This window comes from Diadema antillarum, unplaced genomic scaffold, assembly GCF_040938485.1.
Source record: "Diadema antillarum isolate AM-2024a unplaced genomic scaffold, OU_Dant_1.0 seq00000105_RagTag, whole genome shotgun sequence".
NCBI lineage: Eukaryota > Metazoa > Echinodermata > Echinoidea > Diadematoida > Diadematidae > Diadema > Diadema antillarum.
In genome coordinates this window covers 149,974-201,084 of record NW_027271191.1, presented here as the reverse complement: position 1 = coordinate 201,084, position 51,111 = coordinate 149,974, and the positions used below count along the sequence as shown (strand labels likewise).

Below are 51,111 nucleotides of genomic sequence, written 5' to 3'. Positions count from 1 at the left end.
CACATACATCTCCAATTCTTGTATTCTGTTCTGTGTTGACTTACTCTAAAGTATACAGAGGAATCCTGTTATATAGAGGTCGGATCAAGACCACTTATAACAAGGTGATTTTCAGGTCCCAACTCTTCGTATATTTCTTTGATTTTGTACCCTATTATCCAACTGGACCCCACGGAAGACCAGCTAGTGCAGCTGAATATGGGCTATCCAGCCATCTTCTCAGAGAGAAAATAAACAAACAAACCAACCCTGATAAAGGGAAAAACCTGACATAACAAAGTAATTGCCATGTTTTTTAGGACCTTTTAACTCTGTAAAACAACAAATGTTCGCATGCATTTTGATTTTGCGAATTTCGCGAGGCAGGATTCAAGAATAAAATGCACGCTAAAGTTCTTGTCTACACCACACATTGGAATGGTAATACAATTTACAAAAATGTCATGCTGCAAAAAGGTCGTCCGCTCCAGTTCGATGAATTTGATGCCACAAAAAATATCTTGCGTAACAGTAACAAAGCTCCCCTGTATATTAAACAAGGCAAGTGCCATAATGTGTCTCGCCTATTCGCGTACAAGAAATTGTACGCAAATGGGATATAACAGATTTTAAAACTAGAAATGTCGCTAAGGCAACTGCTATGCCTCCGCCATAATGCATGATTCTCCTAATAGGTCTATAGTACATGTGGACAATGCATAATTACATTTTCACAATATTGGCAAATATTGAAATTACATGTGCCACAAATGTGTTGAATGTTCACCTTCCTTTACCTAGGTTTAATTAGATGAATAGGAGAGCATGTATTTAGGGATTCCAGGACTTTAACTTGACTTTGACCCATTCATAAGTGTATGAATACTGTAATTTTCAAGGCATGGAGAAAAAGTGTAATTTCTGTATTGAAAAGTACACTGTTACCATTTTCTTTTGGCCTTTGACCCTAAATTCATAGGATAATCACTGTCAGGCAGAACATGCATAAATATGTAGTAATCTTCAAGATAACTTGAGCCACTTCTGAGATATGGAGGAAAAAGTTAGTTCAGCACTTTCCCTTGATCTTTGACCTTTTGACCTTTGAGGCAAACCCCCACCCCCCCCCCCCCCAAAAAAAAAAAGAGAAAAAGAAACTTTCCAGATAATCTAGGTTATACATGCATTCACCAAGTGTTAAAAAAAAAAAAAAAAAAAAAAATTGCTGGCATTACATAAATATGAGGGAAATAGTAACAATTTGAAGTGTTGCACTTGACCTTTGACCCCTGACCTTTGACCCTATGAACCCTAGATTCTCTAAATAATAACTGCCAGTCAGTACATGTTTATATACTATGTTCCATGAAGATACCTTGAACAATTTCCAAGGTACGGAGAATAAAAGCGAAGTTTTAATATTTTAACTTGACCTTTTGACCTTTGACCTTTGACCTCATGACCCAAAACTTTCACCAGAGAATCTTAATTGGGTAATACATGTATACACTAAGTTTCAAGAAAATATCTTCAGGCATTGCATAGATATGGAGGAAATAGTGAAATTTTACATATTTGACCTTGACCTTTTGACCTTTGACCTTGACCATGTGCACCCAAAAAATGATAGGCACAACTTCACCCCCTAATACACATACATGCCAAGTTTCATTAGGATATCTTAAAAGGTTTTGATAGTTACCCTGTCCACAAAATTTATTACGGACGGACGGAAGGACGGACGGAAGGACGGACGGACGGAAGGACGGACGGACGGACGGAAGGACGGACGGACGGACGGACGGACAACCCGAAAACATAATGCCTCCGGCACCACTTCGTGGCGGAGGCATAAAAAGAGATATAACAGATAAAAAAAGATATAAAAGGGTACAAATTTATGGCAAAAAAGAAACGTGCCATAAAAACTTAACATTGGGCCCTTAAAGTTTGTTGACCCCTGTCTGTGACCTTTAAATTGACCCTGTGGTGACCATCCACTCCCCAAGGGACATCTACCATCCAAGTTTGATCACAAACGGACCTATGGATCAAAAGTTTTGACCCATACTGTATACGCTATAATTTTCGCGTACATAAATTTTCGCGAATTGCCGCTGTCACACATTTTCGCGAGTGGTTAAATTCGCGATTGGGGGACCAGAGAAAATATGAAGTGGCAAAGAAAGTGTGAATTTTCAACTTACTAGCAAATAAGAATGATACTAGTTATACACTGCATGAAAAAAACTTACCAAACTCTGCGAACTAGTAAGTTAGAATTCAACATTTTTGAAGTGGTTAAGTCCATCGCGCTAGATTTCTGACGAGTGGTCCCCTTGCGATAATGGATTGGCTCTCTACAGTATTCGTAAGTAGACGTGGACGTGCGTAAACAAGCTTAGCCAGTATGGTCTGTTCGGTAAGCCGTGAACATTTGTATACTAGTACTGAAATGTTCGTATCATCAAGGCAAGGGATTCATTTTGGAAGGTAATATTTTCGCGTGTTGTTAATTTCGCGAATAGCTCCCGACTCGCGAAATTCGCGAAAATAAAACCCCCGCGAAATATATAGCGTATACAGTAATAGAAACGCGCCAAAAGTTTGTTGACCCATGCTTGTGACCATTGATCTTGTGATGACCATCCACTCCCCAAGCGACATCTACCATCCAAGTTTAGTCGCAAATGGAGTTTTGGATCAAAAGTTATGACCCATAATAAAAATGTGCCATAATATACAAATGATGCACAGGATAGAGTGCGTTAGTAAAATACCCGAGAGTGAGCTACGCCTACACTAACGCCACGAAATAATCCTGTGCATCATTTGTTTTATAAAATGGGTCGAAAATTCGAAAACTAACATCATTTTTCAGCGTTTTTCACGTACCTTTGTGGGTCAAGACGTCCGAAGATGTTCGTCCCAAACTTTTATGCACGTCGCACTCGCGGAAGTCCCGCAAATACAGTATAAGTATAATGGGGGGTTGGGTTTCCGGACACCCGCATGAAAACTTACTTATTTTACATAGAATATGCACCCTTTACCTTAAAGACTTGATATAGACTCCTCATATAGGCCTGCTAGACAACATACTCTGAAAACGGCGTGAGAATTAACCTGCTAAATCGTTGGATTTGCTCTTCAAAGTGACTCCATGTACGCGTCCGGTCCCATAACGCTTGGTCTACTGTACTGTACAAAGTGTACGTATAGTACAGTATACGTACGTACGCCACATATGTTATGCACAAGGGAAGACAGGCCGGCCGGCCGGCAGCCCGAACTAGAAGTTGTTTACAGGATTGACAGCGCGTACGCGTATGCATGCAATTCATCAAAGGAGCCGCCGCGCGCACAGACGATCGGCAATCTACCATAGGATTACAGGCAGTGCAGTTGTACTGAAGTAAAGGAAGGACTTGTGTCTCATTTCAGCACTTCCTATTGGCTACATTCTTGAACCCATTTTATAAAAACTTAACATTGGGCCCTAAAGTTCATTGACCCCTGCCTGTGAGCTATGACCTTAAGGTGACCTTCACATATTGTAAAATGTGAAACTTTGTATGACCCCTCTTCCCTTGAAGTTTGATTGCAATTGAAGCCTAGAGTAATGAGTTATTGAAGTTTTTGTAGCGTTACGGACAGACGACGGACGGACGACGGACGGACGACGGATGGACAGACGCCGCAGGTGATCCCTTAGTCTTCCCTCACCTCTGGTGGGCTCAACAAAAAAAACAAAATGAAACACTACAGTTTGGTAATCAATCCAGCTTTCAGAGTGCTCCTGACAATCATAAAGTCATTATTCCTGCATAACAAAAGAATATAGACCCATCTTTCTTTCTTCTTTTTTTTTGCAGCAACGCTAGCACTCAACTTTTTTTTTTTTTAGATACGACGATTATGAGTAACATTTAGAATAACATGAATTCGGGTTGTTGTTTCAAAGAATAAAAATCAAATCTTGGAGCTGAAGCCCCCACCCCTTTTTTTTTTCCTTTACAGAATTGCAATGTAATGCTTCAGGTTTTATGTTACCTTCTGACTCTCCCCCATCTAGACCACTGATCCATATTCAAAATGTTTTCAGCCGTTTTGTATGGTATATCATGTACACATCTGTCGCATTTCAACATAACTTCCAGCTAATTTCAGGACAGCTTATCTTCAGTTCTCTTTGTAATAATTACAGGCAAACCCTGTTATAACAAGGTCACCAGGATTGCTGACCTTAACCATGTCATAACCAGTACCCCGTTGAATTATACACACTAAAGAGACCAGATAAATGCAGTAATGTAATCTTGGGACCACCAAGTTCACCTTGTTAGAAATGGTACATCCTCGTTCATGAGGTTGTTAGAATGCGGCTTCCCTGTATGTGACAGAGACCACTCGAAACATATGAACACCTCCAACACAAACTCATGCTGAAGGCTTTAGACAGAAAGACAAACAAACAAGCACACAAATAAACAGAAAATGGATATAAAATACAGAGACAAAGACTGAAAAAAAAGATCTGCTGATAAAGCTACATGAAATAAAAGCTTCCTTGCCCATACAACAACCATTTGAACGCTCACAAATCATGACACCAAAACTGATCAGTGCTTTGTCAATTATTTATTACACAGCTTTCTCTTTCAAGTATCCACTTTTGGTACTTTGTTTTCCTCATCTTAAAACGAACTTCATTACATAAACAACAATCTGTCCCACTGAAAATGCAGGATATGCATCACAAATTTGATATAAACTATGGTCTTTACCATCAACCTGGCTCAAAGTCATCTCCCAGTTTGCCACTTTGAGACTAATCTGAGAAGAAGTAGCTGGCATCTAGCTCTTGTTCAAGTAGGAAAACAAATATCTGAGCAGAAAAGTTAAGCAATTAGTTTTAGATATTTCTGAAAGAATCACTATCTGTGTCAAGAGAGAAAGAGGTTGTGTTATCATTGACAAGGTTCATAAAGTCTGAATTTTCATGCAGTATGTTCTTTACTTCTACATTGCGACTTGAAGAATAACCGAAAGGGACGCTGTGAAATTTTCAAATATTTCCCTGAACTCCAAGTCTGTAAGGGCAGAAAGATGTCCACAGTGCTGATCCGACACCAGTGGCAAAATAGATCCCTCAAGCAGTCCAGCACCATGCATTCTGTAAGGGTGATAGGTCTTCCCTGGTCTCACTCCAGTCTCCTTGATCTGAGTCCAGCTTGATGGCAGAGATGTCAACTAATCTTTGAGGGCGAATCATCACGCTTTAGTTTCCTCTGCACACAAGAAGGACAAAAAGGTGGGAAAAAGATAACAATGAGTGAGTACCGTTTCATCCACTTCATGAATTCATTTTGTACAGACATTTCATGTTAAGCATTCCTTATTTTCTCTGTGTTGGCAAGAATTGATAATACTCTCGAGGGACACATTACTTTGTAAGTGTGTTACAGATGCAATAGTGTGGGGATTTAAGGGTGACCCGATTTGACTTGCTGCCCACCAGGGTACATTAAAAAACCACAAGTAGCACCAGTCAACGAATATGTACATTGAAGTGTACACTCGTCAGTAACAGTCAACTTAAGTTGACTGTGTGTGTGTGTGAGTGTGTGTGGCTGTGTGTGTACTTTACACAGAGAGATCAATAATAGAGCTGTACAAAATTCGTTACAGGAATTGATTCTTGAATATTATATACCTCATTTCGAGAATCCTCTCATCTGATTGGTTAAAAGGGGAGTCATGAAAATAGCTGTGCCCTATTTTTTGAGTTACTGTGACCGGGGCCCGGGCACAGTTAGTAAATAGGTTTGGAGACAGTCGCGACCCCGTACACATAGATCGCTCATTATGTACGCACCAATGATACGACCGCCGCGCATTCGATCAGCATGCTGTAAAAGAGACTAGCTGTAAAAGAGACTGGTTTGGAGGCAGTCTAGTCGCAACCCCGTACACTGTACACATAGAATGATCACTCATGTACGTACGCACCAATGATACGACCGCCGCGCTGTCGATCAGCATTGATTACGAGTGCTGTAAAAGAGACTAGAATCTATATTTTCGGTATCTTTATTTCGGAATCTATATTTTCGGTACATAAAACAAATAATGACTGCTTGATATTCGGGGCACACTTAAAATTATGTAGGCCCTCGGTGATGTGAAAACCATAACCATGCCCTCAGCTTTGCTCCGGGCATGGTTACGGTTTTCACATCACCGAGGGCCCACAATTTTAACTGTGCCCCTCATAGCAGTCATTATTTGTATACTAGTATATCCCAGCTGGGCCAGCCTTCCCACTCCATGGTCTTCCATTACTACCAGATCTTTAATCTCTTTTCAAGAGTTCTGACCACCTCATCTGTATCATTAAAAGGATGTCAGTCAATCTAACAGCATTACCTTAGTCTGTGACATAACATAAGTGGATAAGTACCTTTGCTATTACTACCCCTGCAGCAAACAACAGTGTCATTATTGTGCATCATCCTCAAAAACATAACAACACAAATGAAGGGCTAAAAGCAGCCATGTGGATAATGTCAATGTTTACTGCTGTGGCTGTGTGTTGATGAGCAGTGGCTTCCATATTAGAGTAGAATCCTTTGTTTACTTTCATTAGAGGGTAACATAATGTTTCGACACAGCCAAGACTTACCCAAAGACTCAGTCATATTTTGAAAAGTTTCACAAGACAGTAAAAAAGAATGAAACATGTTTACAACACACAAATAACATCAGGATTTTCTGGAGTACCTTGACAGAACAAAATTTTTAGAGGAAAAAGAGCTACATTGTTACAGTCCTTACAACTGTGTGACTACCAATATTACATAAAGTACAATTCCATCAAGTGGAGGAGCTGACTATCATCATCCCAACCACAACCGAACATGCCAGAAATAGGTATCCAATACTAATCAATATTGCTAGCTTTCTTTTCTCATGCTATAAAGTCAACAGTAACTCTGACAGTTTGTGATATCACTACAGGTAAGTGCTAAGCCTAAGACAGTTTATCCAATATAATGTACATGAAAGAACACTAGGCTATTGCAAGTACACGCCACACTGTACACAACAATATTTTCGCATGTTGTTAAAGGACAAGTTCACCTTCATAAACATAAGGATTGAGAGAATGCAGCAATATTAGTAGAACACTTCAGTGAAAGTTTGAGGAAAATTGGACAATCGATGCAAAAGTTATGAATTTTTAAAATTTTTGTGTTGGAACCGCTGGATGAGGAGACTACTACAGCTTGTGAGTCATATGCGTACAACAGTGTAAAGAAAATGTAAAGAAAATTCAACATATTTGCACTTTTTTCGCATAATAAAAGAGCACTTGACTTGCCTCTTTCTAAAGGCAGGGGGAATAATATTACCCCTAACATATGTCGGTAACGAGTCAAGGGAATATGTACTTTTTTCAAAAGATGGAATTTTGTGAAATTCTCTTTATATTTTCCTTATATTGTTGTACGCATGTGACATCTAAGTTATTCATACACTGCAGTAGTCTTCCTCATCCAGCGGTTACTGCACAAAAACTTCAAAAATTCATAACTTTTGAACGGATTGTCCGATTTTCCTCAAACTTTCAATGACGTGTTCTACTAATATTGCTACATTCTCTCAATCCTTATGTTTATGAGGGTGAACTTGTCCTTTAAATTTGTGGTCTGATAGTGATTCACAAAATTTGCAAAAAATTAGACCCTCACGAAAGTAACAACGTTTATAAATTCCAGTTATGTGTATTAATTGTTTTCAAAAACTTTTCATTCCATTTCAACGTGGGCAATGGTACAAGGGCCACCTTAGTAAGGTCAACTCGATCATGCAGGAGAAAAAAGCTCTTACTGCTGAAGTCAAAGAAATGGAACTTACTGGCTGATACTGGTTTGCCACCCTCCCATTTTGTGAAGCGTGCCCCTGTGTCTTCCACTTTGAGCGCTTCTGTTCTCAGCTCTGGCTTCAGTGCTCTCCTCACCAGTCGAGCACATATTGATGAGTACTGGATGTACCTGTATGTCAGAAAGATAGGAGAGAGAGGGTTCACATCCAGTGAGTGATGTTTGCCTCACATGAAAATGTGTATCACATGACAACTCATGACTGTGAATTTTTGTCTTTCAGATACTTTCCTGGTCACAACTGAGCAAAGAAATCATTCGGCAGAGTAAAAAAAAAAAATAAATGAATAAAAACAAAATATTTAGCATTACATCCACTTCATTTTTGAGGCTGCCTGCTTTTCTTTTCTTTTTATTGGACAAAACTTTAAAAAAAAAAACGCAGAGAAAAGCATGATATTCATCTAAACGCTGTGACTTTTGATTAAGAGGAAAGGTTCACATTTTATATCTAGACATACATGTAGTAACAAGTTCAGATTTATCAAGAAGCTACTTTGGCTACTACCAATCTGAGAGGTTTGCAGAACCACTGAAACCAATCAAGCCTCATTACAACATTGTAACAAAATGTTGTAAGAAATGTACCAGTCCAGTAATGCAACAGAGAACTCTTCCGTCTGCTCAAAGGAGGTCAAAGCCAGGGCCTGTCAGTGTACTGCCTTAGCTCCCAACCAGCTAGAGTACTCTTCAGGAGTATGGAATCATCACAGCACAACAGTGGTCAGAGAGAAAGACCAGGGGTGGTATTCTGAGACTGTTTTATCTCTGTTGTAAGTCTGTTGTAACAAATCGGTATTCTGAACACCGTTTTATCTCTGTTGTAACTTCTGTTGTAACTAGTGTTGTAACTTGTGTTTTATCTTGCACACTCTTTGCCTGCGCATACCATTGTCTTGTGGTATGCGCAAGCGCGTAACAGTGGGCGCAAACCTGAACACCCATTATATTACACGGTATTCTGAAAACTGTTTTATCTTCAGTTGTAAGTCATGCCCCCTGCAAATTACGCTTCTGAGATAAAACAGGGTGGAAGGTGTTTTAACTCCGTTGTAACTTTCGTTTTAACTTATGGGTCAATCCATGTCAAATCATCCAGTGCTTGTCACCCGACCCCCTCCGATTTTCTTGAAAATCGCACCAAATGTTCCCCTAAGTGTCTGACGGAAAATCCCAAAATATTTTGCCCCAAGGTCAATTGGTTGCTAAGATACAGCCTCACATAGCAACCGGTGCGCATTCAAAAAAATTAGTTAAAAGAAAATTAGGCATTTTTGATTGATTGTGGTGGCATGGATATTTATGCAAAAGTGTTCATTTTCAGGAAATTGAGAGAACTTTATAGTCTTTGCAAGAAAAACTGACTGTGACGCGAAATTGACTTTTCGTTAACGTGCACGAGGTCACCGAAAATGGTCATTAAATGTTAATTTCCAAAATTTTGATGCATATTTAGAGGCTAATATCTTCCACATTTCATCACCTTAGGTTCTAATATATTATGCTGTTGAAGGCTTTGACTTGCTCAGTAATTTTGAAAAAAATCGGCGCATTCATGCCCACCGTTTTTACGGAGAGCGCCCTCAAAGTTGACAAAAATGAAAAATGTGCCAAATTCAAGGTCACGGATCATCCTTCGTCCCACCAAGGAATGGCACCAATTTTTGTGTATTGATAGACATTTACCTATATTATCTTGGGTTACCAAAGAAATTTTGCTCCCGAAATGTTCAGTGGCAAATTTACCCTACCGAAAATGGTCGTAAATGACCAAATTCCCATGTAATATCACATATTGGGTTTAGAGGACATTTCAGATGTCCAGGCTTTCAAGATAAAAAGGCCTAGCCCTGTGTTATTTGCAGTAGGGATAGTCTGTTATACATATTTTAGTAATATACACCACAAAACACTTTCATTACATAATAATGACCTTGAAATTTAATCCAAATTTTGATAAAAACAATAAATTGCTCCATTTTCCTCATTGCTCTGCATACAATATTATGTAATACGTGTTTTGTAACACTTTTCACAGAGCAATATTTCAAGAATTATGAAAGCTGACAGCCTACCACATTAAGGTTCTAAAGTATTTGTGCTCTTCTTTCAGATTTTGTGTCATGACTTACAACACCATTAACACAGTTTTCAGAATACCGATTTACAACTGTTTTAGCGGTGTTGTAACTCACAGACTTACAACACAAGTTACAACAGAGATAAAACGGTGTTCAGAATACCACCCCTGGTACACAATGCAGCAGCTCGTTTTGTGTCTAGTGACTGAACGAACACAGCATCTTCTTTGGGTTCTGTTTTGTTTCGAACTTGAAGACTGCTTGCCCGGAGTATGTGTGTACCCTCTTCCATGTTAAAGGGAACGCAAACCCTAAGAGCAATGTGGATTGAGTGAAAGCAGCAATATTAGTAGAACACATCAGTGAAAGTTTGAAGAAAATTGGGCCATTGATGCAAAAGTTATGAATTTTTGAAGTTTTGGTATTGGAACCGCTGGATTAGGAGACGACTAGAGGTTATGACATATGAGTGGACAATAAACCAGAAAATATAAAGAAAATTCCACAAAAATTCATTTTTCATATAAAATTACAAATTCCATCAACTTGATACTGACATATGTTAAGGGTAGCAATTATTCCCCCTGCTCTCTGAAAGCCGTTAGTTAAGTGCTCTTTAATAATGCTCAGAAAAGTTATGAAGAGACAAACAGCAGAGTACTGTGCAATGACACACAACGGAATGCAACCAGTGGTAAACTTTCCTCCTTCATTCATAATTTTAAATGAATGGATGCTGCGTTCTTTATATCTCAAGCAGGGGATCAGTAATTAACCTATCACAGAGGACATTATGTCTACTGTCTTGGCGGAATCATTCTGCGAAATAATGAACAAAAAAATCCAAAATCTTATCCTGATTCGTCAGTTTGTTGTGTTTATACTGTATCGTCTACACAGTTTCCGATTTACTTGCACGATCGGCCCCGACCAGACATCATGTGAAGCACCCACTTGTATACAGCGACAGGGCTGTGTATCATCCACACACAAGCCTCATCCGCGTGGTTAAATTGGTTTGCACGATTTGTGATGAGGTCGGGATGGATGACAGAGACATAAAAATAATCATGTAACTGTATGTTGTGGCTAGCCAGGATGTTCAGAAATGGAAGCTACTGTAGCACAGACTTACTGCCAACTTTCTCACATTTTGCGTCATGATCACGGTAATCTTCTGCGATGTAACATTACAAAATTCGTCTGTTGAGAATGAGAAGGGCATCAAGTTGTCTTGAAACACTATGGGTTTTGTGGCAACTTAACACCCTTATCATTCTCAACCGACGAAATGTAAAGCTGGATAATCCTACAGCAGAGAGCAAAGGCACGCAGTATCGCAATCGCAGTGTTTGATAGGTCAGCTACGCAGCTAGCTACAAAGTGTGTACATAGCACTCTTAGTAGCAGTTCAGTGGCCGTGAGTGAGGCGTGCAGGCTTCTACTGACGCGCGACGCTAGTGACTTTATATTATCACTTGTCAAATGGCGTCCCTTATAGCAAGTGTGGTGGTTCATGGGATAGACCCTGATCACCATGGCATAATGACGTACCAATATTGTAAAAGTGGATATTTTCGCGTTTGGCCGAGTGAGAAGAGTCATTTCCTGTGTTTTTAATTCAGCGGAATCAAGATACCAAGGACAGGAACATACACTTCAGCTAGCAAAAATATTTGTATGCTTTTATTTTTGCGCTAGTTTCTGGTTGCGCAAAATGTGCGAAAATGTCAACACCGCAAAAATTTCTACTTTTACAGTAGATACCGTAGTTATGGGTAAACTCGGCCTAGCGGGTAAACTTGGCTCCCAGCGCGCGCATTATAACGTTAGATAATTGTGACGTGCGCGCTGGGGGCCAGAGTTTACCCATAACTACGGTATAGGGCCGTAACTTAATTAGGCGGAAGGCGTAAAGTGCACCACAAGTGGTGTGCAGCGCTCGCGAACGGACGTGTCTGCTCGGAGCTCCGTCTTTTAATTTCTGAATGATTATTTTTTGTTAACTTATTCGTCACCTTTTGGTGTTTTTAAACCTGCATATATTAAAATCCGCGTATTTTAATTCATCTGTGAGTCTTGCGGTGTTATTTTCAAATTTTATCTGTGGATGGAGCACCCAAAAGTTTGAGGAAACTGAGGAACACGGTCAATGTGCATTTGAACACACTTCTCCACGCTACTCAACATACGACCCACGCCACGCTGCGGCGGTGAAACGCACGTGTTCCTACGACACGTCCTACTGCATCAACCCTTGCCTCGGAGTTTTGACCAGCGTGTACAACTTGTGTTTTAAGACTGAAATCATTTTTAACGAATTGCAATCCATTATCATCATTCTTCATCACATCGTGAAGGATTGTTTTTCATCGGTTTTGTCATCATATTTGTGTATATTTTATGAGAAATCACTCCTGATTCATTTGGCGGGATATCAGCAGCCATTTTGTTTTCTACGCCTACTACAAGTTACAACGTGTACCTAATTTCAGTGGCGGGAACCTCGGCAGTCATTTTGTCTCATGTCGGCTACAGTGGGAATTTGGAAGGATTAGAAGCCTATTGAAGTATTCGGCAAACCAAAAGGAGAAGGAGTATATCCAGAGCAATTTTGAGCACCGAGAAGTTTCACAGCAAGAAGGGAAGTACACTCATTCATTCCTCCCTTATTGAAATTAGAATTATTCGAACAATTGATATTGTTATCGATATCAGATTTAAAGTCTCTGACTGATTGTCGACATTTATCTGCTTTACTTAGATGTTAAAGCGAGCATCAACAGTTAGACTCAGAATTCGCAGACTTATTATATCGGCTCAGATTATCTGACGTTTCTACCAGGAGATATTCAGCAGTTCACTGAACTTTGTCTGCCTATTAAAGAACTTCAGACGTTTTTTCTCGACAATGACAATGTATGACATCAATACCTGCAGCAAATCCAAGAACCTATGGGTTCTTGTAGCAGTTATTTTTCTCCTCTTTACAACAAACTTAGGACTACAAAATTTTGCTGGCCATAGTCCAGCTCTGAACCTCAGTACTGACATCAGTCATAACCAGAAGAGTCACTCCTCATACTTGTTGCTGGTTTTTGTCAGTTTTTTACCCTTTGATTACCTTGCTGACTCGGTACCCAACCCCTACACATCTCATGATTTCAGCAATAACATGTCCACACACACTCGTGAATGTGGCTTTACTGTCGTCCTTTACATAGACGAGAGATTCTGTCAGTCTTTACAGGCACATGATTTGTCCAAGATAGTATGTTTTGATCACAACCCAGTGAAGAACAGGTTTAAGATAAAAGGTCTTCACATCACTACTCCCTCTTTTGCAATTGTGAGCACTCACATTTTCCACCTTCAAAAGTCCAACTCTCTTTTCATTCTATGCAAGATGTCATTGATGTCTCAGATGCTAGTCATTTTGTCCTCCTCAGGGGACATACATCCCAATCCAGGCCCGAAGTGTAAATGGCCATGTGGTATTTGTGGCAAAGCAGTCAGGTGGAATCAAGAAGGCATTCAGTGTGACCATTGTGAGCAGTGGCTCCATAGAGACTGCATACCTATGTCCCCTGGCATGTACCAAATTCTTTCAGAACACTCCCAGCTTTCATGGTGCTGTTGTACATGTGGCATGCCCTCTTTTAGCTCTAGTCTGTTTTGGACCTCTGGAACTAATAGTTTTATTCATGATAATAGTTTTGCAATATTGTCCAGCCCAGAGCTATCAAACAACAACTCTGATTCTGATTATAGCCATTTATCAGATTCACCATCTTCCAGAAAGAATAGCTCTGTAGGAGAACCTGTATCTTCATCCACACCTAGTAAACCCAGTAAGAAACAAAAAAGGTCCTTCTCAGGGCCAAGCCACCATTCTAGGCAAACAGCTGATCAGAATAAATTGCGATTATTAATACTCAATTGTCAAAGTATTTTTGGTAAAAGAGCCGCCTTTGCTGAACTTGTTCACTCTTCAGACCCCCATATCATTGTTGGCACTGAGTCTTGGTTAAACCCAAGCATAAAGAATAGTGAGTGTTTTCCGGAGAATTATACAGTGTATAGGAAAGACAGAGAGAGGGGAAAAGCAGGAGGAGTATTTATAGCAGTAAGGAATGATCTCATCTCCACTCATTTAATCTCTTTGGATGTAGATTGTGAACTGATATGGATTTCACTGCAGATGGTGAACTCCAAACAAATCCACATTGGGTGTTTTTATTGCCCACCGAGTAAGGGTTCAGACCCTATCAAGAAACTCAGGGAATCCTTGTCTAGGATAGATTTCAGTAAAAACCCTATAGTATGGGTAGGAGGTGACTTTAATGTCCCAGACATTGATTGGTCCAATCTGTGTAGAAAGCCTGAACACCACTGCGTGTACCCCCAGGAACTGACCACAGAGCTTCTCGATTTAATCCACGATTTCTCACTAACTCAATTGGCTTACGAACCCAATCACAACCAGAAGACGAGATCAGGCAATGTTAGAAATATCCTGGACCTACTTCTCGTAACAAACCCTGGCTGTTTTGCACCAATCGTAACAAAAGCAGGAATATCTGATCATTTCAATATGATAGCAGAAATTTCTTTACGCCCAGTTCTCCATAAAGCAAAACGTAGAAAGATTTATTTATGGGATAAAATAATACATTTAATCTCAGAAAGGATATGGAAAATTTCTTTCAAGTTTTCCAGGCCAACTATGCACATAAGACAGTGGAGGAGAACTGGAACGCATTTAAGGAAGCTATTTATAGCAGTGTTGATTCAAATGTTCCTTCAAGGTATAAGAGTACTCGATTTAATCTTCCTTGGATAAACAGAACCCTCAAGCGATTGATTAGAAAGAAAAATAGGGCGTTTTATGGTGCCAAAACAGATGGATCCCATCGGAACTGGTGCCTTATAGGCAGCTTCGTAAGCAAGTCCAAAAAGAACTTCGAAAAGCTGAACAACATTTTTTAGGAACAACAGTTTTTGACTCACTCACTTCTAACCCCAAGAAATTTTGGTCTTTTATTAAGCAAAAGAGGCGTGACACAAATGGTATATCGGCTTTATACTCCAAGGGAAAACTAGCCGATACAGCTCGTGAAAAAGCTGAAGTCTTAAGTGATCAATATCAATCAGTTTTCACTAAAGAAGATTTGATTAATATTCCTCATATGGGACAGAGACAAATCCCAACAATATCAGATTTGATTATTTCTACAGAAGGTATTATGAAACTTCTTAAGAGCTTAGATGTGAATAAAGCTTCTGGCCCAGACGGCATTTCTCCCAAATTTCTCAAGTTATGTGCTGCACAAGTAGCACCTATATTGCAAGTCATATTTACGCAAAGTCTTCGGACTGGCACGCTACCCCGAGATTGGAGACAAGCTAATATAAATGCTCTGTATAAGAATGGTAGTAGATCCGACCCAGCCAACTACAGGCCGGTATCCCTCACATCCACCTGCTGCAAAGTCTTAGAACATATCATTTATCGCCACATTATGAGCCATCTGGAGGATAACAATATCCTCAGTAACACACAACATGGATTCAGATCCAGACGGTCGTGTGAGTCCCAACTGATTACAACAATTCATCATATTTTCTCCTCTGTCGAAACCATTAAGCAAGTTGACGCTGTTGTGTTAGACTTTGCAAAAGCGTTTGATACTGTACCACATCAGAGGCTCCTTCATCGCCTCAAGTATCTTGGAATCCAGGGCTCATTACTTTCATGGATTTCACAATTTCTCACAGAAAGGGAACAAACAGTCGTAGTCCAAGGGTCATCCTCAAGACCCGTTCATGTTTCTTCAGGAGTGCCCCAAGGCACTGTTCTGGGCCCATTGCTTTTCTTATCATATATTAATAACCTCCCTGAACAAGTTTCATCCAACGTCTGCCTATTCGCAGACGATTGTGTAGTTTACCGTCCCATTAAGACACATAAAGATTGTGTCATACTTCAACAAGATCTACGTACCTTAGAGGCTTGGGGAAAAAAAATGGCAAATGAAATACAAGCTGGACAAATGCAACGTTATGCGCTTCACAAGGAAGTCTCGTCCCATTCATCACACGTACACCTTAGCCGGTCACCAGATAGAAACAGTGTCCAGTCACAAATACCTAGGAGTTGTCTTATCAGACAATTTAAAATGGAATAGACATATTGATATAACTACAGCCAGAGCAAGCAGCATGATTGGCTTTCTCCGTCGTAATCTACATAATGCACCGAGAAATGTTAAATTACAAGCATACAAGAGCCTAATGCGTCCCCACTTGGAGTATTGCTGTACAGTATGGGACCCCTTCACTCAACGTAACATCTCCAAGATTCAAGCAGTACAAAATAGAGCAGCCAGATTCATCTGTAATGATTACAAGTGGCAATCTTCCGTCTCCGGAATGATAAAGGATCTCAAACTTCATCCACTCCCAGAACGACGCAAGCTTTTAAGGCTATCAACATTTCATAAAATAAAGCACGGCAATATTGATCTAAATGCTCTTTTTCTCAAAGAGTTATTAGTGAGTGGAATAAGTTGCCATCAGTAATCGACAGCCCATCCGTGAATAGTTTCAAGTCTAAGAGAGGTTTTGGAGTCAAGACAAGAACGATGATATTTTTTTGTCCATGTTACACTGCACAGCGCCTAACCCATGTAATGACGACACCGAGGGGCAAATTTCAGTATAACACGCCCACATCCAAGGTATGTTATCCAAGGTATGTTAAATCTAGAGGATTATATCAGTAAGCACCGAGAGGTATTATCATCCGGATAATTACTCTACTTTACACGGTTCCTCAACTGCTCTCGCCAACTCCTTCTTCCATAGAACAGCGAAGGATTGGAATAATCTGCCGAGTAACATAAAGCAGATTCATAAATTTGACACATTCAAAGAAGCGCTCCAGCGTCACCTCCGTTGTGATTAGCTGCACATCACACACCACAGTGCTGAGTGATACTCTATCCAGAGTTTTTCAGCATATTCATCCAGATCCAGATCCAGAATTTGCCTCCATTACCAATTCACTACACTGTCAGTGTCAGCTGTCTAATCCCATCAACAGACAACGGATTGTCTAAAAACGTGTGTGCAAGTTCAGTGTAAATTTAACTGAATAAACAAGAAGAAGAATAAGGTCAGGGTTGTGCCAGTCACGGCTGTACTGTGGGGCCCTCATCAATCATATACTTCAGTAACTGCGACAGCCGCCACACGCAGTGTGGCGGCTGCGCCTTGCTCCCATTTCAGATCTTCATGTTGAACAAACGGGTGCCTTTGCGGCGCTATATTTCCTTAATTTTTCAACAGAAACTACTAGGAATACTTACATGGGTCGATGAAACCTAAATGACTATCATCGGCGACTGTTTGAGGCATTTCATTGCTTGTGATGCACAAAATGATGTCTTATAAGCAGCTCACCGATGTTCACAGAATTCACAATCACTTGCACAAGCACACAGAATAGGGGAGCTATTCGTTATTCTCACATTAGCGAAACTGCGGGGAAGCCGCCAGGACCGCGCCTGGTGGCGCGGTCTCCGGGGCTAATACTTCAGTAGCCTCCAGCTCCACAAATTACAAAGCATGGGCATGCATGCTCACTGGCTCACATCAGTTCGGGAAACCCACTCACAAGGGGGGCCCCTCCTTATAAGTAACCCGTCCCCCTTATAAGTAACCCCGTCCCCCTTATAAGTAACCCCCGGGGCACCCCTTATAAGGAGTCTCCACGCTTTTTTGCAATGCAACGCAAAAATGAAAAGCAAAATCGGTTTGAGGCATCATATCTAAAATCATGGATTTAAATGCGATGTCAAACGACCCATGCGAATGCTGAAATGCGAGCGATTACTGGCGTGAGTGTCGCCAGGCGCGGCGGCGCGGCAATGCTTGAGTGCAGACGTGGCGACTGAGTAAATCACTCAGTCGCCACGTCTGCACTCGAGCATTGCCGCGCCGCCGCGCCTGGCGACACTCACGCCAGTGATCGCTCGCATTTCAGCATTCGCATGGGTCGTTTGACATCGCATTTAAATCCATGATTTTAGATATGATGCCTCAAACCGATTTTGCTCAAATTTCGTGAGTAACTAGGAAACTTGTGAAGCTTTATGGACATAATCAAGCGAATTGCCGCAGTCCTTTCATTTTCGCGTTGCATTGCAAAAAAGCGTGGAGACTCCTTATAAGGGGTGCCCCGGGGGTTACTTATAAGGGGGACGGGGTTACTTATAAGGGGGACGGGTTACTTATAAGGAGGGGCCCCCCTTGTGAGTGGGTTTCCCGAACTGACATTTACGACTCGTTTTAGAGATTCCTAACGATAGAAAACCTACAGTCATGACAGTAGGCCTTTAAACGTTAGGTCCCTACACGTATGTCATGTAGAGTCTCAGTTGGTACACATAGACAACCGGTACCAACGGGTATGTCATTAGCATTTAAAAACCGACCGCTTTGCCTTTGGGTTTGGCATTGACCGAAAGATCGGTCTGTATCTGTCCGTCGGGAATGTTCGGCGGAGACTACGTCTGGCTTCACGGATCCCCTCCGCATACAGAGTACACGGAGGACAGCGTTAATGGCAAAATATAGAAGAGTCCTCCGGACAGACAGATCTTTCTGTCTAGGTTTGGCACTGCCAACTACGGCTCTAGAAATCTTATTTTATCGAAAAACCAGCAGTATACGAGACAGATTCCAGCTGTAATATATGCTTTACTTACGTCATTCCAACTTGTCGCCAAGGAGCTACCATTTTTGTATAATTTTACGTTCTTTTTGATGCCTTCCTTCAATCGTAACACAGCACTGCCAACAGATTCATGAACATGCAAAGTACGTATCCGCGCGTGCGTAAGTTGTACGCACCACGGTACGCACACACACACCATGTGCTATGCTCCATAGCACTCGACGCCGACGATGCACATACACGTGCACATAATTGAAGAGAACGCGCACACTTTTGCACACTTTGCAGGAGCAACGCACACACCAGTAATAAAGATGAAAAAAAGTTAAAAACAAACGACCCCCAAACAAAACAAAAAATAAACTATCAAACTAACACATAAAAAAAAGAAATTAACGCTAAAAACAAGTTTGAGGCTGACCTTCAATATTATAAAAAGGATTTTACGGAAAATCCATCCCTCTATATTGCTTATATTGGAATATCGGAAAAGTACAATGAAATTTCTTTATCATAATTATCATTGCCATAGTGTTTTAATCTCTTTGAAATTTGAGTCTTACCATAAACACTAAGAGACTGGACAAATGGATTAAGATTTTCCCGCTTAAAATAAGAAAAAATCCTCTACGGAACCCAATAATTGCATCTGTGGGATAAGCCTACTCTTTCAGAAAATTGTTTACGGCATAGGCCTAATAATGAGAACATCAGGCTGCAGAGTCTCGACGTGGTCATTCCACACTGACTGTCTCGATCATTATGCACCCCAGAATGGGTAGTTTATATATTTCTGAAATTATTATTTTTTTGGCTGATTTTACTTGTTATAAAGAGGCGTTTGATCTATTCGATATATAAACTTATCAGTGGAGCAAACTGACTTTTGAAGCATAAACGTTTAAACATTTTTTCCTTTTTTAAGTAATCAATCATAATCATGTACCCTGTACCAACAAATTAATGAAGTCAAGCATAGTAATAGAATTATTATATACTCCCTGCAGTTTCTGTTACTCGAATCTTTTGGACTTAGATTGCACCCGCGACTTCAAGGAGAAAATTGGAAATAAAATTCCATTTGAATTGAAAAAAAAAAAAAACTTATCACCGGTGCTTTTATTATGACAACCACGTCCAGTCAATGCATGAATGCTAATCCAGCAAATTATATCCAGCTATAGGAATCCATCCCGTCACAGCTTCGACGTAGCAATGTCCATTAACATCATAATTATGGAGTCAGTCACCAATGTAGGCGAATTATACCAGGCCTTATCTCCATATTGTTATTTTAAACAGTTTTACCCACGGTGCCCACGGTTTACATAGTAGCCTATAAATGTAGTTTACGTGAACATAATATAGGCCTTTTTTTTTTTATTCCCAGAATTATCATGGGGGGGGGGGGGGCATAAAAATGTTAACTACTGCAGGTTTATGGAGTGTACCATAGACCTAAAAAGATGATACATGATTGTGTTTGCGAAACTCCTTAAAGGAAGTTCTCTCAACTGCATCGTTCTGGAGCCCAGTTTCATAAAAAGTTGATATGATACAGCAACTCTTGCTGGAATGGCAATTGTCATGACAACGACAAGAATCCAGCTTTCTGATTGGCTGTTGCTATTGGAAGTTGTAATTCCAGCAAGAGTTGTCATCCTGTATACCTAACATCTTTTATGAAATGGGGCCCTGTGTATCGATCTCAACAGCACAGCTCACAACATCAGGAAGATGTAGCGTTGCCATCTAGAGAGGGCAGCACACTGCAAATTACAGTTACTACGTTATGTAGTATCAAACTAAAAATCCGGGGGGGGGGGGGGGGGGGGGGAGAGGTTACTCCATAACCTTTTCAGAACTTTTCCTCAAACTTTTAATGTTTCAATAACCTGCTGCGGCATGCATCACTGATCCTATACAAGTACTAATAGCCAAATGAAAAATAAAAACTGTCCATTTATTCATCATTACGTAGATTGATACCGCGAATGTTGTTAACTGATTATATATTTGTGATTTGTTTTCCGTTCCTTGATTTTTGTGCATGCAATATAATTTGTAGACCCCCGTAGCTCTGTTTATAAGGATATACAAAATAAACAAAAAATTATGTTTTTAAAAAAATAATTCAAATTGAAAAGATTTTGAATTGGACTCATGCTATTGTTACTGTATGACTGAACTACAACTTCAAAAGTTTTATTCTTGCATAGGACCAATTATAGGCCCTAGTCGTTTGCTTTATTTATTTTTTTTTGCACTATACCTTGATCATGGCTTTGTTTTGATTTGAAGTTGACAGGATTTGTGATTAGGGATTCGAAACTTATGGTGCTGCACGTGGGATGTGGAGGAACATTATTATTAAAACAACAACAACAACAACAACAACAACAACAATAACAACAAAGCTTCTATTTTACACAGCTGGCCCCAAAAATGGCCGTCGATCAATAGGCCTATGCTCTCGGATATGGATAGGCTCACAGTTTCCTGCACTCTGTTAACGGCGGTCCGCAAATTCAATTTTCGGTTTCAAACACTACAGTGCATGTGTTAAAAAAATATAGGCCTATATTTCTAAATGTATGAGTTATAAATGTACCTCGTAAATCATGCATGCTGAGCGACAGACCCACCGGCACATGGCACCGGATAGCATGACAATTATTATAATTATAATTAATCAATTAAAAAGTTATAGGCCCTCATAGCGACAAAGTCAGTTTTCAGAAGACCTATATATGCTAGCTTTGATTAAGATCTGTAAATCAAGAAGGTGCCAAATGTGTTTTTACACTAGAACTCATGTAATCACAAGAGGACCAAAATACATTTTTTTTTTTTTTTTTTTGGGGGGGGGGGGGGTTCAGTTTCTGTTAAAATCTAACCGGAAATGCATCAATATACCAGATTCATGGCCTTTACAACTAAAGTGCGTGGGATGCCACTTTCGGGTTTCATGTTGACTCAGTGTAACTATGTGGCAAAACAACGAACAACGAACAACAACAACAACAATAACAACAAAACGGTTACAGCTCATTATTCCGATTCCGAAGGTTCGTTATTCCGAAGGTTAGTCCGAAGGTTTGTTATTCCGAATGTTCGTTATTCCGAAGATTCGTTATTCCAAAGGTTCGTTAATCCGAAAATGTGATGAGGTTTGTTATTCCGAAGGTAATTAATCCGAAAATGAAATACGGTTCGTTATTCCGAAGGTTGGTTAATCCGAAAATGAAACAATACTCGTTGTTTTGAAGGTTCGTTTCGTACCCTATATCTCTTCTGATTAACGAACCTTCGGAATAACGAACCCTTTTTCATTTACGGATTAACGAACCTTCGGAATAACGAACTGTATTTCATTTTCGGATAAACGAGCCTTCGGAATAGCGAACCCTATTTCATTTTCAGATTAACGAACCTTCGGAATAACGGACCTTCGGAATAACGCCACAAATGTTCGGATGAAAGAGCCCTTTTTTATTTTCGGATTAACGAACCTCCCTAGGTACCGTATAGGGAATTTGGGAATTTGGAATTGTGTGTTTTGGATTAACGAACCTTCGGAATAACGAACCTTCGGAATAGCGAACCTTCGGAATAACGAACAGCACCAAACAAAACTTTCCTATATAGCCCACGACGGCGCCCCCTGCTCCCGCCGGCCCTAAGATAATATTATATAGTAACATTGTATAGATTCATACGTATAAATTAGGCCCTAAATAAATGATATTAATATGTAGTAGTCTGGGTGCCAAAGGCTGAACCTTGTTTTACCGTCCACCCAATGTTTTGTGACGGATTTACCCTATTTCGGGGATGCTGAATCCGAATCTGCATGATGCAACTCTTGCATCCTTGAGGGTTTTGAGATATTCAAGATGGCCGTCAAAATGGCCGCCCAAACCGGAAATTCCCATGTATTTCCTTCTAAATGGTGAGAAATTGAAAACAATTGACGGTTTTATCATATTTCGAGGGTGCTGAAACCAAATCTGGATGATGCAACTCTTGCATCCTTGAGGATTTTGAGATATTCAAGATAGCCGCCAAAATGGCCGCCAAAAGCGGAAATTCCCATGTATTTCCTTCTAAATGGTGAGAAATTGAAAACAATTGAAGGTTCTAAGCTATTTCGAGGGTGCTGAATCCGAATCTGGCTGATGCAACTCTTGCATCCTTGAGGATATTGAGATATTCAAGATGGTCGCCAAAATGGCCGCCCAAACCGGAAATTCCTATGTATTTCCTTCTTAATGGTGAGTAATTGAAAACAATGGATAGTTCGAAGCTATTTCGACGGTGGTGAATCCGAATCAGGGTGATGCAACTCCAAACAGTGCATCGTTAAGGGTTCTGAGATATTCAAGATGGCCGCCAAATGGCCGCCAAAACCGGAAATTCCCCTGTATTTCCTTCTAAATGGTGAGAACTTGAAAAACTGTTGATGGTTTTACTCTAGTTAGAGGGTGCTGGATCAGAATCTTGGTAAAACTCTTGTATCCTTAAGGGTTTTGAGATGATACAGATGGCCACCAAAATGACCGCCAAAAATGGAAACTCACATGTAGACCCCCTTTTTCCTTCTAAATGGTGTAAAACTGAAAACAAATTGATGGTTTTACCCTATTCTGAGTTTGCTGAATTTGAAGCTGCAGGATACAGCTCTTGCATCCTTGATGGTTTTGAGATGATAAAGATGGCCGCCAAAATGGCCCCAAATGGCCGCAGAAACGGCAATTTCCATGTAGGCCCCCTAATTCGTTCGAAATGGTGTAAAATTGAAAACAATTGTAGGTTTTACCCTATTTTGAGGGTGCTGAATCCGAACCTGGTTGATACAACTCTTGTGTTTTGGGGGTTTTGATACTTCCAAGATGACCACCAAAATAACTGTCAATATTGAAAATTTTTGAGACCCTATTCAGAACCCTCGACATTTTGTTGTTGCCATTTTTGCATTCCTTAGGGGTTTTCAGATGTCCAAGATGACAGCCAAAATAATTGGCAGAAATTGAAATTCCAATGTTAATATTTTTTTCTAAATGGTGAAAATTTGAAAATAAATTCATGGTCTCACCCCATTTCGAGGGTGCTGAAGGTTATGAGATATATACAAATGTCCTGTATAAACGGAAATTCCTCGATATTTTCTTATAAATTGTGAAATATTGTGCTATAACGTGAAGCGAGGGATTAAAAGCAATAATCCGTATTCTTGAATTCAACTCGGTTGAGCAAATTTGTCAAATCAGCCAACAATTAATGGCATCCAAAATGACTGTCACAATGGTATTGTAATATACTGAGATATTCCGATATGTCTCAAACGGAACTTTAACATGTAATGGAAAGAAAAATGATATTGACATCATACTGAAACGTACAAATACAAAGATAAGACTGAAAAAAATTTTTATGCACAATTGTTATAAAGTAATGCCTGTGATAGCCAATAAGGGCTCCGTAGACTGATGTGAAGTTAATCCTTTTTGGCTATAAGAGTAATATTAAATTTTGGCCTGCTGGTATTTGGTGTTGAAATTTGTTTGTATTCTTATGAGTCTCGCCGCGTACTCTTATGAAACTTGTGCCATATTCTGATTACGTCACTAGAAATGGTTGCATCCATGACCACTATAGTAGATATCCATATAAGGGTAATTTCAAAAGCACTCTGCGTGATTATGATATTCGTGAGTACTGAACTATCAACTATTACCTTACATGTTGTCGTTTGTTAGTTTGTTGGTTGGTTTTTTACTGCGCGTTACCTGTGATTTTTCTATCCCCTCGTGTGTATATATGATATCATCGCTCGGGCGACAAGACCCTGTATCTGAAATTTTAGTGAAAATGACTTTTTTTTAATAAACAGTCAGAAATCCAGTTAATGATGTCTTGTCCAAACCTTAGCTGTCTTACCCCAAAAATGAAGCTACCATGGCATGTCAAAGGAAAGGTTCTCTCATTTGTTATAGTGCTTTGGCTGCCATGTTTGTTTGCTTTTTGTTTTTGTTTTTGTTTTTCTCTCCTGAACATGTGACATTTTGTAGATACGAGGTTTGTCGCCCCATAGATATATATATATATATATGTATATATATGATATTACATCATATTGAAAAAAAGAATTTGAAGCAGAACTATAAAAATGTCCAACTCTTGTCTTCAACAATGTCATCAAGACCACCAATATAAACCAATTAAACAATGTGAGTGTTCATGGATGAAACGATTAAAATTGTTCATGGATTAAAACAGGTAATGTTGGGAATCTCAGTAAACTTCTCGACATCACTACCACAATATGATCGAGATGGGTATGTCTTGTCCACTGATTGTTAGTGTTCAAAACATATCCATGATATGTAGATGAAACAGTGTAATCTTTCAAATATTCAACCGCATCTGTAGTCTTGCAGGATTCATTCCTGGCACAGCTGTATCTTACAAACTCCAAGATATCCGGTAAAGCTGGTTTCACTGTACAGCAAGTTCAAACTGGGATGTACAATATGCGTTCGTTTATCAGCAGAGTATGGTTGGGATTAGATTTTGCCATTGACGAAAACCTGAAATAGGGTAAAACCATCAATTTTAATCAATTTCTCACCATTCTGGCGAGCATTTTGGCGGCTATCTTGAATATCTCCAAACTCTCAATGATTCAAGGTTGGTATCGTCCAGATTCGCATTCAGCACAGTGATCGAAATAGAGTAGAATCATCAATAAAAGTGTTCTCAATTGCGAAACATTAAAATTGAAATACGTGGAAATTTCCGGTTTGGCGGCCATTTTGAAATCGGAATACGATAGAACTATCAATGGTTCTCAATTTTGAACCATTGAGAATGAAATACGTGAGAATTTCCGGTTTTGGCGGCCATTTTGGCGGCCATCTTGAATATCTCAAAATCCTCAAGGATGCAGGAGATGCATCATCCAGATTCGGATTCAGCACCCTCAAAACAGGGTAAAACCATCAATTGTTTTCAATTTCTTACCATTTAGAAGGAAATACATCGGAATTTCTGGTTTTAATTGGCAGTAATTTCGGCGGCCACTTTGGCGGCCATCTTGAATATCTCAAAACCCTCAAGGATGCAAGAGTTGCATCATCCAGATTCGGATTCAACACCATCGAAATAGGGTAAAACCATCAATTGTTTTCAATTTCTCACCATTTAAAAGGAAATACATAGGAATTTCCAGTTTTGGCGGCCATTTTGGCGGCCATCTTGAATATCTCAAAATCCTCAAGGATGCAAGACTTGTATCATCCAGATTTGGATTCAGCACCCTCGAAATAGGGTAAAACCATCAATTGTTTTCAATTACTCACCATTTAGAATACATAGAATACATAGGAATTTCCGGTTTGGGCAGCCATTTTGGCGGCCATTTTGAATATCTCAAAATCCTCAAGGATGCAAGATTGCATCATCCAGATTTGGATTCAGCACCCTCGAAATAGAGTGAAACCATCAACTGTTTTCGATTTCTCACCATTGAGAATGAAATACGTGAGAATTTCCGGTTTTGGCGACCATTTTGGTGGCCATCTTGAATATCTCAATATCCTCAGGGATGCAAGAGTCGCATCAGCCAGATTCGGATTCAGCACCCTCGAAATAGGGTAAAACCATCAATTGTTTTCAATTTCTCACCCTTTAAAAGGAAATATATGGGAATTTCCGGTTTTGGCGGCCATTTTGGCGGCCATCTTGAATATCTCAAAATCCTCAAGGATGCAAGAGTTGCATCATCCAGATTCGGATTCAGCACCCTCGAAATAGGGTAAAACCATCAATTGTTCTCAATTTCTCACCATTTAGAAGGAAATACATGGGAATTTCCGCTTTTGGCGGCCATTTTTGCGGCCATCTTGAATATCTCAAAACCCTCAAGGATGCAAGAGTTGCATCATCCAGATTCGGATTCAGCACCCTCGAAATTGGGCAAAACCATCAAAAAACATTGGGTGGACGGTAAAACAAGGTTAGGCCCAAAAAGTGGCTTTGGCACCCAGACTATAGGCCCTTATTATGCCAAGGCTCATAAGACCTTGGTTTTAAGAAATTATGTAGGCCTATGTGTTTTAGTGTATATCACTTAATCCATGTCAGTAGGCCGCGATTATAGGCCTAGATACATACTTTCCCCATCAATCTTGCCAAACTTACAACAGAAGTAGACCTATATAGACTGGATGATAAATTATTTTAGGCCTAATTAGCACTTGTGCTTCCAAGATTGGTTCTTCACTATTAGACCGGGGGCCCAGAAGATTTATTCAGCTGAAAAGGGTCACACTTTTTAATGGTCTCATCATATAGGGATGTGTCCAAGGGTCAATAAAATGCATTGCTGGCAAGTCACATCCTGTACCGTAAGCCTAGGGACCACAAAAAGGGACCCCGAAAAATGGATTTATTCAGCCGAAGGGGGTCACGGACAAAAGTTGGTGGATATTGTTCCTTTGGGTGTACTTATCATGAAAACAGCAATGCCAGCTATTTTATCCTGTACGGGGCCCCAGACAGTAGCCCCAAAGGGCCCCAGAAATATGGTGTTATTCAGCTGAAAAGGGTCACGGCTAATTTCTTTTGCAATGGAAGTAGTTCCCATCAGAGATATCCAAAACACCAATGCCAGCTAATTTATCCTGTACGGGGCCCTAGACAGTATAGCCCCAAAGGGCCCCACCCCCCCCCCCCCATAGGCCTACTTACAAACACACACAAACATTGATTTTATTCAGTTGAAAAGAGTCACGGCTAATTTCTTTTGCAATTGAAGTAGTTCCCATCAGAGATATTCAAAACACCAATACCAGCTATTTTATCCTGTACGGGGCCCCAGACAGTAGCCCCAAAGTGCCCCACCCCCATAGGCCATACGTACACACACACACAAACATTGATTTCATTCGTGCAGCTGAGAAGAGTCACGGCTAATTTCATTTGCAATGGAAGGAGTACCCATCAGAGATATCAAAAACACCAAAGTCAGCTATTTTATCCAATACGGGGCCCCGGACAATTATAGCCCCAAAGGAGCTCCCCCTCCCCCCCCCCCCCCCCCCCAACACACACACACACACACACACTAGTTTCATTCAGCTGAAAAGAGTCACGGCTAATTTCTTTTGCAATGGAAGTAGTACCCATCAGAGATATCCAAAATACCAAAGCCAGCTACTTTTATCCTGCACGGGGCCCCAGTCAGTAGCCCCAAATTGCTCCCCCCCCCCACACACACACACACATTGATTTTGTTCAGCTGAAAAGGGTCATGGCTACTTTCTTTTGCAATTAGAAGTAGTAGGCATACTCATCAGAGATATATCCAAAACACTAAAGCCAGTTATTTTATCCTGTACGGGGTCCCAGACAGTAGCCCCGAAGTGCACCCCCCCCCCAACACACACACACACACACACACACACATTAGTTTCATTCAGCCAAAATGGGTCACGGCTAATTTCTTTTGCAATGGAAGTATACCCATCAGAGATATCCAAAGCACCAAAGCCAGTAATTAATCCTGAACGGGGCCCCAGACAGTAGCCCCAAAGTGCCCCCCCCCCCTCTCCACATACACACACACACATACACACACACACACACACACACACACACACACACACACACACACATTAGTTTCATTCAGCTGAAAAGGGTCACGGCTAATTTCTTTTGCAATGGAAGTACAGTAGTACCCATCAGAGATATCCAAAATACCAAAGCCAGTTATTTTATCCTGTATGGGGCCCCGCACAGTATAGCCCCAAACACGGGTAATTTCTTTTGCACTGGAAGAAGTACCTATCAGAGATATTCAACACACCAAGGCTAGTTATTTCATCCTGCACAGAGCCCTATACAGTAGCTCCACAGTGTCCCATCCATTATACATGTACTGTGAATCAGCTGAAAATGGTCTTACAAATTCTTTTGTAACGTTAATATCAGGGCCTACTGAACAGAGATATCACAAACACTAAAGCAAGTCATCTTATCCTGTATACGGGTTCCCATAGGTTAAAGTAGCAAAACACTCAAGAAATTTGCAAAGGAAGCATACTTCTGTAATATAGTGCACAACCAAGATGACCATACGAAAACCATGATTGTCATTTCATCTTGTACTGGGCCCAGGTTACAGTAGCCATAAAGTGCCCCTCCCCCACATAATTATTATGACATCATTTAGCTGAAAAGAGTCATAGTTGTTTTTCTTTTACAATCGAAGTAGGCCTTAGTTTACATCATAGATACCCAAAACATCAAAGCCAGTTAGGTTTTCCCAGCCAATTTCGCACTTTCAGGGGCGTCACCAGCTTTTTTTCAAGGGGGGTGCGTTTTGACACTAAATGTTTACGATATTTTTTGGACAGTCATTTGGAATATAGGAAGCTCTCAATCCCTAGACTTTTACTGTTTTTTGAGGGAAACCAAGCGGGGAAGGGGCACCGGCGTAGCTAGGATTTCATTTTTTTTTTTTTTTTTTTTTTTTTTTTGGGGGGGGGGGGAGGGGTTAGTATGCGAGGGAGCGAGCAAGGGTGGGGGGAGCGTGTGGAAGTGCCGGAGGGGGTTGTACCCCCTATAAATGAATTATGGAATGACGGTGTGAAACGACAAAAAAAAACTGGCAGCGATATCAGAAGAATGGCATAACGACTACATGCGAGCGAGGGGAGCGAGCGAGCTTGAAAATTTTGACATTTTACAGTCCAAAAACTGCCGTCATATAGCCATATTTTAGTGCTTTGTACATTAAGGGGGGGGGGGGGGCGCACCGGGCGCAACTGCTGGCAGTTACTGGCAGCAACATCAGGAGAATTGCATAACAATTAAATGCGAGCGAGCGAGCGAGCGAGCTTGAAAATTTTGACATTTTACTGTCCAAAAACTGCCGTTTGTAGCCATATTTATTTGCTTTGGAAATTAAAGGGGAAGGCTAGTAACTGATCAGTGGGAATCAGTGGAAATGCTGGGAGATGATTGTTCCAATCCTTATGGGATTCATTCAAGAGTTCATTGTATATCTTTTGTTGTGTGAAAATGATTTGCTTCAGAACGGTCTCATATTCAAGTAATGTGCAGATTAATGCTCCGTCACTGACCAGGGACGCTAACCTGGAAGCATTAAACTGCACATTACTTGAATATGAGACCATTCTGAAGCAAATCATTTTCACACAACAATAGATATACAATGAACTCTTGAATGAATCCCGTAAGGATTGGAACAATCGTCTTCCAGCATTTCCACTGATTCCCACTGATCAGTTACTAGCCATCCCCTTTAAGGGGGGCACACCGGGTCCAACTGCTGGGAATTACTGGCAGCAACATCAGGTGAATGGCATAGCAATTATATATATAAATAATAATAATAATAATAATAATAATAATAATAATAATAATAATAATAATAATAATAATAATAATAATAAGTACAGCATTTGTAATGCGCCTTCGATCTATATCCTATTCTGAGGCGCAGAGGGACGTAATTATGAAAACAATAGCATACATCGTAGTCATAATTGTACATAAGAAGGTTGAAAAAGAAGAAAGAGATAGGTAGAGATATACACACCAATGAACAATTCGTTGAAAATTCAATCGAAACAAGATGCGAACATATGTGATTTCAAAAGCTTTTTAAATGTTTCAATGGTCTCTGCTGATCGGATCCTCAGTGGAAGAGCGTTCCAGAGCGATGGGGCTGCAGAAACAAAGGCTTTTTCTCCGAGAGTCGAAATTGTTCTTTTAACTGTTAATTGTTTACTATTACATGAACGGAGATTTCTGCCAGGGACGTATTCTGAAACAAGGTTTTGCAAATATTTTGGAGCTGAAGAATGTACTGCTTTCCATGTATGGAGAAGAATTTTAAACTCTATCCTCTTGGATACTGGTAGCCAGTGAAGATTTTTTAGAACTGGGGTAATGCTGGAGAAGCGAGATGTTCCACTGAGGACCCGAGCAGCAGAGTTCTGAGCACGCTGTAGTTTGGCCAGTTGGTAAGATGAAGCCTTGAACAATAATGCATTTCCATAATCAATACGAGACAAAACATACGAATGAATAACAGAGGCTGCAACTTTGTTTGATAAGGATTTTCTGATACTGTGAATATTGCGTAGTTGCAAATATACAGATCGACATGTGTTTGTAACGTGTGTCGCCATTGACATTTCAGGGTCAAAATAAACTCCAAGATTCCTACAATTTGACACAGATTGTACATTGACACATCCAATTCGTAATGACTGACTACGGACCTTTGCTGCCAGATGTTTTGATGCAATTATCATAAATTCACTTTTGTCATCATTCAGTTTGAGTTTGTTCCGTATCGAGTTCCGTATATATTGTTCCGTATATATAAATGCGAGCAAGCGAAGAGAGCGAGCTTGAAAATTTTGACATTTTACAGTCCAAAAACCGCCATTTGGAGCCATATTTTTTCGCTTTGAAAATAAAGGAGGGGTGGGGGGCGCAACGGGCGCAACTGCCGGTAATTACTAGCAGCAACATCAGGAGAATTGCATAACAATTAAATGCGAGCGAGCGAGCGAGCGAGCTTGAAAATTTTGACATTTTACAGTAAAAAAACGAACAAACTGCCGTTTGTATAGCTATATTTCTTCGCTTTAGAATCTAAGGGGGCGCATCGGGCGCAACTGCTGGCAAATACTGGCAGCAATATCAGGAGAGCATAATGATTACATTCGAGCGAACGAGCGAGCGAGCTTGAAAATTTTGACATTTTACAGTCCCAAAACTGCCATTTGTAGCCATATTTTTTTGCTTTGGAAATTAAGGGGGGCGCACCGGGCGCAACTGCTGGCACTTACTGGCAGCAACATCAGGTGAATGGCATAACAATTAAATGCGAGCGAGCGAAGAGAGCGAGCTTGAAAATGTTGACATTAATTTTACAGTCCCAAAACTGCCATTTGGAGCCATATTTTTTCGCTTTGGAAATAAAGGAGGGGGGGGGGGGGGGCGTACCGGGCGCAACTGCTGGCAATGACTGGCAGCAACATCAGGTGAATGGCATAACAATTAAATGAGAGCGAGCGAAGAGAGCGAGCTTGAAAATTTTTACATTTTACAGTCCCAAAACTGCCATTTGGAGCCATATTTTTCGCTTTCGAAATAAAGGGGGGGGGGGGGGGGCGCACCGGGCTCAACTGCCGGCAATTACTGGCAGCAACATCAGGAGAATTGCGTAACAATTAAATGCGAGCGAGCGAGCGAGCGAGCTTGAAAATTTTGACATTTTACAGTATAAAACAAACAAACTGCCGTTTGTATAGCTATATTTCTTCGCTTTAGAATCTAAGGGGGCGCATCGGGCGCAACTGCTGGCAAATACTGGCAGCAATATCAGGAGAGCATAATGATTGCATTCGAGCGAGCGGAACGAGCGAGCTTGAAAATTTTACATTTTACAGTCCAAAAACTGCCGTTCTTAGCCATATTTTTCGCTTTGGAAATTAAGGGGGAGGGGCACCGGGCGGAACTGCTGGCAATTACTGGCAGCAACATCAGGTGAATTGCATAACAACTAATGTGAGCGAGCGAAGAGAGCGAGCTTCAAAATTTTGCATTTTACAGTCCAAAAACTGCCATTCTTAGCCATATTTTTTCGCTTTGGAAATTTGGGGCGGGGGGCGCACCGGGCGCAACTGCCGGCAATTACTGGCAGCAACTTCAGGAGAATGGCATTATGACTAAATGCGAGCGAGAGGAGCGAGCGAGCTTGAAAATTTTGACATTTTACTGTCCAAAAACTGCCGTTTGCAGCTATTTTTTTTTTTTTTCGCTTTGGAAATTAAAGGGGGAGGGGACGCCCGGTGCGCCCCTCCCCCTGGATCCGCCACTGGTAGTCCAGGGTGTGGGTTTATGTTCATGACTGGGGGAGGTATCATGACCAGCGAGGTGGCGTCGAAGTGACCAAGCGGGGAAAGGATGTCCAAAATCTGCACTTTAGAGCATCCCCTAAACTAATTGTGCGTGTTTGTTTGTGTGTTTGTATCATATACATGGAAAAATTAGCCCAGGTCAAGTCTTTTTATTGGCAATGCAAGACATCTTTACATAGACTAGTATGTAAAGCAACACTGCAAAATGCAATGATCTAGCTTTGATATAACGAAGCGTAAGGTACAAAGGTGTACACTCTATATCACACTGCGCAACATTGTAGCGACTCTTCGTTCGGATGTACTGAGTACACTGCGCACATCCTGCTTGTATATGCAGAATGCTAACCAGGAATCACAATCTTTTGTCGGGTCCGGGCTTTTTGAACAATGTTTCACACTATATACCTATTTAATTATGGTTAAAAGAAATCATAGAAAAATATCTTATTTCTGGATCACCCTTTCATTCAAAAGCAGTTTACTAACACTTGAACTACTATTTCGGTAAATCTTTTTTTTTTTTTTTTACCAGCGGATTGGGAGTGGGGCGCACCCCCCCCCCTCCGTAGTTACGCCACTGCTTTTGGGTGAAATAATTGGACAGATTCTAACAAAAAAGTAAGAAAATCTTTTCATCGCGGGAATTATGATTATGTGGGGTGGGGCAAATGGTGCGCTTGCCTTCCAATATTTTTATAGGGGCAACATTTTTGTTTTCTTTCAAAAGCAAGAAAATCTTCTCATTATAAAATCAGTGCTGCCAGAACCAGGGGTGCGAATTGTTTTTGCCGACGATTTTCTTGTGTGTGTGTGTGTGTGTGTGTGTGTGTGTGTCCATGGTGCAAAATATAAAAAAAAAAGATAGAAAAGAATAATTATTTAGCGTCCGGCGTTGAGGTCGCTCGCAGATTGTTTTTTTTTTTTTTTTTAAGGATCTGAAGGGGGGTGCGTTCGCACCCAACGCACCCCCCCTGGTGACGCCCATGACTTTTGTTGGTTCATTAATTTTGATAGAAGGTTCGAATTCGTAAAATGGGTATTCAAATTGGCTGGTACCCTACGTTCATTCAAATTCGCCTTGACTTGCCGAAAGACAGTCAAATTCCAAACGTGTTCATTCAAATTCAAATCATTCTATTTCTTTGTTTCAAATCTTTTTAACATGTCTTTCTATGTGTGTTTTCGTTTCATCTATAAATTACTGTTATAAAGCAGTAAAAGTATCATATTTCTTATCTAGTATAACTGGATTTGGTTATTCTGTAACCAGACTGGTAACGCTCCTTCTCTTTCATATACATGTCATTATAGGCCTATACGTGTACCAGTAATGCAGCTTAACTTCATTTTTTATAGTCATGACAGCACAATACAGACGTATATCTCTAGAAGACATAGAAAGAATTATTAAAAAAAAAAACATTTGAGGATCATAACCTTGACTTCTTGTAACTGGCCGACCGCTCGTAATAAAGCGCTCGTAACGGCCAGATAATTTGTGGCTTCTTACTTCTTTGGATTCAAAAAGCACGTTAAAAAATGGTGTCACAGTCTCTTAAACGAATACGAAAACATGAAATGCTATGATGCTTACAAAACAATAACTACGACGAAAGAAAATAAGGAAAGAGGCCAAGCATGAACATTATCTGTTTATTGACTGCAGAGCATGTTAATGGCCAAAAATCAATTTGAATGAACGAGCGCAGCATGTAATTACGTGACTATATCATTATGAATTTATGAATGAACGGATAGTGGAATGGTACTTGTCTTATGCGGATTTCAGTTGAAAAAGTGTTATTTAGAATAAGGTTAGAGGTAATGTGAATGTTTCAAAATAAATTTGAATGAAGAGATTAATATGACATTGAACTACCATGTCATCTAGGCGAAATTTTTGCTAAATTTAATTCAACATTAAAGAATTCGATTAAAAGAGGTGCGATATTGGCCCGGATGCAGGGCCCTTGACAGGTATAGCCCCAAGGTATTCCCACCCCATATGAATTAATTGTTTTTAGGTGAAAACAGTCATATATGCCTATTTCCTTGGCAGTGGAATTAACAGCTGAGATACGTAAAACACAAACCCATCCAGTTAAGGGGCCCCCAGCCAGTAGCTGGAAAGTGCTCCCGTATTATTTTATTATAAGTGAAAAGAATCATTGCTATAATTTCTTTTGCAATGGAAGTAGTACTCAAGGAGGTATCAAAAACACCGAAACCAGTTACAGATAGCTGTACGGGGCCCCACGGAGTGTTCCTAAAGAGTTTAGTGTCCCCACATGTAATTCCACTATCAAGATCTGCATCCCGATCTATTCAATTTGTCAGATCCGGAGAGAGCGGCAAGAGTGTATACGGGGACCGGGAGCATCGTAGCAGCAGCGTTTGGGTGATGGGGTTGGATCTGGCAATTTTACAGATCGGGAAGAAATTTTGAACTGGTTCAAAATTTCTTCCTCATCTTCCCATCAAGATTGACCTATTTTGAATCGTAGCTCAAACGGGGAGAGAGCAGTGACAGTGTAAATACCGCGGGATGAGCGTAACAATTCCAGGTTTTTCTGACCGTAGTAACAGCGGCACAAGAACGGGAAATATAGTCAAAACTAGACACCGACGACATGGTCCCGCTGCTACGCCGCTTTCTTGATCAAAGCACGACCTTCCCGCTTTAACGACGCTCTCACTAAGTTCTCTACTCTCGTATAAAATCAAGGCATGTTCCTACGACGCTTCATTCCTGCTTCGATAACGCTGTTGGCCGCTTTAGCTACGCTGTTCCTACGCTTTCCCAGACTCAATTATGCACGTCTTCCATGTCTTCCGCTCTCGCCGCTCTAAAATCGAACGTAGCCGATACGCTGGAAAATGTTTGCCAGAACAGCAAAACTGATGATGATGAGGAGGGCGCGTTGTCGTTGTCGCGAAAATGAAGACGAAGGAGCGCATATTTAAGAAGAAGATGCACACAATAAATGAAATAAAGCAAAACACTTTGGAGCTATATACGGGACCCCGTGCAGGATATCTGACTTTGGTATTTTGATATCCGATGGATACTACTTCCATTGCAAAAGAAATTAGCCGTGACCCTTTTCGGCTGAATGAAACCAATATATATGTGTGTGTGTGTGTGTGTGTGTGTGTGTGTGTGTGTGTGTGTGTGTGTGTGTGTGTAGGGGGCACTTTGGGGTTACTGTCTGGGGCCCCGTACAGGATAACATAACTGGCTTTAGTATATCTCTGATGAGTACTATACTTCCGATTGCAAAGAAAGTAGCCGTGACCCTTTTCAGCTGAATAAAATCAATGTGTGTGTGGGGGTGGGGGGAGGGGGTAAGGGGACAATACATGGGGCTACTGTCTGGGGCTACTGTCTGGGGCCCCATGCAGGATAAAATAACTGGCTTTGGTATTTTGGATTTCTCTGATGGGTACTAATTCCATTGCAAAAGAAATTAGCCGTGACCCTTTTTCAGCTGAATGAAACTATTGTGTGAGTATGTGTGTTGGGGGGGGGGGGGCACTTTGGGGCTACTGTCTGGGGCCCCGTACAGGACAAAATAACTGGCTTTGGTGTTTTGTATGTCTCTGATGGGTACTACTTCCATTGCAAATGGAATTAGCCGTTACTCTTATCAGCTGAATAAAGTCAATGTGTGTGTAAAAGAATCACTGCTATAATTTCTTTTGCAATGGAAGTAGTACTCAGCGAGGTATACACAAAAACACCGAAACCAGTTAGCTGTACGGGGCCCCGAGGAGTGTTCCTAAAGACAGTGTCCCCACATGTAATTCCACTATCAAGATCTGCATCTCGATCTATTCAATCTGTCAGATCCGGAGAGAGCGGCAAAAGTGTACGGGGACCGGGAGCATCGTAGCAACAGCGTTTGGGTGATGGGGTTGGATCTGGCAATTTTACAGATCGGGAAGAAATTTTGAACTGGTTCAAAATTTCTTCCTCATCTTCCCATCAAGATTGACCTATTTTGAATCGTAGCTCAAACGGGGAGAGAGCAGTGACAGTGTAAATACCGCGGGATGAGCGTAACAATTCCAGGTTTTTCTGACCGTAGTAACAGCGGCACAAGAACGGGAAATATAGTCAAAACTAGACACCGACGACATGGTCCCGCTGCTACGCCGCTTTCTTGATCAAAGCACGACCTTCCCGCTTTAACGACGCTCTCACTAAGTTCTCTACTCTCGTATAAAATCAAGGCCTGTTCCAACGACGCTTCATTCCTGCTTCGATAACGCTGTTGGCCGCTTTAGCTACGCTGTTCCTACGCTTTCCCAGACTCAATTATGCACGTCTTCCGCTCTCGCCGCTCTAAAATCGAACGTAGCCGATACGCTGGAAAATGTTTGCCAGAACAGCAAAACTGATGATGATGGGGAGGGCGCGTTGTCGTTGTCGCAAAAATGAAGACGAAGGAGCGCATATTTAAGAAGAAGAGATGCAAACAATAAAGAGAATAAAGCAAAACACTTTGGAGCTACTGTACGGGACCCCGTGCAGGATAAGATATCTGACTTTGGTATTTTGATATCCGATGGATACTACTTCCATTGCAAAAGAAATTAGCCGTGACCCTTTCCGGCTGAATGAAACCAATATATGTGTGTGTGTGTGTGTGTGTGTGTGTGTGTGTGTGTGTAGGGGGCACTTTGGAGCTACTGTCCGGGGCCCCGAATAATACAGGATGAAATAACTGGCTTTAGTGCTTTGGATATCTCTGATGAGTACTACTTCCGATTGCAAAAGCAAGTAGCCGTGACCCTTTTCAGCTGAATGAAATCAAGTAGTGTGTGTGTGTGTGGGGGGGGGGGGGGGAGGGGGTAAGGGGGCAATTATAGGGGCTACTGTCTGGGGCTACTGTCTGGGGCCCCATGCAGGATAAAATAACTGGCTTTGGTATTTTGGATTTCTCTGATGGGTACTAATTCCATTGCAAAAGAAATTAGCCGTGACCCTTTTTCAGCTGAATGAAACTATTGTGTGAGTATGTGTGTTGGGGGGGGGGGGGGGGGGGGCACTTTGGGGCTACTGTCTGGGGCCCCGCACAGGACAAAATAACTGGCTTTGGTGTTTTGTATGTCTCTGATGGGTACTACTCCCATTGCAAATGAAATTAGCCGTTACTCTTATCAGCTGAATAAAGTCAATGTGTGTGTGTGTGTGTGTGTGTGTGTGTTTGCACGTAGGGCTTATAGGGGGTGGGGCACTTTGGGGCTACTGTCTGGGGCCCCGTGCAGGATAAAATAGCTGGCTTTGGTGTCTTGGATATCTCTGATTGGTACTCCTTCCATTGCAAAAGAAATTAGCCGTGACTCTTTTTAATTGAATAAAATCAATGTTTGTGTGTGTTTATACGTAGGCCTATGGGGGGTGGGGCCCTTTGGGGCTACTGTCTAGGGCCCCATACAGGATAAAATAGCTGGCATTGGTGTTTTGGATGTCTCTGATGGGAACTTCTTCCATTGCAAAAGAAATTAGCCGTGACCCTTTTTAGCTGAATAACACCATATTTCTGGGGCCCTTTGGGGCTACTGTCTGGGGCCCCGTACAGGATAAAATAGCTGGCATTGCTGTTTTCATGATAAGTACACCCAAAGGAACAATATCCACCAACTTTTGTCCGTGACCCCCTTCGGCTGAATAAATCCATTTTTCGGGGTCCCTTTTTGTGGTCCCTAGGCTTACGGTACAGGATGTGACTTGCCAGCAATTCATTTTATTGACCCTTGGCCACATCCTTACATGATGAGACCATCAAAAAGTGTGACCCTTTTCAGCTGAATAAATGCTCTGGGCCCCCGGTCTATATAGTGACAATATATATAGAGCCTATTTAGTTCTCATGATTTAATATGATGCACCTTCTCATTTTTGTTGTTGAAATTAAGTTAGGCCCGTTCCTTAGGCCTATTATTTTCCCCTTTCCTTTCAGTAAAGTTTGTTATTGTTCACATCATTCTCTATAATAATAGGCTACGTCATGAAAGTGGCGGATCTTTGGGGGATTAGGTTTTTTTTCCTGTTTTTTAATATTTTATTTCGTTTCGTTTTGTTTTGTTTTATTTTGTTTTTGCTTTAGTATGGGCTTGTCAGCCGATGGGATATGGGGATCCGCCCCAAATAGTCACTATTATGTCAAATGTGGTATTACTATTGTGAGGTGTGACCTCGGAAACACCACTAGCTTTTTTTCCCGATTGCCAAGAAGCAGCCCCTTGATGCTTGCGTTTAAAAATCAAAATATGATTTATCTATTGTTTTTTTTTTTTTATGGCGCTATCAGAACAAACACTGCACATTGAACTGTTGGCCCCTTGTGTGACGTGCACGTCCTAAGTGCATCAACGTAAGATTTCATTCATGATTTGAATGCGAGCCTTGCTGCTCGTCGCCAAATATTTCGCTCATTCTGCTGCATCTGCCCTCAGGTTTAGAAATGTACTACTAGTACATTGTGACAGTGAACGTATATACTTTAACCTGAAATTTAATCAATCGCTTTTCAGTGTTCCAAAACTTAAAAATTATTTTCAGCGTTTCAAACTACACTCAGTCTGCTGAGACTGAGGCATATCGAGTGCGTTGCTGTGAACGGCTCGATTGAAGGCTAGAGTTACCGAATGAGGCGCGCGTTTTCTTCATTTGGCGCCTTTTGAACTATACACCTCTATGACGTAGGGCGGTGTGGCCCCTCTTTGCATTCCTGAATGAAAGATCTGCAACACTAGTGTGCGTAGTACACGCGGCTTCGCTGCTGCACGCATGTGAAGCCCAATATTGATCACGTGTATGTGGACGCATATAAGATGATGCAGTGCGGGGTTCGATTGTAAACACACAGTATACAAACTGAACAAGCTGCGTGTGTGGCGCCGTGGAAACTCGTGTTGTTTTTTTCGTACAATGAATGGACTCTTGTCTTGGCAATGATAGATTATTTCAACTAATACACAGGATTTGCAATTAAAGTTACCCTTTCAATCTGAAGAAATTGATCGTCCATAAAGATGTCTGAAAAGGAAAGTAACCGGTAAGTCTGTCTGTTGATTTGTTTGGTTTATACTGCAGTACAAACCCTTTCCCGCTTATTATCGTACTACATGTACCAGGTAGGCCTATATTAAAATTATAGATTCGTAGTACCGGCGTGAGTACGATGCTAAGCAATGCTTCACATGGCCAGATGGGCATGTCTGTGTGGGAATCTTGTGTGGTGAGCTGGGCCTTACACGTGCCACACATAAAATATATGAGAGAAAAACATCTGTTGTTCAGTTGGGGTATAATTTATATGTGAAAACGTTAATACCCCTCGTCACCAAAATATGATATTCATGGCTTCGATCATCTGTAAACAATGTAAAAATCACCATACTTACCAGATGCTTAGGCCTTACGGCACCCCGGCCTCGCCACGTACAGGCACAACCCACATAATATTAATGTCTTTAAATGGCAAATTTGTTGCAATTGCCCAGCCCATGCCCAGCCCAGGCCACCAGGCATCGGCAAAGCAGCACCATTATCGGGCATATTATTTTGATTAAGCCGTACAATGTTTCTTTAGTCTACTACCACTAACACTAGTCTAGTATTAGATATGATCTACTGGGGCCTATCTTGAAATGTGTGGCTGTGAGCTGGGGGTAGTACTTAGATCTATTTAACTAGATCTTAAAACAACAAGAAATGTGATGCTGCAGTGGGGCTTTCTTGCACAGAATATAACACTACAGATTACAGATAAATACAGGGCTGCCAACCTTGAGTGAGAGTTTGGCGTGAGACACTGCGACTCTGAGTGCGAGGGAGCGGGAGCGGAGCGACCTCCTGGCTAGCACCTGGCGGCCTGCTGTGCGGCCGTACATACTACATACACAGTCAGTGTATGTAAAGCACATCTCATAGTCTAGTCATAGCCATACATGTACTGTAATTTGCCAAAAGTACAAGCTACAATCACATGGTATTAGACACCAATTGTAATCCAATATCTCATCTTTGCGCGCAAACCGAAAGCGATTATTATTGGTTAAGCTTTACACCCGCGCGGGAAAATCTCGAAATTTTGGGCTTGGGCATATCGATATTCGGAATATCAGAGAATTTAGAGATATATTTATTTTTGTTGTTGTGTACTTTCCATTTTGGGGGTTTACAGAGCTACCAAGTCTCACGCATTCTGCATGAGACTCACGAAATTAGGGTCTGTCTCACGATCTCACGCATCGTACCCATTTTTCTCACGCATCGGGACGTAGCTCAAAGGATTGAAGTGATAGTTGCAATTGAAGGTATATTTCCCTTTCGTCTTTAAAATAAGTAAAAAATAGTCACTCAAGTATGCACCAGATCGCACCATTAAGAGCTAGAAATTGAAAAAGGTCCCTACCGCTGGAGGGGGGACTCCACCCTTTCCCCTCGCGCGCACATGCGCGCGAGCGCCGAGATGCCCAGTCATGAAAGTCTCACTCATAAAATTTTTTTGAACTTGGCATCTCTGGGTTTAGCATGATATTTCGTTTATCAGAGTGAGACAGTCAAAATTGGTTGAATTGCGTGAGTCTCACGCTCAATGCATGAGAGTTGGCAGCCCTGAGATTAACACTTGTGAACATTGGTGAATGTGGCCCGCCAAATGATGTGTGACCTGTGAGTAAATACACCGGCAGGGCCGATTTCTGCAGTATGTGCAGCATAGCATTTCACGTCCTTCTTTTCTTTGCTTTGCTTTGATCTTTCTTTTCTTTCCATTTATTTCATACAGACTTCCTACTGTCCCTCCACTAATTTTACCATTGATTGATACAACCCTACAGTACACTACCCTATTCCTCGCTTACGCATGGATGCACACGTGTTGCAGTGGGGGCCTTTTTCACAATGGGTTTTTTTTTATGTTTGATATTTTGAATTCAAGTAGATCTAAGGCCAAGTAAAAAAAGAAAGTAGTTTCTCGTCCGGGTTTTTTGAGCAAGGCGATGAGGGAGGTCCTTACTATTTGATATCTTACTATTTTTTCGAGGATTGTCAAAATGAAAGTAATATGTGTTTCTCGTCCGGTAATTCTGAGAAAGGTAACGAGAGAGGGCTTTACTATTTTCTATATCCAATTTATGAAATGAAATATCACTCTGGCAGCTGTGTTATGAGGGACCAGTTCCCAAGTGTATGTCTTGCCTGCACTCTGTGCATTTTCAAACAAATAAATATATGTACCATACTTGAAATGAAACTTCATGCTTGCAGAAATACACTTGCTTTTTCTTTCCACACAAATGTCAAGGGAAAATGACCTTCTTAATACTGGTACAGTGTATTTAGTGTTGTAATGGCATTTCTGATACCAGTGTACTTGCAGTTCTGATGTATTGTGCTATTAATTGAAACAGGTATAAAACATGTCTTTCAACAAATGTACGACTGAAATAAATTCCATGATATTCAAAACACTGCTTTATTTATCATTGGTGTTTGTGACTTTTTGTGTCCACACAGCTGGTATGTATCTGCATTTCTTCACAGTACAATTGTAGCACATTCAACTGGAAACTTGCTTGTACAATTGCAGATGGATGTCAAAATGATACTGATATGGCATTGTAGCATTAAACATTTAAAGATGTTCCTTCATGTTCTAAAAAGACATTTGATAATCACTCATCATTTAAATGATGAATGATTGCATACCACACTACAGATGATACGACTCACGGCCGTGTCCGTGAATTTACATCGTTAAAAAAAAAAGTATCCCGCAGAAATACGAGACAAACCAGAATCCGTGGAAAAGTTATTTATTTTGTAGATACACCCATTTAATAATTCTACATTTGCTGGAAAAGCGCATTCATTTTCTCTTCAAAATAGAACAATACATCGCCGTCAGATGCAACGTTACAGAGCAGTGTACGATCCTCTACACATTCGAATGTGTTCATGCGTGCGTGCAGACAGCTGACAGACCAGGGGATGGGGACCCTGGCTCCTGTTTCATAAAGCTGTTCGTAAAGTTACGAACGACTTACGAGCGACTGGTGATCAGTTCTGTTGTGCTATACTTATCAGAATTTCCATAATTCAGCACAAGAACTGATCTCCAGTCGCTCGTAAGTTGTTCGTAACTTTACGAGCAGCTTTATGAAACACCCCCCAACTGGACAGCTAGTACAGTGGAAACTCGATATAACGAGATGGTCGGGACCGAGTCATTTTCCTCGTTATAGCCGATATCTCGTTATATCAGTAGGCATAAAAGAAGGCATAAGATAAAGACATTAATTTGCACATGTGGGACTACCCATTATATTTCAATCAATACTGATAACTTGATATTGTGTGTGAGGGAATTACTCATCTTTATTGGTAAGAAGATGTTTTTCGCCAAGGAAATCCAATATCAAGAATGTGTTTCTTATTAATTGTAGATGTTTGAATTTGTAAATTTATATAGCTTGCGATTGTATCAAGATCGTCTGTGGATTGGTATGTGGTTATCGTATGGATGTGTGTTGTGTGGAAAGCTTGAATATGGTCTGCACAATGCTGTGTGTGTATGTGACACATTCTGTATGTACATTATGACTGTTGAGTGCGTGTGTGTGAAGACGGGGAATTCCCTAAGTAGAAGGCCAATCACAGCATCAGATTGCCTCACACCTACTAAACGTCATGATGATGTCATGTATACATTCATGGCCGTCCCACCACATTTTCTGCATGTATCAGTGTGCGTGCACACACACACTTCACACGTACAACATGCAGAGCTAGCTGGAGAGCACTGAAGAAAATGATTATGTGTGTACAAGACAGTTTTTGGCGCATCAAGCTTTACAATCTCGGAAGATGATAGCACAGGCGAAGTAAAGCTTTACCGAAGGCATTTTGCTTTACCTCGCTATAGCAGGTTTGATTTACTATGTTTTTCTTTGTTTGGAAGTCACAAAATTTATCTCGTTATAGCAGTTATTTCGTTATAGCCGATCTCGCTATAAGAGTAGCATTTTACATAGACTTGTGTGGAAGGAAATTTGGGACCGAGAAAATTTCCTCGTTATAACCGATATCTCGTTATAGCAGTGTTCGTTATACCGAGTTTCCCCTGTATACAAATATACCAGGCCTGAGAGGCTCTGGTTGAAACTATGCGCATGAGGTGACTTCAGTAGCACTATTTTCTGAGGGGCGCAGCCCCGAAGAAAATAGTGCTACTGAAGTCACCGAAGGCACATAGTTTCAACCGGTGCCTCGAAAAATTGGCCTGGTATATTTGTTTTATATCCCTCCCAATGAATTTAAGAGTATTCGACTGCTGGTATTCTGTAATTTACCTCTTTTTTAAAGGCATCTTACTTTACTTTTCAAGAAGATTGACTAGTCATTCACGCTCGGGAAAGCAGCTCAGCAGGAGGGCAGCGCGTACGCGTACCATGAAGAGACAACTGCGCGCTCAGCCGCTGAAGTGTACTCGGTGCATTGCTGTACAACGTACTGGTAAACATGCGCAAACTGCAAACTCACTACGCGCTTCATACATGCAATACGCCTATCCGATCTGTCAACAAGTACGTTCGGTTGCCAGTGCGGTGATGTGCGTGCTCTCGAGAGCTGATCAACGATGTGACTGTGAGCTGCAGTTCATGATGATGTTTTCTGTCGTCTTTCTACCTATTTTAGCTGTCATGTCTGTACATGAATATGGACTATCATTTCCTGTTAAAATGCAAGTATACATTGTAAATTTGGGTAGCATTCAGTAACAGCGTACACTGTATAAGGTTAGATTAGGCACTGGAAAAATTCTAGCAAATAAAGCATCGAGTGCCATTGTAAATTCGTGTGATTCGTACGGTGTTCTAACGTAAACAGTGAACAAGTTAGACTCTAACTTACTCGTTAGACACTCTAAAAAATAATTATTAGGAATGAGATTACGGGAAATAGGGCCTACTGTTAGACAGGTAGAACTAACGTTAGGCTTAACTAGCGCTAACGTTAGAGCAGGCCTACTACTAGTATCTACTGCAGTTTCGTTTGTCAACATCTTTGGGTGGGTCGCTCGAGTTTAAATAGTGAACTGCGAGACCAACTTTCAAACGGCGAAGCATGAACTCCTCAAAGGCCTACGGTACGTCGAAGAACCCTAGCTTGCTTATTGTTGTCTAATTATAGCTCTACGATATCGCCTACTCTGTTGTAACGTAGAATGAGGGCTTTATAAGAGTCTGAGTCTGAGTCTCTCTAACGTAACCTGTGTCGCATTGAGTGTATGCGTGCCTTGTGGTTCTCGCGAAGTGCAGTGATCTAAGGCGCCGCGATACCCATTCATTTGTACATGAAATCTCTCGCGAAGCGAAGGTGCTGCGATACCCATTCATTTACACGTGAAATATTTCGCGTCGCGACGCGAAGCAAAAAAGGCGCGAAAATCACCAGCATGGTATAGTTTTTACCATTTCCCTAGGGAGTATAGTCTTTTTCGCGCACTTGTATGGTAGAATTATGTTTTGTTGTTTACAGTGCTCTCGACCAATCAGAGGACGAGATGCATTTTGTGAGGGATATAACTACAGCTGTACAGACACGCACACTTTGCCAATACGGTGCGGCACGGCCAGCGCCACTGCACGGGCACCGTACCTTCCGACACTGCACACGCATGCACATAGTCACAATGACATGAAAATGTATACAAACTCGATACAATCCTCACAAGCATTTGTACAGTACAATTCATCCGCTTAAGATAGGAGAAACGGGGAAAAATACGAACAATGCGCGAAATAATTATGCGTGGAATATCAGTGATTGTTCGCAATTATGTTGCCGCTATCACGTTCACGACGTACTGAGTGCGCTGTACATCACAACTCAGGCCGGCCTGCGCCGCCCGCCCATCCAACTGCAGTTCGACTGCTTTGTGGGTCATTCCTTCTTGCCGAGCTCGCAGTGTGATGCATGCGTTATTACATACGCACTACAGAAGCTACAGCTGTACTACAGCGAAGTAGAGGACGCAAGGCGTAATTAGAAATGAGACATCATCACGATTGGTAGGTGTTTCGGTGGCCGAAAAAATAGTAAATATCAAAAAAAGTCGATGCGGCAACTGAAAATCGATGCGGGCGGGGAGCGGGCTGGGACGAGAATTATGAATTTCTTGGTATTTTCAGCGCCATTTTGAAAATAGTAAATAGTAAAAAAATCGACGCGGCGGCCAAAATCGATGCGCGCGAGGACGAGAAACTGGTTTCTTTTTTTACTTGGCCTAATGTCCTAATGACATAATAATTTCCAAAATGTTTCTTCATTTTCTCTTTAATTTCATGGCATTTCATTCGATTGTTTCTTTGCATGCTGGAAGCTGTCAAATACTGTAAAAGTGGATATTTTCGCGCGACTAATTTTTCGCACTTGGCCGCGTGAGAAGAGTTTCGCATGTTTTTAATTCCGAGGAATGAAGACATCAACTTCTGGAACACATGGCACGCAAAAATATTTGCGTGCTTTAATTTTCGCACAAGCTTCTGGTTGCGCAAAATGTGCGAAAATTTCAACACCACGAAAATTTCCTCTTTTACAGTAATTGGTAAAAATTGGTAAACATTGATACAGTAGTAGGGCCTAGGTCACATCAAGGAATGTTTGCGTGTCACACACATGTATGCACACATACATGTCCACACACAGAAGATACATTATACGTACATGCACACACACAGCCCTGATATTGATGATACTAATTGCCCTGATACAGACTGTCAGTGCTGATGTCACTTGTTATGATGATATTGTGTGTGTGTGTGTGTGTGTGTGTGTGTAGACAACAACAACAACACACACACAAACACATAAGGAAAGATCATTAATCTCTGAATTTCTTTTGTATGTCATGCTGTCCCAGAATCAACTTCATTTTTTTTTTTTTTCAATACATGGCCATGGGAGTTACCCAAAGGATTCAGAGCAACACATCTAGACTAAAATTCAGGAATGTGGTTTAAATTTAGACTGATGGTTTGAATTAAATCCATGGAGTTAAATAAGCATGAACTAGACATTCCTTTGAGACTTATGAATATCAAGGTGCGATTGTTGTGGGACGTCTGTCGGCATACGTAATCTGCCGCTCACATTTTCACGGAATTAATTTGCATAACACACAGTCTAAATTTACACCACCTTCAGGCTTCATTAAATTTAGGACCGAGGATTTGTTAGTGCTTGGAATGTTGAATTGACTCTCTTGTATTTGGCAAAACCTTTTGCCAACAATGACCCCAATTATTTAGTTTTGTAGTTACAAGGTGTAGTGTTCGATGTCATTATGTAAGTTTCACTATTATTGTCTCAAGGAAACTGTGGTATCTCTGTATCAGTGAATGGGAGATAGGGGAATATAACCACCATGAAATGCATGATGCTTTTAGATTAGTTGTGTAATGCCTTTTATATCCAGCGGCACCTCTCAAATCTATTACTTTGTTCTGGATGTCCTCGTTGTGAAAAGGTCACTGAACAACTGCATGACTCAGTTTACTTTCTGTTATCTGTATGAACCGGTATTTGCCTGACAGTGATATTCAGCTTCTGGCACAATTGTGGTTATTGGTCTCCATCCTTTGAATTATTATCTGAAATGAAGTGTTTGCCTTCTCTATGAGCCAAACTGCATGGAACTATGAAACTACAAAATGACATCCTATTTTGAGGGCTATTTACAATAGCTCTAGTTTCAGCCCACAGAGCGCATCTCTTGCTGGAAAGGTATAAATTTAAACGTATATAACATGAGTTGATATGAATATATGACATTTGCTCCTTGAACAATTACTCCCAAGACTATCTGCATGCTGAGCTAAACATAGATTCCACTCTACAAACATAACCCTAACCCTTATCCTAATCCCCACATCAAACAAAACCTAAAAACATACTGTTTAGGCTGTTCTTTTTGCATACGGTGCAGATATTTTTGCAAATGAGGAGGTAACAGACATTTTTATGAGTTTTTTTTTTTTCACGAATTGACAAGGCTATCCTCAGTGCACTATTACCCTAGCACAAGGCAAAATTTTTGCGTGTTGTTAAATTCATGGTCCAACAGTGATTCATGAAACAACAGTGATTCATGAAACTTGCAAAAATTCAACCCTTGCAAAAATAACAGCTTTACAGTATCACAACCCTTAAGTCCTTGGAGAAAATAAGACTGGAGCAATTGTTGCAGGAGCAACTGCTGTGTCATACAACTTGTACATCTGACCCAGAATTGCCCATGTACTCAGATATACAGTGTATTACGACTTTAGTTATTACCACTGTGTAGTGCAAGGTTCAATCCTTGCCATGGCAAACATACAGACATTGCCCGTGTAACAATTTCAGTTCATATGAGCTCTTTACATTCATGATTATTCTGCAAAACTTATTATGTTGGTACCAAAGAGATTATACCACAAGAGGGCGTAGTCCAGTGGGGAGGCAGCCGCGCGAGGGAGCTGCCATTTCGCGTTGTGGGAGCCGCCATTGCACGGCTCCTGTACAGTAGATGGCAGCGCACTGTTTATTGCGCTCGACTTGAATATTCGGCGCAGTGACCTTGCGTTATTTTATTGTGACGTCACAATGGCCATGTTTAAGCGTCATAATGGTGCTGATATTGTTTGATTTTATGGCGTGAGTGGGAATTTACGCGAAAAAAACGTCATAATGCTCAAGTACTGTCTAGTCTACACCCAAATTCCCACTGTTTATTTTGCGAACAACAAAAAGGTCTGGACTCTACCAAATGGTTCAAATGATATGATATCATCGTAGAAACTAATATTTAAACAATTAACCACATTGTGATTCTGAAAATGAAAATGTGTAATGAAGAATAACATATCATTCCAGGTATGATATGAGAAGATGACTTGAACGTAGACTTAGATCCAGTGCCAGGAGCTGAGTGTGCGCTCCCTCTTCAATTTTGGACGCACTATTTGTATGCACGCGTATGGCGACTACTTACTCTATAGGTATAATCTCTTTGGTTGGTACAAATTGACCAACAACATTTTCTTATTTTTTTGTACACTGTTTCCTATGTAATATTGTGGACAGCAACCAGTGATAACCAACATAATTTAAAGGCAGCACCACATAACAGTCACAGAAGGCATGCACATAATGGCAATTTGTAACTTTTTAAAGGATTCCTTCTTCCAATTTAAATAGATTCACAGCTTTTGTTGCACTTTTTGTTTCCTTTTCTTCTGAGGGCCTGCATAAAGATAGTGGTCCCCCATGCATGCCACAGAGAGATCTGCATGTGACTTGTGATCAGGAAGTCGAGTCTTCTGGTTTAGTGATCTACAGGATTTCTGCAAATATGCGATATGAATGGACTCACAAAAATTAAACAAATAAACAAAAGCAAAGATTTCTTTTTTCTGCCATCAGATGTGTACATTGTTGTTTGGATGTAAAGCATAACAAGGAATATTGATGTGGGGAATATGAAAACAATTACATGAACATGGAAGTTCATATATCTGTTAAGCATGCACCACACAGTTTTACCATCAAGCAATGAGTCAAGGCCCAAGTTTTGCACAAAACTATTTGGGCACAAGGAGCCTGTACACTACACATGTACTATAAATGTGGGAAGGCTTTGACCTAGGTCCGTCCTTTCCTGACAGCGAGTGTATGATGATACTGTAAATGCCAAAACCATCAAGCATTTAATTTCTTTTTTCCACACTTCCATCATTTTCATGTGCCTCACATGTTTACCATTTTGCAAATGATAGTGTTTTCTTGAAGTACCGGTATTTGCATCTCAAAAACAAAAAGAACAAATTCCATAGTTATTTTCATACTAGTTTAGTTGAGTGAGAAAGCGATGACAATTTAGACATTGCAAAATATTCAGCATTTGTAGTACTCAAGTCTTGCCATAGAAAAAGATGACAGTACCCGCACCGTATGAGAAATACATGTACAGCCCATTTACACTTACTCATTCCGATTATTGTAATGGGCATGAGCAGTCTTGAAATTCAAAGCGCTTCATTTGCAACCAAGTCATTTTGGTTTTGGCGATGGTGACTGAAATCAATTTTTATGTCTTCTCAAGTAATACACATGTACAGGGGTAGTAGATAAAGATGCATGGAAGGTGAACTTCTGATACTCGGGTGAGTGCTAGACCCTCTAGGTCTCTTGTTTTCTTTGTGGTTTTTGTGTGTGGACTGGTCTTTCCTTGTGGCAGTCATTTTACGATTAGCTAGCTTATTTTCACAGCTTCTTGGGAAGCGTATGGTCATGTCCTAGTTTTCATGAAAACAAATGCATACTGCATTCTGCCAGTATATGGATTTTGTGCATCAATGGTCATGCCTTTCATTGGAAATTTTCAACCCCTGGGTAAATTTGACTGGTGGAGAAAGCTTAGACACCATATGCAACAGAATTGGTGCATGTCTAGACACTTTGTTGGAGCACAAAGAAAAGATGGAAGTGTCTGCGAAGAAATCCGTCTGTCATCTTTTGCTCTATCAACGGAGAGTGAAACCATGGTATGTTCGTTGTGAGGCATTCCCTCTGCTCAATTTGTCTTCGTTATCATGGTGCAGTAGGTGTATGATGTCATGCCTCGTGTTGTGTGGCAATATTTATGTCTGTTTGGCAGCAACTCACTGTGTGTGGGAAGACCACAAAGCCAGCCAAAACTTGGCTTCGTCTGGTCTTCCCTTGATGTGTCATCTATCGTATCCCACCCCAACCCCTGCAATGACAAAACAAGTTCAATCCCACGGTGGCAAGAGCTACAGTCAGTCACTTTAAAAACACCCGAGGTAAGATCTGAGTTAAACATGGAGATCGCTCACTGTTATATGATTCCACTTCCAAGTTAATGACATTTGAACACCCTTCTCAAACTTCAACCACCAGGATTTGTTGTGATTTAAGTCATGGAACCCTGACAAGAGCACCAGCCCGAGAGTGTTGTGCACAATTATGTGTAGTTATATAGACCCATGTGAACATAGAAGTGATAAGGCAATTATGACCAGAACATAAAATGTATGGATGAGTGTAGTCAAACATGTTGGCCAACCACTTGAGTAAAACAAAACAACAGCCTTTTGGAGATACGTAACCACTCTAAAATGTGCAGGCATCAATTTTGATTTATTGGTAATGCATATTAGCAAGGAAATTTATTTTCCACATATACCTTTCATTAGAAGAGAAAGGTGACACATTAGAATTATGAGGGCATAAATGGAAGCCCCCAACATGAGCTAGCTCCATGTTTGCATGCATCATTGTAGCAGCGCAGGAAGTGCAGTGGCACTTGTCTCTCAAC

The 51,111-nt window shown here is 40.9% G+C and overlaps 1 long non-coding RNA gene across 1 annotated transcript; it reads right to left on the bottom strand.

Annotated features, from left to right (window-relative positions):
* Positions 1-4,605: 4,605 nt before the first annotated feature.
* LOC139726930 (uncharacterized) lies at positions 4,606-18,852 on the bottom strand. Its single transcript, XR_011710723.1, has 3 exons — positions 18,778-18,852; positions 7,900-8,036; positions 4,606-5,270 (listed from the first exon to the last, which is right to left on the bottom strand). It is a non-coding gene; the product is annotated as an uncharacterized lncRNA (long non-coding RNA).
* Between the last annotated feature and the right edge of the window lie 32,259 nt (positions 18,853-51,111).